This window comes from Nicotiana sylvestris, chromosome 6, assembly GCF_000393655.2.
Source record: "Nicotiana sylvestris chromosome 6, ASM39365v2, whole genome shotgun sequence".
Taxonomy (NCBI): domain Eukaryota; kingdom Viridiplantae; phylum Streptophyta; class Magnoliopsida; order Solanales; family Solanaceae; genus Nicotiana; species Nicotiana sylvestris.
The window spans coordinates 129,159,514-129,231,602 of NC_091062.1; the positions used below are offsets into that span (position 1 = coordinate 129,159,514).

Below are 72,089 nucleotides of genomic sequence, written 5' to 3' on the forward strand. Positions count from 1 at the left end.
GAAATTCGAGTTAATTGCTGAAACTCGAACAATGACTTTATAAAATCCTGGAAGAGAATTATGCTATTATCCCTGCAGCAACAAAGTGAGAAGCTTAAATTCCTTAAGAACAGTGTTTACGCTATTGAAGCCAGATTACTTCATCTCATTATTTTTCTAACAGTGTTTGCTTATGAAGCTTATTGACATTTTGAAAAGTACCACTCCGTTTATACGCATTAGCTACCTGGCTACAAACTCTTTGGTCCAAATTTATCCTACATTTTGTTATGATGCATTAATATTTCATCTTTCGACCAGAACAATTGGATAAACATGGGTAGGTGATATCAAAGCAAAATTCATTTTATGATAACAATCTCCTTTAAAAAGAAGTTACAATCGTAAATAGGACAGCATAAATTGTTTGTTGAAACGGCTCATTCTTTGGCTGAAAGTTTCAAATTTTCATGAAAAGCAGTGTGAAAGTTTAAAAAAAAAAAAAAAAAGAGTTTCCACGAGAATTTTTTTTTTCTTATGAGATTTTGATTTGAAAGGAAATGCAAGTCAACCCAAAGTCAGCAGTTCTGAGGCTTAACTAAGAATTGTCAAATCTGTAGAGTATATAGAATTGTTTTGTTAGTTTTATATTGTTGACTACCAGTACCAAACAGCGTGATTGGAATTGAGCTTTAGGAAGTGGAAGTAGGGCCTGCTCAAATGTGTTGAGTGATAAGGCTTGCCCCCAAATTTTTAGGGCCCCATTTTTTTATAATTAATAGGTTTATAGGTATTTAAACAATAATATTTAGTACATAATACAAAAGTAGAGTTTTTAATATAAAAGGAAAAAAAGCTCTTTAGATAAAGAAATAATTTAACTTACTTAAACATGGGTATCCATGAATACTTTTACCAACGTTTTAATTTTTCACTTCTTACATAATTCCCCTCTCTCTCTCTCTATATATATATATATATATACCTTAACAATTTGTTTAAATTAGAATGGAAAAGTAAATATCACTTGAAATTTATACATAACTATATATGGATATATGGGTCTAAAATTTTCATAAAAAATAATATTATATGACAAATAATATTCATATAATATTATTCCTTATATGGAAATTAGAATATTTTGCAATTCAAGTATATTACCATATAAAAGATAATATTATATGTCAAACAATATTCATGGTTTTTACCATATTTCATAATTGATATATTAATTTCTTAACAGGAAAATAAATTTTAAATTTTGATTTAAAAGCTAATTATATTTACCATATTTAGCACTCAGTAGGCTTTTAAAGCTTATCAATAGCGTAATTAATGCCATTCAAACTCAATAATATCTTTTTTTAAAATAATTGTTTCTTAACCGATTATTATTGTTTAAACTAAAATTGAAAGATATAAAAGTTAAATTTGATTGGGATAGTAAATATCATTCAAAACTTATTATGTGAAAATATATAGATAGATGAGTCTAAATTTTGATTGAGATAATCCGGTGGTACATGTATAACATTTTAGTAAATTATTTGAATTCAAAGGTAACATTTTAGCATGTTCGTATTGAAATTTAAAAATTATAATAAGTATTGTTACATAAGAAAATTAATATTACGTGTGCCTTAGATATAAAGGTAACTAAATCAGCGTATTTACTTCATTTATTACTTTTAGTTTGTTTACACTTTGAAGAAAAATATTAATATGGAAAATTAATTCATATTTTAAGTTTCACGTTTAATACATGGAAGTGAATAATTGATTGACAATCAAACGACATATATGGTAAAATAATATTGTGATTAAGATCCATTTAATATAAGCCTACGTAGAATAATTTATGTTCTTTTTTTTTTGTCTACTCTGAATAATTTATGTAAATAAAATTACGATCTCTTCAAACTAATTCAGTATTCAAAAACTTTTTTTGATTAGAATAACAAATTCTATGTTTTTATAGTTTTGTAGTAGCAAATAGCACAAGTAATATTTGTTTGTTTAGCCATGCAGTTTGTGATAACCTTATATGGCCTGCCACTGTGAAAGAATGGTATGAGACAACTTCGTTCTTTTGTTTTTTTGTTTTGGTGTATCATTTGTTAAATCTATTAGAATAAGTTGTTGGTCTCCTACAAATTTCACTACCAAACAGAAATAAAGTTTTATATCTTTCTTCTTTTGAATTTTTCTTTTCAGTTCTTAGGGAAAAAACCTCTTCCTCATGAGTTGTGATCAGTATAACTTACCAAAGTGTTTTCCCGATGCTAATTATTTAGACTATTATTTGTTGCAGGTAGAATTTAGTATGAAAAATAATAAATATTTTTCGCGTATCGCGCAAGTATGTATGCTAGTTATATATAATAAGTGACAACCAAAGACTTTTGTAGTCCTCACAAAAGTTTTCAATAAAATATAAACTTTTCAATTAATTATTTTTAGATCCTGACCTTATTTTCACACGCCACAACTAGGGGTGGGCATTCGGCATTTCGGTTCGGTATTCGGTTTATCAATTGTGTATACCAAATACCGTACCAAAATATTTCGGTACGGTTCGATATTTATTATATTGGTTCGGTACGATTTCGGTTTAATATTCGCTAAATAAGCAATACTAACGAGTGACAATTTTCCTATATTCAATGCCCTACTGTCTAACTATTCAGCCAAGAAATACATATACAATGAAATTAAAGAACAGAACAATGAAATTGAACTAACAGAACAACGAAATGTTGTTGTCTAAGTCTAACTGTTCAGAAAGAAGTAAGTGGAAAGAAGCAAATACACATGAAAATTGAATGATAAAATTGAACACAATGGCTTAACACACTGTAGGCTATAGCAGCATTTCGCTACTCACTTTCTTCAGTTCTTGCGGCTTAATGCCTTAATGGCTTAATCAACCATTCCAAAAAATGTGACAGTAGCATTGCAGCAGCATTAACAAGCTGGAAATTTTTTCTCTGAAAATGGCCAACCGAATTAAACACAGTGCAATAGGAGAATTAACAGTAGTAGCAGAAGTAACAAAATGGAAAATTCTCCACTAAAGGTCAAGATTTTCCTACCAAATGTGTGACTTTAACTTGCTAAAAAGATAAATACTAGAGAAAAGGTTCAGTTTTTTCTACCAAATTCTTGACTTCAACACAAATCCAGAATATCTTTAATCAAAAGCTTGAGCTTTAAAAAACAGCTCTAATGGGATATCCCAAATAAGAAATCAAAACAATCATCGTCTAATTAGGCAAAAATAAAGATATCCATATTGCAAGAACCTAGTACAACCCCTCCAGCTTAACAAAAAAAAATACATTTAAAAGTAAAAATTCTCAAAGATCTCAAAACTAGTAGCAAGAAGATTATCAAGATTTCATTTTTTCACAAAATCAAGATTGTTCGTTATTTAGACAACACTTAAAGTATCACTCAATTAACAATATTAAAAATTTTCTTAAAAATACAAAATAACAGCCGATCTCTTTCTGAATTTGTGAAACTATCGCAACAACAGCTGATCTCTTTTTGAATTTGTGAAACTATCGCAACATCAGACAATCTCTTTCTGTATTTGGTCCTCGTTAGCCCGGAATTTGTGAAACTATCGCCCTAAATCGGAATTGACTTTCTGAGGAGTGAGGAGTGAGTACTGAGTTCGTTCATGACTGCCTAATGCTAATGCCCTAATCTTTAGAGTTTAGACTTTAGGCTCTAATTGAATAGAGAGTGGGCTTGGGCGCTGGAGTGGGCAGTGGGTTGGGAATTATATTAAAAATATTTGGGTTGGGGCGTTGGGCAGTGAGTGTGGTAGCTAACTATTGGTCCAACTTAAAAAAAAGTCTTTAAAAATTCGATAATTCGGTATTTCGGTATATCAAAATTTCAAGATTCTAATACCGAGGACCGTACCGAAATACCGAAAATGTAATACCGAATTAGACCGAAATACCGAAAAAAATCGAAACCGAAATACCGAATTAATTCGGTCCAATTCGGAATTCGATTTTTTGGATTTTATGCCCACCCTAGACACAACAGAAAAAAAAGTAGTGGTTTACTGAGTATTCTGGTTTCCAAGAGTAAGCGAGTCAGAAGCCTATATTACATGGGACCCATAAAGCCCATGGTAATGTTGTACTCGTGTAAGAACATGATTGTTTCTTCGCAGGTTCGCTTTGGACAAATGTTAGAACCAAATTCAAGACTCCTCTTTATCTACGTCTCTTCCATTATTGACACGGATATAATATGTGCGAAATAATTAATTTAGCACACCCATGATAACATAAATAAGTTTATCTAAACGGTATTACGCATAACTGTCTATCACAAATGAAAATAGTAATTCAATAAAAATAGAATAATTAGTTCAGATAGTATTATCTGAATACGTTATTTATAGTTTGTTTGGTCAAGTTTCTAAAATCAGATTATTTTACTAAGTATTTTTTCTCAAAAATACTTTTCTGGTGAAAACAATTTATATTTGGCTAATTAATTTGAAAAGTACTTCCAGGCAGCAACTAGTTTAGTACATAATACAAAAGTAGAGTTTTTAATATAAAAGGAAAAAAAAAGCTCTTTAGATAAAGAAGTAATTTAACTTACTTAAACATGGGTATCCATGAATACTTTTCCCAACGTTTTAATTTTTCACTTCTTATTTGCCCTGGTGATGGATGCACTGACTCATCATATTCAAAGGGAGGTGCCATGGTGCATGCTATTTGTTGATGACATTATTCTAATTGACGAGACACGAGGCGGCGTCAACGAGAGGCTAGAGATTTGGAGACATGCTCTTGAGTCTAAAGGTTTCAAGTTGAGCAGGACGAAGACGGAATACCTCGAGTGCAAATTTGGAGTTGAGCCGACGGAAGCGGGAGTTGAAGTGAGGCTTGACTCTCAAGTCATTCCCAAGAGGGGTAGTTTCAAGTACCTTGGATCGGTTATTCAGGGGATCGGGGAGATTGACGAGGATGTCACACACCGTATAGGGGTGGGGTGGATGAAGTGGAGGTTAGCGTCGGGAGTCTTGTGTGACAAGAAAGTGCCACCGTTACTAAAAGGTAAGTTTTATAGAGCAGTGGTTAGGCCTGCCATGTTATATGGAACTGAATGTTGGCCGGTAAAGAACTCACACATCCAGAAGATGAAAGTAGCAGAGATGAGGATGTTGAGGTGGATGTGCGGGCATACAAGGATGGATAAGATTAGGAATGAAGATATTCGAGAGAAGGTGGGCGTGGCCCCCATGGAGGACAAGATGCGGGAAGTAAGACTCAGATGGTTCGGGCACATTCAGAGGAGGAGCACTGATGCACCGGTGAGGAGGTGTGAGCGACTGACTGTAGTGGGCACGCGGAAAGGTAGAAGGCGACCTAAGAAGTAATGCGGAGAGGTGATCAGACAGGACATGGCGCGACTTAGGATTACTGAGGACATGGCCCTTGACAGGGAATTATGGAGGTCGAGCATTAAGGTTGTAGGTTAGGGGAAACTTGTGAATATTTCTACAGCACAATAGAGTGAGACTAGCCAGTTAGGAGTTAGACTAAGAATGTCATTGGTCGTCTATTGATGCAGGGCTTTACCTGCTAGTTTTACTATACCAGCCATCTATTTCGTATTTCATATTCTGTATTTCATATCTCTTATATTGCTGTTATTTTATTATGCATTTTTATGGTACTAATATATCGGCTCCTGTTGCTTTTTTTGAGCCGAGGGTCTCCTGGAAACAGTCTCTCTACCCTTCGGGGTAAGGGTAAGGTCTGCGTACATATTACCCTCCCCAGACCCCACTTGTGGGATTATACTGGGTCGTTATTGTTGTTGTTGTTGTAATCCTTCATTAGATAACGTATAAAAATTTTACTCTCCCTTTTTAATTTATCCAAGTCAATCTTTCTTTTTCCGATCTCTTCATATTTCAGAAGTCCCTGCATATTTTCTATCTTTCTCTTTAATATTCTTACTCATCTTCTTTCTCCAAGAAATTTAAGCTTCCAATAGTTCTATACTTCTATTGCTCGATAAAATCTTATTAAAATTTACAATATCTCAAGAAAGATTAAATGAGTTGGTTATGTTATCAATTGAAAATGAATCATTAGGGGAAATCAACTATAAAAAGGATTATTAACACTTTGTATCTCAAAAAGCTAGAAAAATAGACTTTAAATGAAAACATATCGTATAACTTTCTTTTAAAAATTTAGGCCTCATATTAAATTTTGGCTTTAGGGCCCCGCATATACTGGGGCTGCCCCTGTGGAACTAATGCATTTTTTTCGTAAAAATTGCACGGGACGCCCTATTTGGTTGCCCCCATTTAACCTATACCTATATTTTTAAAATTATTTAACATATACCCGAATTTTTACAACTTCAGGCGCCTCCTTCTTCCTGCTACCTGTGCGCTCCTTTCTTCCTCCTTTCTTTTCTTCTTCCGCAAATGAAACTCTCATGTTTTGCCTAGATGGCCAAGGCGACGCTTTTCTCCTTCCTACCCATACTACCCTAGGTACGTTACATTCTATTAATTATTTTACTAGTCCTTCCTACAAAATAACTACTACTCTCCTGGTAGTGACTCTATTCATTCTTTACTGATGGTTCTTTTGCATTATGCAATGCAAATTCGACAGAGACCTCAAATGGAGAACTGGAGCTGAGATTGTGCCAATACAGTGCACAAGTTCAAATGGCCTCAAAATTACAGAATCCGCTTTTGAAGAAGCTTATCTAGAAGCCAAAAGGCGAAACCTTAGAGTGAAAGGTGTTCTAGTGAGCAACCCATCAAACCCATTGGGCACAACACTAAGCCGAAACGAGCTTGAGCTCCTTTTAGTTTCATTGACGCAAAAGAAATCCATCTCATTAGTGACGAGATCTATTCAGGGACTGTTTTTATGGATGCAAATAGAATAAAACTAGAGGGATTTTTATGTCGAAATTAGAGGGAACTGAAGTGTTATTGAGCTCAGATAACATGCTTTGTACCCAACCAGAAAGATCAGAAGGATTTTTATGAACTGTATCAGTAGAAAGATGATAAATTCCATCTTCAATACAAAACAAACTTCAACCTGAAGTTCATCACAAACATAACAAAGCTTCAGCTAAAACATGTTGAAGTTCAGCAAATATAGAATAAAACTTAAAACTTAAGCTAAAACATGCTGAAGTTCAGCAAATAAAGAACAAAACTTTAGCTAGTAGAGTGCTTAAGTTCAACAATTACAAACAAAAACTTCAGCCAACACTAAGTTTACGCGAAAAACTTCAACTAAAACATGCTGAAGTTCAGCAAATAGAGAACAAAACTTCAGCTAGTAGAATGCTTAAGTTCAGCAATTACAAATAACTTCAGACCCGTCTACTAGAATGCTGAAGTTTGCGTGATTGCCTTTGCTACTTCAGGCCCGTATGCCTGAAGTTTACGCAAAAAGTGGATACATTTACAATTTTTTTGTAAAGCGAGTATAAGTTAAAATGTGACCCATAAAGCGGGTATAGATGCAAATCCCCAATTTTTTTCTAGAAAAAACTAATCGAAGAATTTAAGGGTCCTTAATTTTATAAATAGACGTTCTTAACCAAATTGCTTAAGGACCATTATCCAAGAACTTAGGATGAAAGGAGTTTAACTCATAAAACCTTTTCCATTAGCACTTGAACTAAATTCACAGAACCAAAGTTCCAATTAAAAAGAATGAATTAAATAGCTTTTATTTACTAACAATTACACAATTAGTGAATTCCTTCTCCTAATAAGCTTCTAATCCATACAAGACTCCAGCGTGTTTTTCTGGCCCGTCTTTTACGAAATAAATATCCCTCATTTTCTGAAATGCATGCCACGTCAACAAGCTATCTGAACCGGCCTGGTGGCATTTGCCGACCACCCGGTCCACAGCCAATGTACTCGCAACCCGGTCTAACCCACCATAGAGGCTATTACAGAACCTCATCATATGCTTCACATCATAAACTTTGTTTCCAAAAAACGCCCTAAGAATCTCCAAAAAGTCCTCTAAACCACCAGGCAATTCCCTGCGCGTGAGAATCTTCACAAGATACCCAAAATCGTACGCGCTGTGAAACGTGACCCAACTTACTGAATCATTACATACCAGACCGGACGACATCATAAACTCTGCAAACCGGGCCGAGTCAATCCCACATTCTCGGTTCATCTCGAAATCAATCCCCTGTCGCCGGAGAACCTCGATAGAGTCCGGCGCGTATAAATCACAGGTCACATCAAAATCAGAGAAGTTGAACTGCCAGATGTACCGGTAACCTTCGCCGGAGCCCAAATCAGGTAAGTTTCCCTCAGCGTCAGATAAGGTAAGACCGAGCTGAATAAGATTCAATACGTCAACGTTTGACTTCAATAACTTATACTGATCGGACGGCAAATTTTGCCGGCGACGGTAAACTTCAGCAGGCTTGAAAACAACACCGGGAAACTCCGTATCCATGGATATAAAAGGGTACTGATCAATCACCGTAGAAATGAGTTCAAATTCTGATTCAAGATTATCAGCCCATACTTCCCGAATTTTTATAGTCATGTCGTTTAATCTCCAAAATCCTTAAACGGGTAATCCCTAAAATTGAAAAAAAAAATTATGGGTTTTGAAGGAAAGAGGATGTTGTTTGTTTTGGTGGAGAGTGGTTTTTATAGGAAGAAGGGTGAAGTGGATAAAGATAAAGAATATGTTAGTATTGCTTATTAGGAAAGGGAAAAGAAGAGGTGGGGAACAAAAAAAAGCAGGCAAGTGGGGGAGTTCAGTGGTCTGCAGAAGGAGAAAGGAAAGAGATGGGATGGTAAAATGAAATAGGGAGGTTTTTGGTCTATGTTCAACGCGTTTGACTGGTGAAGTAAAAGGCTGCCAGCTAGTGTAGTAATATAAAAATTTGGTTTGTAATATCGATAATACACGCATATTGATAATATATATACGCATTAAGTTAGAATCATATATTATTTTACGTTAGATTAAACATTGAACTAAAATTACATATATTAGCAATGCGGTAATATTTTAAAACAAAAATGAGTTTTTAATTGTAATATAATAATCTCTTTATTATTATTGACTGCACAACAATTTTTTCATTATCAATCAGCGCATAAATAAGTTGCGCTTTAGAATTTCTGCATATGAACAAATGATTCCTTAAGTATATTGGAATAAATTTTATCATCTACATATAATTTTAATGTATGTAAAAGTTTATTTACAATTCTTTAAATAAATTATTTAACTTAGTGTAACACGAAGTACAATGAACACAAAGTATGAATGTGTTTTCACAATGTTTGGATAACTTTTTAAAAGAGGGAATGGTTTTCGCTCTACAGACTGGAAGTGAGCTAAGCAAGAACTGATTTTGTTTTGTGTGTATTTCTGGTTTTTGTGAAACTGTGGATTGTTTTGATAGCTTGAGAATGAGATACTTGCATGGCGGTGCACGTCAAAAATTACTGAACTCATAGGGGTCGTTTGGCAGGATGCATATGCATTAGATGAAATAATGCATGCATTATGTTTGTGTATTAATAATATTTTGTTTGGTAGACATTTTGAATGTATGCATTAGTTATACAAGTATTAGTTATACATTCTATTTGGTATTATTCTATGCATAACTAATGCATAGAAAACCATGGTATTAGCAATGCAATGGGTTTTAATGCATGCATTAGCTTAATTAAAGGCAAAATTATCCTTCAAAATTTATGCTTGATTAAAACATGCTAGTTATTATATTAATGCAGGTTTAAAATAATCCAAATAGTGAGAAATAAAATTATATCTTTAGTAAATAAATAAATACTTAAGCATATTACCTTTTTTATAAATAAATATTTAGTTCTATATTACAATATAGATAGACAAATTAAATAATTTTTTTAAAATTTTTCATATAAAAACATTTCTCAACATATATTTCTTTTAAAAAGTTAAGTGATGGACTGGTTTTGAGGGCATTTTTGTAAACAAGCAATTCTTTTAGAAATTGTGCAATGCTTTAATACATCAAACCAAACAATGGATAAGTAATATGCTAGCATATCCAATACCAGCATAACTAATGCAAACAAAACTAATACCAACATTACTAATACACACTATTCAACATTATTCTTATGCACCATACCAAACGACCTCTTAATGATATTTTTTTAGGAAAATTATTTACCCTCAAAATCGGATAACAATTGAATTTGTAAGTGCTTTTAAGGATACGTAGATTAACTTGACACAAATCGATAAATTGAATTGCAATTGAAATGAACAATGATAAAGTAAATTCAAACCACACGAATTGAATAGTTACAGTCTGGGGAGATTAGCCACCCTAGAACTGGATGTACTTCGATCGGTATTAAGACACAACTATAATAAGAACTTAAAAAGAAGAATAATGTATTGCTTTGGAATGGGTGTTACAATGTGTTTTATAATTAATTAGAGACCCTTTATATAGTAGGGAAATCCTACTTTAGGTACAATTCTATAAAAAGTAAAAATCTCTTGATTCACTGATTTGCCGGTTCCTTATTGATATGTGCCAAGATTCCCTCCGTAATATCTGACCGGATATTTCGATCTTCTATTGGTTAGGCTGACAATGTTTCCTCGAACTTGTTCGGGGTCAAGGTCGATTCCTGGATCACAGACTCAATGTTCTCGATGACAGACATACTGATCTCGGTTTCTGGCCTGGTGGGACTTGGGGTTGATCTTTAGTCCCTAATGTTTCGAGCCCGATCTACCATGTCGTAGACGAGACTGATTTCTACCATATACAGATAGTCCTCTCGTTTTTCAGATAGTAGACGACGAAAAATGAAATGAGCTCCCGATTCTCACCTTGATACCTTGCGACAGAAACGACAAAATAAACGAAACGTCGCGTCAGTCGAGTCTTAATGGCATTAAATGATTGTCAATCGCCGGTCGGTCACTCTGGATGCGAAGCGTCGTTTGAAAACTATAAGTACCCCCTTCTTTATCCATTCAAACTTTACATCCAACCTCTCTACCCTTGTTCCTTAGAAATTTCTCTACTTTAGGGCACTTATACTCTGATTTCTTGAGATATTTTTGTGAGGACTTTTGCTCGTCTTCACCCCAAATCATCAAGCGTACTGCTCTAACTTCCTCTTCTTCTTTTCCCCTTCATTTAAAAAGAAATGGCGAAGACTTCAAAAATTGTTCCGCAAAAATAAACTCCATCTACATTGCGGCCGGCTGTCGAGGAGACTGTTCCACGTACTGCTGTTGAGGAACCAGCAGCGGAACCCTCTTTGAACATGTTCATCCCTGGTGGGTGCTCGGTAACCGCCGATTTTAAGATTGAAAAACCTTCCTCCGTATCGGATCGGTGTGAGAAGGTCTCGAGATACATATGCTCGATCACTAAAGAAATACTCCCCACGGTAAAAAAGGATTGCAACTGGGTTGACAAGCACGTGGTGGTTCCCGGGCCCGATGAAAATATCACCACCCTCTTTGGGGGATATTTAAGTGTACTTATCCCTTTACGCTAGGCCCATTGGACCCGGTCATCATTGACTTCTGCAAAAGGTATGAGGTGTGCCTTGGCTATATTCACCCTTCATTCTGGAGGATCGTCATCCTTCTCCGATTTTTTGTGAGCAAGATCGATGGATGTTTGTTCCCCGTTGACCACCTCATGCGCTTATACAGTCTCCGACTCTTTTAGGGGGGAGGGGAGGGGGGACTAATTAAACTCGCGCGTTGAGCTAGTAAAGCCCATTTTCAAGTATCAATGAAGATCAGGATCGAGGATGGCTAGGCTGTTTTGTCCGAGTGAGGACCTCAGACCTGATCCCAGCTGAGCGCATGCCATTCCCCGAGAAGTGGAACGCAAAACGTAAGTAAAATTTCATTTTTCAAAATTTCATTTACTCTTTTTTTCCTTCTTTCTTATCGGTGCTTGGTGGTGGTGCATCTGTCGCTCGGGTCCCGAATGCAGTCCCTCGACTCAAGGAGTGGGTCGAGGGCATCATGTCACAAAAGCCATATTCTGAGCGCGCATGGTGCGAACTCTCGAAGGGCCGGTAGGAGGCCCGTTCTCATGGTGAGTTTTCTTTCCTGAGTAAGTAATACTTGGGTTTCTTTTTTGTGGCTGAGTTCTTACTTGTTTCGTTTCCCTTTGCATATTTATCCAAGGACGTCACAATGAGGCCTCCATCCGGTGACGAGGATTGCCGCGTCGAGTCCCCTACTTCAAAACAAGGTGAGGAGAAAAAGAGGAAAAAGGTTTCGAGTTCTCCAAACTCGGAGGAGAAAAACCGGAGGAGAAGGCTGGTGCGCAAATCTAAAGAAAGCACCAGTGCCCGAGTGCTCTTATCGGACTCACTCTACCGACCGAGGGACGAGTTCGAAGAAGAAAAAGAAGAGTTTGATCTGGTGGCCCGAGATCCATCACAGTTGGAGGGGCAAGGGGCCTCCATTCTAGAGAGAGGCGAAACTAAAATGCCTCAACTTAGGGAGGACGATGAGGAGGCCTTGGCCGAGGCTTCCGAACTAGAGGGAGGCGAGGCTATTTTTCCTCAAGTTAGGGAGGTTGACAAGGAGACCGTGTCCGGTGCTTCTCGGGCAGTGGGAAATGCCCCAAAGGACTGACTCGGTGTAATAGACCTCTCTAAGTCGCCTTCGTTCACTGAGTTTATGTTTAACGAGGCTCAGATGATGAAAGGACGCCCCAACTAGGGCCCCCAATGGGCGGCAGACCCCTTCCACAACTTTTCTGATGGAGTAGATTCTACCTCCATGGAGGACGTCACCGGGTTGGGTGACTTAGCCATGCCAAGGAAAAGTCCATCTTCGAGAAAAAGCGGGCCTTCCTCAAGTCCGAAACTAGTCAACCGGTTCCTAGCTCCGACTGCAAATCTTGACCAGAAGCGAGCGATCATTATCTATTCTGGAGGATGCCCGAGTCCTCTCTGCCCCCGTAGAGGTGGCCAGTTATCTTCGGTGTCTGGTGATCGAGGAGGACCAAGCCAAGATGAACGAGGTGGATGCGCCTGCCTATTCAATGAAGCACAACATGCGTTAAACCGGATAACTTCAGATGCCTCTTGATGACTTCTAATCTGTACATAGATTAATTTGTAGATAATCATAACTTTTTTGTGTGTGTTTGTAGGCCTCAGTGCTTCATCACGAGAATTTTCTCTGATATCGGGAAAAACTAAACCAGTATGAGGTCGAGATTCGAGGGCTCACTTAGAAGAGAGATGCTTACAAACTTCTCAGCGAGCAACGCGAGGGGGAGGTTAAGAGCCTCCAAGATGAGCTAGAGGTGGCTCAGATTGAGCACGCCGACATGGTGGAAAAGGTAAAAGTCTTTGAGGTTAGTGGCGATGAACTAGACTCGGTGACTAACGCTCCGAACCCGCAGGTCCAAAAGAATCTTGATCGGATCAACCAGCTTCGGGTAGAGATGGATGTGATAAAGGTCGAGGCCGAAGAATGGAAAACCAAAATGGATCGCTAGGCCTCGAAAAAGGAAACGACCCTGGCGCAATTAGCTTCAGCTGAGTTCCAGCTTCGGGAGGCAAAGGAAAAGGCCGTGGTGCATGCCAAAAAGATTGAGGAACTCCAGTCTTAGCTGAGTTCGGCCGCCCCTGATCGAGAAACTCTGGTCAAGGAGCTTGAAACGGCCAAGTCGGTGGCCGTGGTGGTCAAAGCCGATACTGATGAGATGGTGGCCCAATATAAGGCCGGCGTCGAGGTGGCCCAGGACTGAGCGAAGGACATAGTCGAGCACGCGAAGCGGCAATCTCGAAGGGAGGCCCTCGATGAGATTCATGCTCGGGCTTTCGACTTGTTGGCTGAAATCGAGAGTGCTAAGGGGCTCGAAGCCTAGGCCAAGAGGTTGGCTTATCTCAAGGATGATGAAGGCTCCGAGAGTTTGAGAGGATCCGAGGATGGAGGAGACCCCGAAGCTCCTGTCGACAAGGCGGGCTCCGATGAAGACCAGGCCGTTTAAATGCCTTGTACATTTTTTTTGTATCTTTGTACTTGTGTACTTTTTTTCTTTTCTGTTGAGGCCATTTGGCCTTTGTAAAATTTTGTATCGAGGCCGTTTAGCCCTCGTAAAAAATCTTTTGATATGTATATAAAGCTTTTTCCCTTAAGCAATTTCTGAGTTTTTCCTTTGCTTTATGATTTATATTTGCAAAGATTGAATGCCTTAGCATGAAATGGTTAGGTTATGCTGGGGGGTTCGAACGGGCCTTGCCTACAATATTGTTTTGTTTAAGGCATTGTGGGGATTCAGTATGATCGTATTTTTTCCCAAAGTACAAAGTACTTATAATTTTATAGTTTGCCGATGGTAGCCTTTAGAACCGGTTAAGAAATTTTGAAGGCCTTGTTTTTTGTTACGGATTTCGAACGTTCCGAGCCGCTTTAATATGGCCATAGCCCATTTAGTTCGGGTGCTTCCGAGTGGAATTGTCACCCCGAGTTATCCGAACTTGCCTAATATATCAGTCCCTGAATGGGGATGGTCGTAGCCTTTAAAATTCGGGCATTCCCTAATAGGTCTTGTGCCCTTGAGCTCCGATAGCCCGGACCGTCCGAGTTTGTCTTCGGTTGGCAGTCCCCGAGTGAGAGTGATCGTTTGAACTCGGATTAAGATGGCCCTTGGACTCGATACCTTTAGGGGATCGGATGCAGGAAATTCCTTAAGAAATGCAAGAAATTTTTTTAAGGGACAAGATATTTATTCGCAAGGAAGAGACTTCTTTTTGTTCTTGTGCGTAATAGTTACACATGTGTACATGCTTTGTGGCAGGGTTCGAGCTGTCTATGCGGGCATGGTTCATCTGACCATTTGACCCTTATAATAAATCCTATCAATTGAGCCGAGACCATTCAATCACGAAGTGTCTTTCCTTGCTAAAGTCGATCCGAGGGTAATGCCCCCAGGTTGAACATAGAGAGAAGCCTCGGATACCGTTGATACGATCTTTGACACCGATTCATGACCGATATTCTATTCTAAGTTAGCACGATCCACTGTTGCCTCGTTAAAAATCTTGCCGGAAAATTCATTTGGGACAAAACCGGTTCAAACGAAAAAGAGTGCAACACATGCTTTCAAACCTAAAACTTTGTACCGCTCCTTGTTGATTACATGCAAGTGTTAGTTCAAAATGTAAGTAAAAGAAACGAATGGGGTCGTACCTTAGCAGTAATATCGTTTCAAGTGACTTATATTCCAGTTGTTCATTAGGCTGGCCCAAAACAACGGATCGAGAGATATTAAAACCGCTATATACCCTTAAAATCGGATAACAATTAAATTTGTAAGTGGTTTTAAGGATACGTGGATCATCTTGACACAAAGTGATGAATTGAATTGCAATTGAAATGAACAATGATAAAGTAAATTCAAACCATACGAATTGAACAGTTACAGTCTTGGGTGGTTAGCCACCCTCAAATTGAATGTACTTCGATTGGTATCAAGATACAACTAAAATGAGAACTTAAAGAGAAGAATAATGTATTGCTTTGGAATGCAAGTTACAATGTGTTTTACAAGTAATCAAACACCCTTTACATAGTAAGGGAGTCCTACTTTAGGTACAATTCTATAAAAGGTAAAAATCTCTTGATTCGCTGATTTTCCGGTTCCTTATTGATATGTGCTGAGATTCCTGCCGTAATATCCGGCCGGTCACGAATATTTTGGTCTTCTGTTGGTTACGTTGACAATGTTTCCTCGAGCTCGTTCGGGGTCAGAGTCGATTCTGGGATCACGGACTCAATGTTCTCAAGGACAGACATTCTGATCTTGGGTTCTGACCTGGTGGGACTTGGGGTCGATCTTCAGTCCCTCATGTTCCGAGCCCAATCTACCATGTCGTAGACGAGCCCGATTTCTATCATATACAAAAAGTATGGTTTTAGTGTTCTTGTTTGAGTGAGGCAACGAGGAAACTATTATAATTGAGTCATCAAATGATTGAGAAATTAACAAAAAGAGTAGATTTAAAGAGTAGACTCATGAGACTACTATGAGCCCGTTTGGATTAGCTGTTTGTAAATAGTTGATAAGCTTGAAGTACTAAAACGTATTTTTAAGTGCTGAAATTGATTTTTAAATAAGCATTTACGTGTTTGGATAAACATACCGAAACTGTTAATAAGCAGTTGATGTGTTTGGTAGAAAAGTGCTGATAACTTGTTCTTTTATTAAAATGACTAAAATAACCTTAAAAACTTACAAAAAATTATAAATTAAAATGTTTCTTTATAAAGAAATAGATGAACAACGAATATGGAATGAAAAGAAAGTTAGAAAATCTATTTTGGGAAAATTATTTTGTAAATTAGAAAATATTATTAAGGATAAACTAGTAAAAACCTTAGAGGGTGTTTGGCTAAGCTTATAAGCTGGTCAAACTGGCTTATAAACACCTTTTGGCTTATCTACGCGTTTGGTAAATATCCAAAGTGCTTATAAGCCAAGTGGTTATAAGCTAAAATCAGTCATAAGTCATAAGTTGGTCACCCCCAACTTATGGCTTTTTAGCTTATAAGCACTTTATAAGCTTTTCCATAAGTCATAAGTTGGTCACCCCCAACTTATGGCTTTTTAGCTTATAAGCATTTTTAGTTTGCAAAGGCTTTTACTAGTTTATTCTTAATAATATTTTCTAATTTACAAATATTTTTCCCAAAATAAATTTTCTAACTTTCTTTGCATTCCATATTAATTGTTCATCTTTTTCTTTGCAAAGAAAGTTTTTAATTTATAATTTTTTGTAAAGTTTTTAAGGATATTTTAGTCATTTTAATAAAAGAACAACTTATCAACGTTTTTCTACCAAACACATCAGTTGCTTATTATTAGTTTCAGCATATCTATCCAAACATGTAAATGTTTGTTTAAAAAATCAGCTTTAGCACTTAAAAATGTTTTTCAGTACTTCAAGCTTATCAGCTATTTACAGTCAGCTAATCCAAACGGCCACATGAGAAGTATGTTTCTTTCTGCTCGAGACAAACTAATGAGAGCTTCTTCATTTTCCTTTTCTTCGAAAAATATAGGCTTTTGAAAAATATATCTACTTCCATCACATAATTAGATGCTAAACCAAAAATTTCAGTAGGATAAGGTAAAACTTCAGCGAAACAAAAAAAAAATAAAAAATAGTAATAATCAAATAATTTCGGACTTTAGAAATAAAGGGATTGCAGTTGCTAAAAATCTTATATGCAAATAGAAATCATTTAGAGCAACGTGATTTTTGAACCATTAATTTTTAATGCAAGAAGTATATTTTGATAAGCAGGATTAAAAGCCAAGAAACATTTTTGTAGTGATAAGATACCAAAGGAAAGAAAAAGAAAAACTCTAAAAAGAGTTGTGGATATTTCTTTCTCATTTCCACAGGCGTGGAGTTTTACGAATCTTTATACTCTATAATATCTACTGTATCAATTAAAATAGTAAGATAGTGGGCTTTAATCATTGATTTACTTTTTAATATCTTCTTGTTTAGAAAACGTGATAAAGGAGGGGACTCAGCATTTTGGTGCCGGTCAACGTTGATGTTGTTGCCTTCTCAGAAGACTCATTCTGTGGCCTCTGTAATTGGAATTTAGTACTCTAATATGTAGTACTACCAGATTATCCTCCTCATTAGACCCTACTTCTCTATGTTGACTTGACTCTAATTTTTAGACTGATTTCTGGTCAATCATGTCCACTCCTGAAGTGCAAAAACAGTGCTGTAATTTAACGTTATCTATGTTGGAATTTACCCTTGAGAAGTACTGGTTTGGTTACATTTTATTTTACCCACTTGAAGAACTTTTGTTTGTTAATTAAAATAAAAAAGTAAATGAACACCGTTGCCAGGGATCGAACCAAGCGTGACAGGCAGGAATACTCACCACTATACTACAACGACTTGGTCGTGAGTCTGGGACATTTGGATTCACTAAAGCAACAATAAGAAATAAACGTTTTATAGTGATGACGAGGAATAACCCCGATAACAGTTTGGCCATCATCATTGCTGGCAATTTGCAAAGTATTTGAATATTTGTGAATTATTAAAAAAAAACTTGTTTAAAAAGTATCATTTGGCAACTCTAAATACCCATTTTCATTTTCCACCTAATATTATCCAAGCGCCTAGTTGAAAGCATGGAGTAAGCACAATATCTTAGTTTAGCAGATCGGGGACTCCTCCCTCCAACTTTCTTAATGTAACAAATGATATGTAATTGAGTTATTAATTAGACTAGGAGCTTCAAATTTCGATACAGTTAACGAACAAAACAGGTGCTAATCAGTTCTTGGACATTAATCCATAGAACGTAGGCAAGGAATGTCAAACAAGAAAGTTGTCAAAGCAGTTGCATGATCCAATAAATTAATTCCTTGACATTTTGCACTTGGACACATAATTGCAAGGTATTGAGCCTATAAATTTCCATCTTACATACACTTCTTGTGGCTACTCCATTCAGAAAAAGGTACCTTCTCGGGGTTGAACAAGCTTTCGGTTGTGAGGTGCAACCATTTCTTTTCTCAACTTGGTCAGTATATCTTCCATGGTGTATTCTCTCTGGCAATTTTCCAGCATACGGAACTTCTTTGCTTCAACCTATCACCATAATGTTAAAGTGACTTTCTGCTGCTTCCAACAAAACCAGAAAATATGAAGTCGTGTATCGAAATATATAAATTGGGAGTCAAGTGATAACTACACAGCAAACCTTCCCCTCCAATAAGAGATACTAATCAATTTTAAGCTATTCAGAAATAGAGCTTACCAACCAATCCTGAAAGATAGAACCTAATGAACAAAATTGCAACAAAATAGGAACATTACCACTCCGCTCTCGGGGTTCACACAAGTCATGTTGATGCGTGAATGGAAACGAACACTTGGAGGTTTGTCTGGATAGTCTTTGTCACAGAATAACTTCAACTGATAAATACGTCCCTGATGTATGTCCTGACAATTGAGAAAACGGGGGGAAATGGTCAATTACAAGCATCGTGATGGACCAATGAAGTGTTTCTCTCAGCATGTTCTTTCGAGAATGTTCTTCGCTTCACGCGAAGTTGCAAGCATTTCCACCAAATGTACATAATATGAAGATAGACTTTGCATGCTGCTCCTAACAATCATAAATACAATAGTTGCATTCTGGAGAGGCTAAAGCAGTAACAAGATACTAATTTGCACAAAGTGGTTAAGCGCTCTTTGATCATTCTTGATCAAAATTGTCATGCTAATTTACGTCCAAGACAAATCATAAGGATTTTATTTTTGCACATAAATATATTATTAGGTGGAAGAAAATCAATTATATATGTAAAGTACTCAAAACAGAGAACTTATGGAAAGAAAGCCATGTACTTTTCCTAACCTAGCACGCATATCCTTGCGCAGTTCAGCCACAACCTTCCTTAGGCATTGTCGATTAGTATTACTGCCAAAGTACTAAACTAACTAGTATTTTTTTGTAAAATAGACCACAAAAGAATCATCACACACCACTGAACTTGACAAAAATTCGTTGACCTGGTCTCTTACTTGAACAATGCGTGAAAGGCCTTGTAATTCTTTTTGTTCCCCCAATTGCAGGTAGGGGTGTTCACGGTTTGACGGAAAATCGATCCAAACCGAAAATCGAACCAAACCGATTAAGTAAACCAATAATTTTCTTGATTTGGATTGATTTTGGTTTTAAATTTTAAAAACCGATAATATTTGGTTTGGTTTTGGTTCTATTTTAAAAAACCGAAAAATAAACCGAACCAAACTGACTAATTATATACAAAATTTAATAATTATTTATATACAATATAATATCTTTTTGTAAATAATTTTAAATATTTTATGCATTTTAATTGTTATTTTGAATTTTGGTTTATCCTTTTATATCTTAAAAGATTGCCTAAGCCCAAAACAACAGGACTCGACCAATTTTCTTTTCATTAAGAGACTCCAATTCTCTAACCCTCCGCACATACTTTTGCCTAATAGAATAGTTAAAAAAAAATCACCACAAGAGTAAAGAAAGCAAATTCAAATTGCAAGACAACAATGGCTAAAGCTTGAGAAAGCAAACTTTTAGTTTGTTTTTTGTTCATTCTTTTCATATAAAGAGGTAAATAAACTTTCAGTTCTGAAAGAAATATATAAAAAAGTATAAATTAGCAAATTATTTTCAGATTGTTGTCTAGCGTTGTTTTACTATTATCGACTTATCATTAGCTTACTAAGAACCGAAAAATAGAACCAAACCGAACCAAACCAACAACAATCAAACCGATGGTTTGTATTTAATTTGGTTTGGTTTTGGTTTTAAAATTTTAAAAACCGATTAAATTGGTTTGGTTTTGGTTTTAATCAAAAACCGACCAAACCGAACCGTGAACACCCCTAATTGCAAGAAGTAAATAGAGGAATTTTAGATATATCTATAATCTGTTATTGACCTTTTCTCACATGGAGTCCCAAATTTGCAGATATCTATAATAAATCTTTAACATCCAAAAGAAGCTTTAGTTCACCAGTTACAGTCTCAAGATAAACAATTTCACTTGTTCTAAGATACACAATTTGACTTGTTCTAAAGTACCACAAAATAAGAAACATATATTGCCTTAAGGCAGAAGATGTACAATGTTCAATACTCTACTTGGTCAACAAGTCAATCTTTCCACCAACTTAATTCAATTGAATTTGGAGAAATATTAGCCAATTGTCCATACATGAACTTCTTATAATGAAAAATATCCTTTAAAGCAGTTAAAAAAGTTTCACATTCTGAAATGAATTAACAACCCAAAACTTCTACAGCTTAAGAGAAAACAATAAAACAGAGATCACTAATGAAAACTTTTAGCATCCGGAGAAGCTACTAGGATAGACAGGAAAACACAGTTTTGAGAAGAGCTTACATTGTGAGGACCAATTATTGTTCCAGTCCAAGAACGCATAAAAACATCATCTGCATCATCCATCCCGTAGCTAACAGAACCATCTCCAATACCTTTTTCCCCACGTTCAAGTTCCTCGAGCAACCTAAAGTTCTGTGGGACTGACAAAAAGAAAACATTACTATGCATGATTCATTATCCAGATTTTCATAAATGGAAATGAAGTACAGAGAAATTTCAAATGTCAAGTGAATTTATAGGGTGACAAGTAAGATACGAGTAAGTTCAAAATCCGTCACAGATAAATCCATAAAGAGAAGGGGAGGGTTGGGGATGGGGGATGGGGGAGTGATTATGAACAGAGCAGTAAAGTCGCAAAATGAGCAACACATTCATGTTGGTGACAGTCATCCAAGTGAATTGCTGAAACATGGGATAACAATCTAAACTAAATCCATTACAGGCTAGGAAATGTCCAGGACGTACGTGGAAAATCAAATTATGCACGATAACTTCATAAATTTAAGTTATATACGTCAATGTCATTTCATTGAAAAACAAGGATGGTATGAAAAGTAAATGTAAAATGTAAGCAACTGCGCTATTCTTGATATCATAAAAAGCTTAACCAACTATCTGTGTAAGACGTTTGCTTTCTGTAGTCATAAGTATAACCGAAACCAAAGAGAGACTCTTCGTATTTCTTACACTCTTTTCTACCCCTTGAAACATCTTCCTACTTCTACATTCCAAATTGTCCAAAAAAGGCAAACCGGCTAACTTTTCATGCTGCTTTCATCTCAATCTCTAACTTCTTTAACCTCCAACTAGCCATAGCCTCTAGCATTATCTTCAGAGGTAGCCATCTCTTATCAGATAAAGAGAACACCACTGCCCAAAGCTGGTTTTGCATACGCAAGAAGAAAAATATGTGGGAAGATCTAGAAGTAACCCACCTGCTGCTCCCGACGACAAAGCCAATGAACCTCGTGAAGTCATCTTCTATTCTCATAATCACTTTTGATAAGCTACTCCATGAGGGTGTATTACTTCATCTCAACCATCAATTATTAAACATCCCTTATTTAGGCCGATCACATTTTTTGTTTGAACCATTCCATCTAATCCAAAGCCAATACTCAAGAAAGCCATATTGAAGACCTCCGGTCTCCTTATTCATCCTCTCTCCCTTATAGGGTCATTATTTTTCCATTCCACCAGATAGTATTTCTTCTTTCTACCCACAAAAGTTCCAACTTATTTCGCTATAGCCGTAAGGATAAAATTCAATAACAAAGTATGTGGATATGCTAGACAGTGCAAATTTCGACAATGTTAAGTTTCCAATTTTTAATAATACTATCTCTCAGAGGCGGACCTATGTGGTGAGGTGAGGGGTCAAGTGACCTCGTTAGTCTCGGCAAAAACTCTGTATATACATATTATATATATATATATGGGATCCCTTAAATATTTTAAGTGTTCCCCAGAAATAAAGAGGCGGATGGGTGAAGTGGTTGATTTGTGGCCTTAAATTCCCAACTTTGCTGGGGACGTATGTTCGAAACCCCCTTTGGCCCTTTAGCCTTTTTTTGTTCCCTCCTTTCTTTTTATTCTTTGAGTACAATATAATTTATATTTAATAGCAAATTATTTTTTTTTACTTTTATCTTCTTCTTTTTTTATTTCATTTATAGTTTAGTACTAATAAACAACAGTCAACTTAATTAATTTTATTCATTCTCTTCCCATAGCACCCATTTTGTGAAGAAATCTCTGTTTCTCTATATATATATATATATATATATATATATATATATATATATATATATATATATATATATTCGATATAATTTTTCTTCTTTAAAATTTTATCGCTGGTGATTAGCATACAGTGGTGCCCCCATCGCGCTCAAATCCTGGGTCCGCCTCTGCTATCTCTTCCAGAAACAGCCTCTTGCAGAAATGCAGGGTAAGACTGCGTACAATAGACCCCTGTGGTCCGGCGGCCCTTCCCTGGACCCTGCGCACAACGGAAGCTTAGTGCATTGGGCTGCCCTTTTTTATCTCTTCAACCCACTCAATCTCCGATCCAAATATTCAGTCACTGACTGTTACAGAGTCCATCTAAGTAGTGGTCCAATTTATTTAAGACTTAGTCATAACGGTGAAATTTCCTCCAAGTTGCTACTCCAAATGAACCTCAGAAATGTAACCACTTTAAAGTTGCAAATCCACACTAAATTATGACTGTCCTGCATATCCCTAACTGGTAGTATTAGTTAAGACTTAGCCATGTTGATGCGTGATCTTGATATTTTCAGACCATAATAGTGTCCTGAACAATATGAAGCTGTCTAGGACAAGACCCACAAAAAATCAAAGTATCATCTGCTAAAAGCAATTGAAATATAGCCCTGCATTCACCTGAATCATCCCCACATTGAAGCCCCAAATTAAACCCCCAGTCACTATTTTGTCCATCAATTTACATACATTTTTCAGCTCAAAACAATACACATGCAGAGAGAGTATCACAACAAAGCAAGGTCAGAATAGAGAAGATAACAAGGGGGATAATTTTGGGAAAGAACTTCCTAAAACTGGCGGATTTCAGTATCAAACACAACACTTAATATTAATAGGACAGTTTGGACTCTGCAGTGCAATGCCCATACAAGTAAAGAAATGAGACTGGAGACAAGTAAACTGAAAAATTGCCAATTTGATCCAGGTTATCACATAAAACTGTTAGGACTACAAAGACAGGAAGAACAGTAAAATTCCTGCAGCAGCACACACCATACATCCATAAACACTCAAAAGATAAAGTAAACCATAAAAGCATATCAAAGAATAACCGACAGAAACTACTCCTCGATTCGAAGCTAGTTGGTGTGACAATATGAATACTCTATATCCATTCCCACTATTTGGACGCATTTCACTCCAAAGCACATAAGAAAATATTTAAATAACTTTTTTTTTTTAAAAAAAGGAAAAGGAATTAGCTCAAAGCACATTCAAATTAAACACTTGGAACACAACCCTAAAGCCATGGTGTAGCTAGAACCTACTTCACTTTCCAACAATAAGCAAAATTAACTACAATCATAAAGTCCCAACATGGAATTGCACATACCCAATAAGATTAAATAATAATAAAAAACAAAACTTTCAAGCGAGAACTTACCAACTACGCTAGATCCTCCTGAACCAAGAGTCAGTCGTGGTCTTCCAAACTTTACCGAGAGCTTTTTTGATATATAACTTACAGCCTTAAAGATCAGAGCTTTATTTTCTTGAAGATACGCAAACTTCAGCTTACTAAAAAGAAGAAGAAAAAGCGAAAGCAAAAGGGGTAGGGGAAGCAGGCCACAGCAATTTAAGCCTAGGAATATGAATACTGATACCTTCCCAAGGAGAAGATCTTTTCCTTTTGCTAATAATAATAAATAATAAAAAAAAAAAAGATGAAATTGCGTTGAAGTAGCAAAAGGAAAAAATAATACGGGAGATATTTTTTCAGGTGGGATATTTGGTTAAATAATACAGGATCTATCTTATATATATATATATATAAACCTAAAGCCATCTCCAAGCCACCTTCATTTTTAGGTCATCTCCGATGAGTCACTCCAAAATAGAATAAACTAACTCCAGCCATTACTCCAAAAAAAATATTCATTTTTATATTCTTCTCTCTCTTATATATTATATTATTATCTTTTATTTAAATTTTATTTTTTTATTTTCATTAAACAAATATTATCTTTTTTTCTTTTTTACATATTCATCACATATAATTCATATTTCTTTCTTATATACATTTAATATAAAATTATTTTATACCATAAATCTTTAAATAATATAATTTGTAAGCAAATATTATAGATTATACATATTAATGGATAATTCAAATAAAAGTGAAATCATTGAGATACAAGATACTTCAATACATATTACATGTAGTTTAAAATTTAGTTTAAATACTACTTAAATATTAAACTTCCATCTCTACTATGCTCCCATAAATGATCTATTAATGCATTACGAAGTGCAAAATGAATATCTTTGTCCTTAATTTTTTTTTGTCGACCTAAAAATTATTCAAATCGGTGATTTTCATCTACTATCATTTCTAGTGTTGGAGTTGGACCTTCCCAAGAGTCTTGAATTGGTACATTAAGATCACGCCCATCCTCGATTATCATGTTGTGCAGTATAATACATGTAGTTATAATATCATGTAGCACTTCTTTTCTCCAAAAACGTGACGGTCCTGCAATACTTGCAAAATAAGCTTGCAAAACTCCGAATGCATGTTCAACATCTTTTCGACATGATTCTTGTTTCATCGCGAAATATTTCTTCTTTGGCGAACGTGGCGTTTGCAAAAGGATAGACTATTTTGGATATATATAACGTCAGCTAAATAATAACCCACATCATATTCTTTTCCTTGAATAACATAATGGGCAGGAGGAGCAATACCTTTAGCAAGATTGGAAAACAGATGTGATGACTCTAAAATATTAATATTATTATTGGTGTCGGGCATACCAAAATATGCATGTCATATCCAAAGGTCATAATCAACTATAGCTTCAAGAATAATTGTTGGGGATCCGCTACGACCTGCATATTGTCCAACCCATGCTGTTGGGTAATTTTTCCATTTCCACTGCATGCAGTCTAGACTGCCTAGCATTCCTGGAAAACCACGTTGTCCACCGATGTGCAGAAGCCTTGCAACATCGTCAGCTGTTAGTAATCTCAAATACTGCTCGCCAAAAACCTCTACGATAGCTCGGCAAAATCTCTTCAGACTTTCAATTGTAGCCGATTGTAATTTTCACATATTCGTTAGTGGCATCTGTTGGCAAACCGTATACCAATATTCTAAACACGGCTGTGATTATTTGTAGAGTAGATAATCCAAATCTACCTATAGCATCAACGTGTTGTTCAAAGTACATATCATGACCTTTGATTGCATCAACAATTTGAAGGAATAAATTCTGGGACATCCGATATCTACGATGAAACATACCCTCATTAAAGCGTGGATTATCTGAAAAATAAACGAGAAATCAATTATTATCAGCACCTTCATGTGATGACCCGAAAGGTCATCACTTGTTTTAAAATGAATTCTGCGTTTCGAGGCCTTAAAAACCTCTTTCGGCATTACCTCGATTTGCATGCGTAGTTCGGGCGCGTACCCGGAAAGCCATTATGTGAAAATCTGTGAAAAATGATAAATTTTGACTATAAAATGGATTTAAGTTGACTTCGGTCAATATTTTGGGTAAACGGACCCGGACCCGTGATTTGATGGTCCCATAGGGTCCGTAGGAAAATATGACACTTGGGTGTATGCCCGGAATCGAATTCAAAGGTTCCAAGTCCGAGAAATAAATTTTTTAAAGAATTTTGGGAATGAAATGTGTTTAAAACTCGATTGTATCGAGCCCGTATTTTGGTTCCGGAGCCCGTTACAGGTCTTATATGTGATTTAAAATAAGTCTGTGAAAATTGGTAAGAAACGGAAGTCGTTTGAGGTAATTCGGACCCGTAGTTGTGAAATATTCATACTTTGAAAGTTTTGAGATTTTCTTAGATTTCTATGCTAAATTCGTTGTTTAAGAGGTTATTTTGGCAATTTGATTGCACGGATAAGTTCATATGATGTTTTTGAGTTAGTATGCATGTTTGGTTTGGAGCCCCAAGGGCTCGGGTGAGTTTCGAAAAGTTTTGAACTTGGAAAAAGTTGCAGGTTTTTGCTGCTCTCAGTGCACAGAGGTTTTGTGCTTCGCGTTCGCGTGGTCCCACTCGCGAATGCGTAAGGCAAATTCCTCAAGTGTCAATTTGTTCTTCGCGAACGTGGAGCTTGGGAAGCGAACGCGAGGCTGTAGGGGGAGTACCCTTCGCGAACGCGTAGGCTAATGGTCTGGGCAGGGGGAAGGGAATCTTGTGCTATGCGAACGCGGCCACTGGCTCGCGAACGCGAAGGCTCTAGGAGCTGAAGCTCCTCGAACGCGAGCCGATGAACGTGATGCGAAGGTTACCTAAGCCTGACCCATCGCGAACGCGACAGGCCTATCGCGAACGCGATGAAGGCATGTCGAGTGATTCTAAAACAGAAGCCAAAACGAGACTTAACCAAAATTTCATAACTTCTTCTTCCAAACTCCAAATTGGGCGATTTTTGAACGAGAACTTCATCACAAATTCATAGGTATGTAATCTTATACTCATTTTCTTCAATTTCCATTAACACCCATTAGATTTCTAGGCCTAAATCATGTTCTTAAGGGTAGAAAATTAGAGATTTGGGTAGAGTTGGGGCTTTTTGCATAATTGGGATTTAGACCTCGTTTTGGGGTCGAATTTTGGAATTAAATACATATTCGGTATCGTGGGTGAATGGGTGATCAGGTTTTGGTCTGAACCTCGTGTTTTGACTAAGCGGGGCCGGGGTCAATTTTTGACTTTTTGGGAAGAATGATGGGAAATCTATAATTAAGCATTGGAATTGGATTGTTTAGCATTTATTGATGTTGTTAAATCAATTTGGACAAGATACGAGTTGTTTGGAGCCAAATTCAAAAGGAAAAGCGGTGTTTGAGGCTTGAGTTGGCCGTGGAAGTTCGAGATAAGTGTTTGGTCTAACCTTAGCTTGAGGGATTATGAGTTGAGCCCTATTGGCTACATGTTACTTGTTGAGTACGACGTATAGTCATGGTGACGAGTATCTATACGTTGGTGTCAAGCATGACCGTGAGTCTTAAGTTGAAATTGTTGTGTTCTGAATAAATACTACGAATGCCTAAGTTGTTGATTCTTTGAGTTGAACAAGGATTATGATTATCCTCGTGGAAATTACTTATGATTGAGTATTGGTGCTAGTTGAGGTAGTTAGATATTGGAACAAGTTTGGTTATAGCTGATTTTCCTTTGCCGGGACGTATTTACTTATACCGTCGATTCCCTTGCCGGGATAGTGTTATTTCTTTATTGATCCCTTGTCGGGATTCTTGTTGTGATTGATGTTGAACTGTATATTTGGATCGGGTTGCGCGCCGCAACAATATTATATTTGGATCGGGTTGCGCGCCGCAACAATATTATATTTGGATCGGGTTGCATGCCGCAACAATATTATATTTGGATCGGGTTGCACGCCGCAACAATATTATATTTGGATCGGGTTGCACGCCGCAATAATAATATAATTGGATTGGGTTGCACGCCGCAACATTGATAAATGATATGGATTGGGTTGCATGCCGCAACAGAGTTATTATGTTTTGGGATCGGGTTGCGCGCCGCAACAATTGATAATACGAAGTGTTCATAGATTGGTTACGAGTTCCTTATTATTTTGCGGTAAATCCTAAATTGTTTCTTATGATTTTCTCTTAATTTATTGTTGGTACTAATATTCCCCCGTAGCATGTACCCCCTCCCATCTTTACTTGTTTATTCTTGTTTTATTTTTCGCTGCATATTATATAACTGCACAGGTTTATTTGGTAGTCTGGTCCTAGCCTCGTCACTACTTCGCCGAGGTTAGGCCAGACACTTACCAGCATATGGGGTCGGTTGTGCTGATACTACACTCTGCACTATGTGTAGATCCCGGAGCGACAGCTTTTGGACCGTAGCATTGGGTGGTTGCCTTCAGTCCAGCTAGAGATCTCGAGGTAGTCCTGCAGGCGTCCGCATGCCCGACGTTCTCTTCTATCTTTATATGTATTCTGTTTTCATTTGCTTCCGAGACAGATTGTACTTTCTTTTTAGACATTTGTATGTAGTATTCGTAGACAGTCCGTGATATTGTGACACTGGATTTTGGGTAGAGTCGTATGTTGGTATTGCCGTACTGGTTTTGGCTAAGTTATTAGATTAAGTCTTCCGCATATATTTATTTATCGTTGATATTTCATTGTTAATCGCATGTTGATTTAAATTGTTAAAAAAGCTAAATAAAAGAGTTAGGGATTCTATATTACGCAGCTTGCCTAGCTTCCACGAGTAGGCACTATCACGACTCCCGAGAGTGGAAAATCCGGGTCGTGACACTTCACGATCTCGATTGATTATCAAATGACCTGGAACGGAGCCAACTCTAATAGGATGATTATTTCGATTTTCTTGCAAACACTACAATACATAATTGTTCATGTGAGTTGTTTGCATGCACAATTGCGTCTCAACTTCATCATCGAAAACTAAAGATGATGATGCTAATGATGATGAAGAGGAATTTGAATCATTATTATTAGATGAACCTCCCATATAGAAATTCATTTTCAGAAAACAAATAGGAATATTTAATTTGATTTTGAAATGAATTGAAAATCCAATATTATTTTCCTAAATGATGTTCATTTTTATAGAATGAATTTTTTTTTAAAAGATAAAATAGGAATAAGGATAAAATGCATCGGATGGTTGAGATTAAGATGAAATCCATTCGACAGTTGAGATCAAGATAAAGTCTATCATATTCTTATCTACTAAATTATTGTATCAACTAGTTGTCTACACATTCAATAATGTGTAGAGATTTTTTAAAAAGATAAAATAGGATTAAGGATAAAATCATTAGACAGATGAGATTAGGATGAAATCCATTCGACGGTTGAGATCAAGATAAAATCTATCATATTCTTATCTACTAAATTATTGTGTCTACTAGTTGTCTACATATTGAATAATGTGTAAAGATTATTTTTTAAAGATAAAATAGGAATAAGGATAAAATCTATCATACGGTTGAGATTAGGATGAAATCCATTCGACGATTGAGATCAAGATAAAACCTATACTACTTTTATCTACTAAATTATTGTGTCTACTAGTTTTCCACACACTGAATAATGTGTAGAATTTTTAATAAAAAGGATAAAATAGAAATAAGAATAAAATCCGCCGGACAGTTGAGATTAGGATGAAATCCATTCGACGGTTGAGATCAAGATAAAATCTATCATATTCTTATCTACTAAATTATTGTATCTACTAGTTGTCTACACATTCAATAATGTGTAGAGATTTAGTTTTTAAAGATAAAATAGGAATAAAAATAAAATCCATCGGACGGTTGAGATTAGGATGAAATCTATTCGATGGTTGAGATCAAGATAAAATCTATCCTATTCTTATATGCTAAATTATTGTGTCTACTAGTTGTCTACACTTTAAATAATGTGTAGAGATTTTAAAAAAAGATAAAATAGGAATATCGATAAATCCATCGGATGGTTGAGATTATGATAAAATCTATTCGATGGTTGAGATCAAGACAAAATCTATCTTATTCTTATCTACTAAATTATTGTGTCTGCTTTATTTCTATATATTAAAGTGCCAACATACCCTTCCATAACTGCAATTGGCTTTTATTTTTCTTTATATAATCCACTTTTTCTCTAAAATCATTTGAAAAAATGTCCTCTCGATCTGCAAGATACTCCACAAATGACGATGTCTATTGTGCCAAATTTATTTAGATATTTCTCAAGATCCAATAAAGGGAGTCAATCAATCTAGAGATCATTTTTGGGGTTGAGTTATAGATGAATACAATAATGCAAAGTTAGAGAGTTGGGAGATTCACACCAAAATTGTTGCAATGTCGAATTCAGACGATTGAGAAGGTCGTAAGAAAATTAAATGGATGTGTACGCCAAGTATAAAATTTGCATCCTAGTGGTTCTTCAGATCAAGATATTGTGAGTATTTAGTTTGTAGTTACTTATAATTTATTTGTACATATTTACTTAATATTTTCCTTAATTTTTTTAATATTTCATATTACACAAGCAAAAGATTTACTTATGCAAGATCCGAACTTCAATTTTTTTTTAAATTTGATCATATGTGGGCTATAATGAAGGATTTTGAGAAGTTCAACGACGGCGATGCTGGAAGAAAAAAAGCAAGAAAGCAAGGCTATACTGATATATCATCGGAGTCTGAGACTCCTACCCCTGATTCACCCTTGTGTCACGACCCAAATTCCCTCCGTTGGGTGTCGTGATGGCACCTATAAGCCTAAAGCTCTGATACCAACTTGTCATGACCCAAATTGCCTCCATTGGGTGTCGTGATGGCACCTATTCTTAGGGACTAGGTCAACCTAACATTAACGAAAATAGCAACAATATTTAACCAACATCTGACAATTTCAAAATAGAAAAATCTTTATAAATTTACAAAGTCCAAAACCGGTAGTACAAGTCATAAGCTCTACTGAGTTACAAGGAGGTCTGCAAATAAAACTGTTTTGAAATAAGGACAAACAATATAAACACAGTATTAGAAGGTGACTCCGAAGCCCGCGAACGCAACAGTAGGTTTATCTTGAGTTTCCACAACAAAATTCGTACAGCTAGCTAACGATCGACTGACTCCAAAATACCTGGATCCGCACAAAAAATATGTAGAAGCGTAGTATGAGTACAATACAGCGGTACCCAACAAACATCAAGACTAACCTCAATGGAGTAGCGATAAGGAACAATCAAGATACCTACTGGACTAAATAACATGAGCAAGTATAAGTGGATAACTAACAGAGTACAACAAAACTATGCAGAATGACAATAATAATACAATGCTTACCATAGGAAATATAAACTACTATTAACAGCGGAATACCACAAGTAATAACACAGAAGAGTAAGCTGAACATAGTTTAAATCTAGTGAAAACAATTAAAGGAATGACAGGTAGCAACTAGATGAGAATAACCACTTTCACACCAGATTTTATCCAATAATCTCCACGAGGTACAGAACCTCAAAATATTCATAATTCACGGGTCCCAATTTGTGAACCCTAAACATTTGGCATCTTGTGCCCTCATTACAGCTAATAACTTCATAGACGACACACGCGCCAATAGAACCCTTCTAAGGTAGAGGCAAATAGATTAGGGTGTATAGAAATGATCAATAACATCAAGATCCATTTCTTGAATCGTTAGGGGTGATTAACTACATGTATACTTGTGCCAGTGTTCTATCACAGTTCCAGTCAACAAGTAAGAGTAGCGACAATGAATGACACATAAGAAACGATCACCACGAAATGAACACGGTATAACTCACACAGAGTAGGCACACCACTACACAAATACAACAATAACAATGCCCCCAGGCCATCACAATCAATCCCCAACATAGCCCACCTTGTCTCGCCACGTGCGTAATAATAAAGTAAATGCCCATCGTGTCTTGCCATATGTGCATAATAATGTTCCCATCTTGTCTCACCACATGCGCAACCCACATATATAGCCCACCTTATCACGCCAGATGTGCAAATATCAATAGCAACAATAGCACGGCAGAAACCTCGTGCAACACAATAACATCCGCACGACAGAAACCTTGTGCATCACAATAACAACCGCACGGCAGAAACTTCGTGCATCACAATAACAACCGCATGCATCACAACAACAAGTACAACAACAACAATGACAATAACACAAGAGTATGACAAATAAATCAACTAAAAAATTCCAGAACTCAAAGAAAGAGAAGAAACGAACTCACAAGAAAAGGCACACAAAATAACGATACCACCCAGAAATAACTCAACAAGGAAGAGATACTGTATAGCAATGACCTCCACGTAAGTGCAATTCAACAACAAGGGAGTTATCACGAGTCGATAATTCCAAATAAGGATAAAGAATTACAGAAGAGATAATAATAATTTCAAATAAAGATAAGCAGTTAGGAAAGGATAGCATGACAATCGAAGAGGCAACAACTTCAGTTAAAGCACACAAGAGTCAAATAGGCAATAAGAGTGGAACATGAAGCAATTAATTCCGAATAAAATACGTAGAGGTGAAAACTTAACATAATAAAACAACTTCATATCTAATGAACATAAGAACCTACTAGCCCTAAAGGGTCAATTTTCCACAAATAAGTACATGATACAATTAGCATAAAGACTCAAATCCTAAGGGGTAGTTCCCCCACACAAGGTTAGGCAAGATACCTCAAAGAAGCTAGACCACTACTCTAAAATGAACTTCTCGAGTGAAATAACCTCCGGACAACTCAAATCTAGCCAAAATAACTTCAAAGCATAAATAAAACTCATAAGAAACTATTCAGGATAATAAAGCTTCAATCTTTATCAAAAACTAAAAATCAACCCAAAAGTCGACCCTCGGGCCCGCACCTCGAAACCCGACAAAATTCACAAAATCTGAACACCCATTCAATTACGAGTCCAACCATACTAATTTCATCCAATTCTGGATCCGAATCTATGTTCAAAACCAAAGTATTCTCTTTAAAAATATTTTTGATAAAACCCCCAATTCTCTAATCAAAACATGAACTAATTTAAAAATGAAATTCTGAAATCATATTAAAATACAAAAATTATAGCTATATACTGACCCCCATGAAAAGACTAGAAGAATGCTGCAAAACTCACCTCAATCGGAGCTTTAGGACTCAAGATATGCTCAAAATACTAAAATAACGCGGTCTGGTTTTATACTCAGGGATATTCACTTTTGCGACAAAAATCCGCACCTGCGCATTTCGAGCTGTAATTTCTGCTTTTTTGGACAAACTTTCTCACCTGCGGGGTTGCAGATGCGGACCCAACTTCGCATCTACGAAGCACCAGCACCAGCTCTCTTCTCCGACACTAAAATGATTCCTTATACGATTTTCGACGATTCTTTTTGCTATGGCTCCGTAATTATGATACAAATATAATGCTTCAATAAAAGCAGAAATTGGAGCTCATTTTCTTAATATGGTACCATTTATGCTTGAAGGAACGAAGTCGAAACATAAAAAACGAGCGCAACACAACCGAAACCTATTCGAAATCACCCGAACCCCTCGGGACCACGTCCGAACATACCAATAAGTTCCAAAATATAATGCGGACCTGCTCGAGGCCTAAAATCACATCAAACAACATCAAAGCTACGAATCACACCATGAATCGAACTCATAAACTTTCAAATCTTCCAACTTCTAAAACTCACGTCGAAACCTATCAAACCAACCAAGAATGACGTCAAATTTTGTAGGCAAGTCCCAAATGACATAACAGAGCTGTTCCAACTCTCTGAATTGTATTTCGACCCCGATATCATCAAAGTCAACTCTTGGTCAAACATCTCAACCTTCCAAACTTCAACTTTTCCAACTTTCGCAGAAATGCTTCAAATTACCCTACGGACCTCCAAATCCAAATTCAGATATGCGCCTAAGTCCAAAATCACCATACAAGATTGTTGGAATCGTCAAAACCCTATTCCTAAGTTGTTTACACAAAAGTCAAATTCCGGTCAACTCTTATCGCTTAAACTTCTAAAACTAGAATCCTTCTTCCAAATTGACTCAGAATCATCCGGTAACTGAACTTGACCATGCATGCAAGTCATAACACAAAATATGAAGCTGTTCAAAACCTTATGCCACCGAATGAGACTTTAATTCATAATACGATCAGCCGGGTCGTTACACCTTGTATCTTCTCCTAACTTATCATCATTTTCATTAAATTTAAATACAGATGTTGCAGGTGAGTCCACCTCATCACCTGCAACATTTTATGTATGGAGGAAATAAATAATTTCAGAGAGATTGATAATAAAATATTTTCCTTCATATTGGTATCAAAGCTTCTACGATCGAGAGAATCAAGTAGCTTCCGCTGCCGGCAGGCGGCACTAGCTAATGTGTGCTGCCCGTCTGGCCAAAAAATATGTTGGAAAAATTATAGATAGTTTTCAACAGCATTAGACTATTCGATAAAAAGTTTCAAAACAGATTCAAGAAAAAAAGTAAGTTTAAAGAGGTGCAAACAAATATTGCACAAGAGGAAGAAACTCTTCTCTAAAAGTTGGAGAGAGGTTTAAAAAAGTTGAGAGTTGAAAACTAGCGCTTCAATAAAATTGGGTGTTGGTGGCATAGTGCATCAATGGTTGGTGACAAAGTGCATCAATGTGAGTTGGAGACAAGTTCTTCAACATAATTGAGTATTGGTGACAAAGTCTACCAAAGGTTGGTGACAAAGTGCATCAACGGCTGTTGAAGACATGTGCTTCAACAAAATTAGGTGTTGGTGACAAAGTGCATCAACGGCTGGTGACAAAGTTCATCCATATGTGTTGGAGACAGGTGCTTCAACAAAAATTGAGCGTTGGTGACAAAGTGCATCAACATGAGTTGGAGAGAGGTGCTTCAACAAATCGAGGGATGAAGACATGTGCTTCATCAAAAGTGAGAGTTGGAGAGAAGTGCTCCAACATAACTGTACAACGAACAATTCAGACGCATACAATTTTGAATTACAGGAGAATGTTGGAAAACTAATTCAAAGTTGCAGAGGAAACCTTAGTTATTTAGGATTTGGTTGATTTAATTCATATCTAAATAGGATTTGCAGTTAGAATAAATATAGGAATAGACTTTCTTGTTTCTAGTTGAAATAGGTTTCATACTATTATAAATAAGGGTATTGATAGCTTATTTTATGGGTGGAGATCTGTGGAGGAAATTAAGAATTGTAGAGAGCTTTGTGAGATTAATAATAAAATATTTTCCTTCTACTTGGTGGAATGGACGTACTGAAGAGGATTGTATATTCAAGAGGTTAGACATAGTTTTTGCAAACTGTGAACTTCAACAACTATGGACAGAATTAGAAGTAACTCATTTGTCCAAAATTGGTTCAGATCATTGTCCATTGTTGATCAACTATAATCAAAATTCTGTTCCAATAAAGAAGAGCTTCAGATTTCTCAAGTTTTGGATTCAGCATGAGTCGTTTAAAACAACGGTGAAGGAGAATTGGCAAGTAGATTTTCATGCAAATCCATTCTATCTATTCAATCACAAGATCAAGAAATTGAAGAAGGCTTTATCTACATGGAGCAGGGCAACCTTTGGAGACATCTTTCAGAAGATAGACAGCTTAGAGGAAGTGGTTAAAGTGCATGAAGCACAGTTTGAGTTACACCCTACACTACAAAATAGAGAGAGACTTCATAAGGTGCAGGCAGAATTGTTTCCATATTTGGCTTTGGAAGAACAATTCTGGAAATAGAAATCTAGGATGAACTGGTTCAATGATGGATATAGAAATACGAAACTCTTTCATGCACATGTAAATGGGAAGATAAAGAGACTGCAACTAAGTAGAATACAAAGTATTGCAGGTGACTGGATTGAGGATAATGAAGGTATGGCTAATGAGGCAGTGAATTTCTTTCAAGCACAATTCCATGATGATGTTCCTTCATCTTTTGGAATCATTGATCATATACCACACATGGTGGATAGTGAGCAGAATAATGATCTACTGAAGCAGCCTACTAGAGAAGAAGTTAAAAAGGCAGTGTATGGGCTTAATGGATATAGTGCTGGAGGCCTAGATGGTTTTAATATCAGCTTCTATCATTCCTGTTGGGACATTGTTGGAGATGATGTAGTGGATATGGTAAAGGCCTTTTTAATGGACAGGAGCTGCCCAGGTTTATCACTCACACTAACCTGGTATTATTGCCAAGAAAGAAGGAGGTTAACACCTATTCTGATATGAGACCTATCAGTCTAAGTAATTTCATTAACAAGGTGTTCTCCAGATTTATTCATGAGAGGTTAGTTGGCCTACTTCCTAACCTTATCTCTGATGAACAAGCAGGCTTTGTCAAGGGTAGAAGTATTGTGGAGAATGTCTTCCTAACACATGAGATAATAACTGATATTAGGTTGAGAAGAAAAGCAGGACCTAATGTGGTAATCAAGCTAGATATGACTAAGGCATATGATAGGTTATCATGGATCTTTCTGACCAAAGTGTAGAGAAAGATGGGATTTGCTGAGAGGTTCATTGGTTGGGTGTTTGGGATCATATCCAACAATTGGTATCCAGTTCTCATCAATGGGCAACCATATGGTTTTTTAAATCCACAAGAGGTGTTAATTAAGGGTATCCATTATCTCCTACACTTTTTATTCTGGCAGCAGAAGCATTGTCAAGGGGATTGAATGCTTTGCATTTGAACCTTTATTTTTGTGGTTTTGGACTGCCTAAGTGGAGTCCTAAGATCAATCATTTGGCATATGCAGATGACACCATTATTTTCTCTTCCTCAGATGAAACTTCATTGCTTCTAATAATGGAAGTATTGGCAGCCTATGAAGTAGCTTCAGCTCAGCTGATTAATAAGTCGAAATCTGCAGTCTATATGCATCATCTTACAGATGAAGCTGTGTTTACAAAGGTAGAAAGGGTAACTGGAGTTAGTAGGTAGGATTTTCCTTTTACATATTTGGGCTGTCCAATATTCTATGCTAGAAGAAAGATGAAATACAACTAAGGTATGATGAGCAAGGTGTTGGATAAGTTACAATCATGGAAGGGGAAACTGTTATCTATTAGAGGAAGGGCAATGCTGATCTCTCATGTTGTACAAAGCATGCCTATTCACCTATTATTAGCAGTAAATGCACCAGCCTGTGTGATCAACAAGCTTCACAAACTCATGGCTAAATTCTTTTGGAGCAGTTCAATTGAAGGAAGGAGTAGACATTGGGCCTCATGGGATAACTTATGTTTACCACAGGAAGAGGGGGGAATAGGATTCAGATCACTCCATGATGTATCTAAGGCCTTATTTTGCAAGCTATGGTGGAACTTTCGAACCAAACCAACATTATGGAGCTCATTCATGAGCCAAAAGTATTGTAAGAAACTGAATCCTATTGTAGTACCTTGGAGGAGGAATGATTCTCATATTTGGAGGAAAATGATAGAATGTAGAGACTACATTGAACATCAAATTCTGTGGCAACCAATGATGGGATCTTCTTTATTTTAGTTTGAGAATTGGACTGCACTGGGAGCATTATACTTCATCACCTCACCTGACTTCTATTGTGATGAATCAGCTCAAAATGTGAATGAAGTTGCGCAGGGGAGGTGATGGAATGAACAAAATCTAAGGAGGTTATTACCGGATGACATAACAGATCATATTATAGAGAACATCAAACCACCGGGGGAAAATTTGGTACTGGGTAAACCTGTTTGGATGCTTGAACCAAAGGGTGAATTCAGTGTTAAATCTGCATGGGAATACATAAGGAAAAGAAGGGAACCATTTAATGCATACAGAATGATATGGATAAAGGGATTGCCTTTTAAGGTATCTTTCTTTATGTGGAAGGTGTAGAGGAATAAACTGCCTCTTGATGACTTTTTCAAGAGGTTGGGTTATTTGATGGCTTCAAGATGCTGGTGCTATGTTCAACCACAAGAAGAAACATTACCTTATCTGTTTTTCATATCATATGCTGCTAGGAGAGTTTGGTCTTATTTTTTGTCATGTGCAGGAATTAAGCTTGAAGGTTTGACCTTTCATCAGGCTGTGGTGAAATGCTGGATTGTCCAGGTAATCCCAAGACTACAACCAATTCTACAGGCATTACCACCGATCATTGTTTGGGAGTTATGGAAAAGGAGAAACTGTTATAAATATGGAGATGTAGTTTCAGTCAGTAGGGTTATTTACCAGATATCCACTGCATTTCAATATCCGGTTAAATATAGAAAACCAAGCTTACAAAAGGTTCCACATGAGTGGCCAGATTTGATCCATATGATGGAACAGTATACTCCAAAATTGATGTTCACTAAGGTACTGTGGGAATACTCTGAGCATGGTTGGATAAAAGTTAACACAGATGGGGCTTCGAGGGGGGTAATCCAGGTAGGAGTTCTTTTGGATATGTGCTTAGAAATGAAGAAGGTGATGTTGTATATGCATATGGCAAAGAAATATCAGAAGGAACAGATACAGAAGCTGAGGTGAGAGTTATTTCAGAAGCATTGAAACACTGAGTGGAACATGACTATATTTTTGTTGATTTGCATACTGATTCAATGCTTGTCAAGAATGTGATGCAAGGGGAATGGAGTACAACATGGGCTGCGGCAGAGTATGTTGAGGAAATAAAGAAGCTGATGGGGAGATGTCACTTGAAAATATCACATACACTAAGAGAAGGCAACCAGTTGGCAGATCATATTGCCAATTATGCACTGGATTATGGACCTATAGAATGCAACAAGTTTGAAGATTTGGATGTAAAAGGGAGAAGGATTGTGAATAGTGATAAATCAGTCCATATCTAAGAGTGAAGGTTGCAAGAAGCTAGGGAGAGAGGAGGTAGGCAGTAACAGAAGCAGAAAGAAAGCTGGGAATACACTTGATCATCATACTCAAGTCCTTATGGAGGAGAGTATGATGATCATTTTTTATACTAACACTGTGTTCTTTTTTGCAGAAAAAGTTATTGTAGCTAAGCCCTATTATCTAAGGAATTCCCAGTTGGTGTAATCAGTACATAGTACTCATTCCACTTAGAGGGACTTGGAGATAGGCACAAGCATAGAGGCAAGGAGGAACACCATGCTGATCAGTCCACTGCACAGAAAAGTAATGTTGTGCAGCTGATTTCGAAACCATTTCTGGGCACAACTTGGGTTTTATGGGATCATAGTCTAACATATGATAACACATCATGGTCACAAGAAGTAAAATCAACAGGAATTCAATCAGATAAACTAAGGAAATCACACGCAAAACTGATCGAAAAAGGGTGGTTTAGCTGTATTCAACACTGGACCACATTGGTAATAATATGTATGCATGTGAAATGGAATGGCTTATTGATCAAAAAGACTAACCTCTCTACTTGGCCAACTAAACATACAGGGAGTCAGGAAAAATACAACATGAAACACATTGGTTACGGGGATCACACAGTAATCTTCCATGATCAAATCCTTAGGGAGGAGATCATGGAGATTAATGTTTTAACTAACATGGCATTCTTTTTTGCCGGGAATGTTATTGTACCTATGCCTTATTCATTGACAAACCTTATAATGGTGGTATTAGTACTTTGTACTCATTCCATTGAAGGGGAGTCATGGATGAGCATAAGCATAGCAGCAATGAAAGGAAAGGGCAAATTTGATGCCCAGTTTTACTACAGGAAAGGTCATTCGAACAGCTGGTTTTGGCAAAGATATATGGGTAAATTTACTATGTTGAGGTGCATAATCTCAATGCAACATGATTTTTCAATATCCAAATGTCAAACCATGCAAAGATTTCTGTTGAAAAGTCAAGGAATGCACACGATTTTGGGCATAAAAATATCATACTGGTGCAATTCTGGGCAGAAATTTCGCCAAGGCCTTCTTGGAACAATTTTATGAAATCAGAAAAAAAACAAACTGGAGATGTATCTCAAGTCAATGTAAGAATAGAACACCTTAGAAGCATTTCAAGACAAAAAACATAACCAAACTCAGAAGAAAACCATGCGAAAAGGAAGATCAAAATAGTGTAGGTGAGCAGCCATGGGCAATGCCTTTTCACAAAGTCAATGATAGTGTGAAGCATTATTCATCATTCTATCATTACTGGGAAGATATACTGGGTACCTCTGCGAGGATATCACTGGGAATGGACCTATACGAGCATCAAACAGGGTCTCAAAATATCAAGACCTGGGCAGTGCTAAGAGTGCAAGGAAAAGGGGGCTATGCGACAGAACAAGAATATACGTACAAGGAGCTGATTTTGAACATATTGGGCTATTATATTAAGGAGCAGGAAATACAAACTCAAAGAAAATGGGCCTATTTCATACTCAAGCGGAAGGACAACAACGTACATGGATATACACGGCTAATTCTATGTGGACGGGATTTCTGTAGGCTAGTTCTTATACAAAGCTTAGTTTTTTAATTCAATTGCGTAGTAGATCAAACTGTAATATCAGTTTTGGGTACATTTTGCTCAAAATTGATAATAGGATATATGTAGTAAACATATCGTACTATCTTACTCCTAGTAAGACAACATGCTATATTTCTTTTGTTCTTTATAAATAAAAACTAGCCCAAGGCACTGCCTGGTAGATTGATTAAAAACAAAAGTCCACATCATCACAATGACTTGGTGGTAGAAGTCTCAGACTTCGATGAAATATTAATGAAAATAATGATAAGTTAGGCGAAGATACAAAGGGTGAATCAGAGGTAGGAGTCTCAGACTCCGATGATATATTAGTATAGCTTTGCTTTCTTGCTTTTTTTTTTCTTCCTTTGAAGTTTGGATTTTACATAAGTTAATCTTTTGCTTGTGTAATCTGCAATATTAAAATAAAGATTAAGGAAAATATTAAGTAAATATATACAAATAAAGTATAAGTAACTACAAAATAAATACTCACAATAAATTGATCTGAAGCACCACTAGGACGCAAATTTTATACTTTACTTATACATCCATTTAATTTTCTTATGGCTTTCTCAATCGTTTGAATTCGACATTGCAACAATTTTTTGGTGCGAATCTCCCAACTCTCTAACTTTGCGTTATTGTATCCATCTACGACTCGACCCCAAAAATGATCTATGGATTGATTGACTTTTGTTATTGGATCTTGATAAATTTGGCATAATATAACATCTTTATTTATAGAGTATTCTGTAGATCTGTCAAGACCCGTATCTCCCTCCGTATGATGTCGTGACGACACCTAGTCTCTAAGACTAAGTAAGCCTAACAGTTGTGAAAAAACTGAACAACAACAGAGATAACTACAAAACCTTAATGATAACAGTGATATATATTAAGCTGGAAAACTGCCACTCAGCATATACAAGTAAATCCAAACAAGTTTGAGCATAAACAACTCCCCAAAAACCCGGTAGTCACAAGTAACAAGCTCTAGGGAAAAACTCTAAATGTCTCTATACATCAGCATTTAGGAACAATAAGATGAGACAACATAAAGGATAGAGGGGGACTCCAAGGTCTGTGAATGCTGGCAGATGTAAGTCTCCGAAAACCGCAGCAAATACTCTCGACTAATAGCGGGGCTGGTAGGAGGTACCTGGGTTTGCACACAAAACATGTGCAGAAGAGTAGTATGAGTACACCACAACAGTACCCAGTAAGTGCCAAGCCTAACCCCGGTAGAGTAGCGACGAGGTCAGGTCAAGGCCCTACTGGGATATAATGATAAGATAGAAGATATAATAATATGATAAAATATTGAGAATTTAAAGAAAAATAACAACACATCACATAGAGGTTGTATACGGCTAAAATCGGAGAGCCCGATTTTATGATTATTATGATATCCCGCAGCCCATTTTCAAAAGGCTCGAGTCCAGTTCAAGGTTCGAACCCGAGTGTGATGACCCACCTGGCCGTCTTAAGAATTAACGCCCCGATCCCCTATTAACTGCTTCCCCCGAGTTTATTTCTACTATTTTGATTTGCCAGGATGTTCGGTTTTAAGTTTCGGAGAATTTTGGGACACTTAGTCCCTAAATGAGAGCTTAAGTGTTGGAAAGTTGACCGTAGTCGGAACAGTGTGAAGACGACCTCGGAATGGAAATCCGATGATTTCATTAGCTCCGTTGTGTTTTGGAGGTCTGTAGCTAGTTTAGGCTTGAAATGCCGAAAGTTGAATTTTGGAAGTTTCCGGTTCGATAGTGAGATTTTGATCCGAGGGTCAGAATGGAATTCCGAGAGTTGCAGTAGTTCTGTTATGTCATTTGGGATGTGTGTGCAAAATTTTAGGTCATTCGGAGGTGTTTTGGTTGGGTTTTTGATCAAAAACGTAATTCGGAAGATTTTGGAAAACTTAGGCTTGAATCCGATGTGTTTTGGTTGATTTGATATCGTTTGAGGTGTTTTGAAGATTTGTACAAGTTTGAATAAGGTTTTAGGATATGTTGGTGCCTTTGGTTGAGGTCCCAGAGGCTTCGGGTGTGTTTCGGATGCTCAACGGATCATTTTTAGTTGTTAACAAGTTGCAGATTTTGTTCAGCTGTTGCAGAGGAATTTTACCCTTAGCATTTGCGAGTGGACCCTCGCGTTCACGAAGAGTCAGTTGAGCAAGGAAAATGTTAAGCCTTCGCGTTCGCGATGGGAGCTCCGCGTTCGTGAAAGAGGAAATTTGGCCCAGTAGAATTTACACATCGCGTTCACGATAAGAGGAATGCGTTCGCGGAGGTTAGCCGGGTAAAGCATCGTGATCGCGAGGGCCTTGTCACGTTCGCATAAGAGGACTTTTGGTCAATGTCATTTTTGTGCTTCGCGAACGCGAGGGTTTGACCATGTTCACGAAGAAGGAATTAAATGCCTGGGCAGAATGTTTTAAAAGGTTTATTTCGCGAATTTTAGCCTAGGTTCCTCCATTATTAGGCGATTTTGAAGCTTTTTGAAGAGGGTTGAAGAGGGATTCAAGGGGAATCACTTGGAGGTAATATTTTTGACTTCATAACTCGTTTTTATATGATTAAGGACCTAATTAGTGGTGAAAAATTTGGGAAAAAATGGGTAATTAGGGCTTGAGTTTAAAAGACCTTTAAATAGGGATTTGAGAGGTCATTTGGACTCCGATTTCAGTGTTCTTGTTATGTATAGACTTGTGAGAGTACGAGGTTTCTGAAAATGTAAATTTCACCCGATTCCGAGATGTGGGCCTGAGGAGCATTTTGGTTATTTTACCTAATTTCGCGTATTAGCTTAGAATTAAATTGTAGAATCAGCTGCTTGAAGTGTTATTGGAGTCGAGTACTCGTGGCAAGAACATGATCTCGGGTTGATTTTTAGCCGGTTCGAGGTAAGTGGCTTGTCTAACCTTGCATGGGGGACCTTCCCTTTAGGATTGATATATTTGGTAATTGAAATGCCTTGTCCGTGATGTGACGAGTGCGTACTTGTGCAAATTATTAAAAATCCGATTTTCTTTAAGTACTTATTAGTATGTTTCTTCTCCTGGTTTTATTACTTGTACTATTATGCCTGTTGTTAGCTTAGGAAAGCATGTCTAAGTGATTTAATTGTTTAATGGTTCAATCCGTTTACCTGAACTCTATGCAGCATGCTGGGCTAGAATTATTTGTTTCCTTAATATGAAATTTCCCTTCTCTGAATATTTTCTTGCTCCTGCTGTGTATTTACATTGGGACTACGGATGTGGGATTCCGATAGCTCCCCTTTGTATATTTACTTTGGGACTACAGGTTAGATTCTCGATAGATCTCCCTGCACATTTACTTTGGGACTGCGGGTTAGATTTTCGATAGATACCCCTGCATAGTTATATGGAACTATTGGAATGCACCCGGTAGATTCCCCCAGTACTGGGTATTTACATTTGGGACTACAGATCGGGATTCCGGTAGATCCCCGCGCATTGATAGTTGGACTACGGGACAGGATCCCGGGAGATCCTTGGGACATATATATGATAGACTACGGGATGGTATCCCGGGAGATCCACTGGACAGTTGTAATTGGGACTACAAGACGGTATCCTGGAAGGTGCCCCGGTTGTTATCTCTGTGTTGAGCTGTATTTCTTTCCGTGGCTTGTTTGTCTCTGTTCTAGTTGTTGTTGTTCTGTCAATTCTATGTTATTTCTTACTGTTGCACTTATTTATACTGTTTTATTCCACACTGTTAATCCTTATATTGTATTTAACCTCAGTAGGGCCCTGACCTTCCTCGTCACTACCCGATCGAGGTTAGGCTTGGCACTTACTGAGTACCGCTGTGGTGTACTCATGCCCCTTCTGCGCATATTTTTAATGTGCAGATCCATGTACTTCTACTCAGGCCTACCATCCTTGAGGGAGGCAACTACTTAGAGACTTCGAGGTACATCTGCCGCATCCGCAAACCGAGGAGTCCCTTTCTATTCCTGCCTTTTAGTATTTAGCCCTTCTGTACTTTCTGTTCTTATTAGACAAATTCCGGAGTTAGAGCTATATAGTATTTCTTTTTTTCTTAGCTTGTGATTAGTGGGTTTCCGGGTCTTGGATTTGCATATTGGTTTTTGAGATTTATATATGGTGTATGCCGAGCGACATATTTAAACACTGTTATTGCCTTATTTGCTTTTAAATTATTTTACTTCCGCAAGTTTTGGTTATCTTCTGCAATTTAGGCTTACCTAGTCATAGAGACTAGGTGCCGTCACGATGGTTCACGGAGGGCGAACCGGGGTCGTGACAAGTTGGTATTAGAGCTCTAGGTTCATAGGAGTAATAGATCACATGCTGGTTTATTAGAGTCTCACTGATCGGTACGGAGACGTCTTTACTTATCTACGAGAGCTTATGTAACTTTTAGGAAAATTTCCACTTCATTTGATTTCCTTGTCGTGCGATATTTTGGCATCACAATTCTAAACTTATGTCTTCTATTCTCTCACATATGGTGAGGATACGTGCTACTCGAGATGATCAGACACCCGCGCCCCCTACTGCAGCCGTCAGAGGCCGGGGTAGAGGTCTAGGACGCGCACGTGGTGCAGCCAGAGCACCTACGTGAGCTACCGCCGAGGTACCACTAGCAGATCCAGCCGGAGTCCAGGCGGCCGATACGCCTACTGCTACTACCACTCCAGCTCTTCAAGAGACTCTAGCATAGTTCATGAGTATGTACACCAATTTGGCTCATGCAGGGTTGCTTCCCCTTGCGGTAGCTACGTCCCAGGCCGGGGGAGGAGCACAGACTCCTGCCACCCGCACTCCCGAGCAGCGATTTCATGTTGAGCAGGTCCCTGAGATTATTCCTGTACCGCCTGCAGTGCCAGTTCAGCCCGAGGTCAGGGCAACGGCTTCCGAGGAGGAGAAGCTGAGGCTTGAGAGGTTCAAGAGGTACAAACCTCTAATATTCAGTGGTCTAGCATCGGAGGATGCTCTGGGATTCCTTGATGAGTGTTACTGCATTCTCCGTACCATGGGTATCTCAGGATCGAGCGGGGTTTCTTTCACTACCTTTCAGCTTCGAGAGGAGCCATCTATGAGTGGTGGCGCACCTATGAGTTAGACAATCTAGATGAGGCTACTTCACATACTTGGACTCAGTTTTCAGATCTGTTTCTCCTGAGGGAGTATGTTCCTCAGAGCCTTAGGGACGCATGGCGCGCAGAGTTTAAGCATTTGCGCCAAGGTGCTATGAATATTTTAGAGTATGCTGTCCGTTACACCAGTTTGGCTAGGCATGCACCGGCCTTGGTTTCTACTATTCGCGAGAGAGTTCCCCGGTTTATTGAGGGCCTTATTCCTAGCATCAGATCTAGCATGGCTTGTGAGTTGGAGATGGATATTTCTTATCAGCAAGTGGTGAGCATTGCTTGGAGGATTGAGGGTATGCATGCTAGGGAGAGAGAGAGGAGAGGGAGGCCAAGAGGTTTGGAGAGTCGGGCCATTATTCTGGTGCTCGTACCCTAACTGCAGGTTGTCATGGTAGGGGTTATATGAGTCGCCCTGTTCATTCAGCTCTTCCAACAACTAGTAGTGCTCCAGCTCCTCCTAGATCTCAGGAGCCTTATTATACACCTCCGATTTCTAGCGCGCCTCCTGCGCGGGGTGCTTTCAAAGGTCAGTCCAGTAGACCTGGCCCTAGCCAGTCACAGCTACCACGTCCTCCCAGAGCTTATTTTGAGTGTGGTGACACACGCCATATGGTGAGGGATTGCCCCAGACTTGGGAGGGGTGCACCTCTACAAACTTCTCATCCACAGCGTGCCCCGCAAGGTTCTCAAGCTATGGTTACAGCTCCAATTGCTACCCCACTTGCTTAGCCAGCTAGAGGTGGAGGTCGGGGAGGTAGAGGTCGTCCTAGAGGGGGAGGCCAAGCTAGATGCTATGCTCTTCCTGCCCGTACCGAGGCTGTTGCCTCTAATTCTGTCATTACAAGTATTATATTGGTTTATCACAGAGATGCATCGGTTTTATTTGATCCAAACTCTACTTACTCTTATGTGTCTTCTTATTTTGTTCCGCATTTAGGTATACCCCGGGATTCTTTGAGTTCCCCTGTTTATGTTTCTACTCCTGTGGGAAATTCTCTTATTGTGGACCGCATTTATCGGTCGTGTTTGGTTGCTCCTAGTGGTTTTGAGACTAGAGCCGATTTGTTGTTACTCAACATGGTAGATTTTGATATTATCTTGGGCATGGACTGGTTGTCGCCCCATTATGCTATGCTTGATTGTCACGCCAAAACCATGACGCTGGATATGCCAGGTGTATCGCGTGTTGCGTGGAGGGGTAATTTAGATCACACTCCTAGTAGAGTTATTTCTTTTCTTAAGGCTCAGCATATAGTTAAGAAGGGGTGTGACACGTATTTAGCTTATGTGAGAGATGTCAGTATTGATACCCCTTCAGTCGATTCAATCCCAATAGTACAGGATTATCCCGATGTGTTCCCAACTGACCTTTCGGGCATGCCACCTGATAGAGATATTGATTTTGGCATTGATCTGTTACCGGGCACTCAGCCCATTTCTATCCTTCCATATTGCATGGCTCCTCCTGAGTTGAAGGATCAGTTACAAGAATTGGTTGATAAGGGTTTTATTCGGCCCAGTGTTTCACCTTGGGGTGCTCCTATCTTGTTTGTGAAGAAAAAGGATGGTTCTATGCATATGTGTTTGATTATCGCCAGTTGAATAAGGTTACATTGAAGAACCGTTATCCTTTGCCTTGTATTGATGATCTGTTTGACCAGCTTCAGGGGGCACAAGTGTTTTCTAAGATTGATTTGCGCTCAGGTTACCATCAGTTGAAGATTCGGGAGCTAGATATCTCGAAGATTACTTTCATGACTCGGTATGGTCATTACGAGTTCCTTGTTATGTCATTTGGGCTGACCAATGCCCCGACAGCCTTTATGCATTTGATGCACAATGTGTTTCGGCCGCATCTTGTCTCGTTTGTCATTGTCTTTATTGATGATATTCTGGTGTATTCCCGAAGTCGGGAAGATCATGAGCAGCACCTGAGGACTGTGCTTCAGACTCTAAGAGAGAAGAAGTTATATGCTAAGTTCTCGAAATGTGAGTTTTGGTTGGATTCAGTGGCATTCTTAGGCCACGTGGTATCGAGTGAGGGTATCCAGGTGGATCCGAAGAAGATAGAGGCTGTGCAGAGTTGGCCCAGACCATCATCTGCTATAGAAATCCGCAGTTTTCTTGGTTTGGCGGGCTATTACCGTCGTTTTGTGGAGGGGTTTTCATTGATTGTAGCCCATATGACCAGATTAACCCAGAAAGGTGCTCTATTTCAATGGACGGAGGAGTGTGAGGCGAGCTTTCAGAAGCTCAAGACAGCTTTGATTACAGCCCTAGTTTTGGTATTACCTTCAGGTTCGGGGTCTTATACGGTCTATTGTGATGCCTCGAGGGTTGGCCTCGGAGCGGTGTTGATGCAGGACGGTAGGGTGATTGCCTACGCGTCCAGATAATTGAAGATACATGAGAAGAACTACCCTGTTCACGACTTTGAGTTAACTGCCATTGTTCATGCCCTGAAGATTTGGCGCCATTATGTATACAGGGTTCCCTGTGAGATTTATACTGACCATCAGAGCTTGTAGCATTTGTTCAAGCAAAAGGATGTAAATTTGCGCCAAAGGAGATGGTTGGAGTTACTGAAGGATTATGATTTCACTATTTTGTATCACCCGGGCAAGGCCAATGTGGTGGCCATTGCTTTGAGTCGCTGGGCAGAGAGTTTGGGGAGTTTGGCTTATTTACCATCATCGGAGAGGCCTTTGGCGATGGATGCTCAGGCCTTAGCCAGCCAGTTTGTGAGACTGGATCTTTCGGAGCCCAGTCGGGTTCTAGCTTGCGTGGTTTCTCGGTCTTCCTTATTTGATCGTATCAGGGAGCGGCAGTATGATGACCCTCATTATCTTGTCCTCAAGGATAAGGTTTAGTACGGTGATGCCAGAGATGTGACTATTGGTGACGATGGGGTATTGAGGATGCAATGGTTGCTTCAGCAAATAGAGATTCCGGAGTGGAAGTGGGAGCAGATCATTATGGACTTTGTAGTTGGACTCCCACGGACTTTGAAGAAGTTTAATGCTATTTGGGTGATTGTGGATCGGCTGACCAAGTCCGCTCATTTCATTCCTTTGTGTACTACTTATTCTTCGGAGCGGTTGGCGGGGATTTATATCCGGGAGATTGTTCGTCTGCATGGTGTTCCAGTTTCCATTATCTCAGATAGAGATACTCAGTTCACATCATGGTTTTGGAGGGCCGTTCAGCATGAGTTGGGTACTCGGGTAAAGTTGAGTACAATATTTCACCCTCAGACGAAGGGACAGTCCGAGCGCACGATTCAGATTATTGAGGATATGCTCTGTGCGTGTGTGATAGAGTTTGGACGGTCTTGGGATCAGTTCTTGCCATTGGCAGAGTTTGCTTACAACAACAGTTATTAGTCCAGCATTCAGATGGTGTCGTATGAGGCTTTATATGGTAGACGGTGTAGGTCTCCAGTGGGTTGGTTTGAGCCGGGTGAGGCTAGACTATTGGGCACAGACTTAGTTCAGGATGCTTTGGAGAAGGTTAAGGTGATTTAGGATAGACTCCGTATAGCCCAGTCCAGACAGAAGAGTTATGCGGACCAGAAGGTTCGTGATGTTTCTTATATGGTTGGAGAGAGGGTTCTACTTCAGGTTTTGCCTATGAAGAGCGTTATGAGATTTGGGAAGAAAGTGAAGTTGAGTTCGAAGTTTATTGGCCCTTTTGAGATATTGAGGCATGTTGGGGAGGTTGCTTATGAGCTTGCCTTACCTCCCAGCTTGGCAGAAGTTCATCCTGTTTTTCATGTTTCGATGCTCCGGAGGTACCACGGTGATCCGTCACACGTGTTGGATTTCAGTTCAGTCTAGTTGAACAAGGATCTATCCTATGTTGAGGAGCCATTGGCAATATTGGATAGGCAGGTCAGAAAGTTGAGGTCAAAGAACATTGCCCCAGTGAAGGTTCAGTGGCGGGGTCAGCCGGTCGAGGAGGCAACTTGGGAGACCGAGCAAGATATGCACAGCCGTTACCCTCATCTTTTCACTACTTCAGGTATGTCTCTATGCTCGTTCGAGGATGAACGAATGCTTAAGTGTAGGAGGATGTGACGACCCGACCGGTCGTCTTAAGAATTAATGCCCCGATCCCCTATTAGCTGCTTTCCCCGAGTTTATTTCTGCTATTTTGATTTGCCGGGATGTTCGGTTTTAAGTTTCGGAGAGTTTTGGGACACTTAGTCCCTAAATGAGAGCTTAAGTGTTGGAAAGTTGACCGTAGTCGGAATAGTATGAAGACGGCCTCAGAATGGAAATCGGATGGTTCCATTAGCTCTGTTGTGTGATTTCGAGGTTAGGAGCATGCTCAGATTGTGTTTTGGAGGTCCGTAGCTAGTTTAGGTTTGAAATGCCGAAAGTTGAATTTTGCAAGTTTCCGATTCGATAGTGAGATTTTGATCCGAGGGTCGGAATGAAATTTCGAGAGTTGCAATAGTTCCGTTATGTCATTTGGAATGTGTGTGCAAAATTTCAGGTCATTCAGAGGCGGTTTGTTTGGGGTTTTGATCAAAAACGTAATTCGGAAGATTTTGGAAAGCTTAGGCTTGAATCCAATGTATTTTGGTTGATTTGATGTCATTTGAGGTGTTTTGAAGTTTTGTACAAGTTTTAATAAGGTTTTAGGATATGTTGTTGCCTTTGGTTGAGGTCCCGGGTGCCTCGGTTGTTTCGAATGCTCAACGGATCATTTTTGGTTGTTAAAAAATTGCAGATTTTGTTCAGCTGTTGCAGAGGAATTTTACCCTTCACGTTCGCGAGTGGACCCTCGCGTTCGCGAAGAGTCAGTTGAGGAAGGCTAATGTTAAGCCTTCGCGTTTGCGATGGGAGCTCCGCATTCGCAAAAGAGGAAATTTGGCCTAGTAGAATTTACTCATCGCGTTCGCGATGAGAGGAACGCATTCGCGGAGGTTAGCCGGGTAAAGCATCGCGATCGCGAGGGCCTTGTCGCATTTGAATAAGAGGACTTTTGGTCAACGTCGAAGAAGGAATTAAATGCCTGGGCATAATGTTTTAAAAGGTTTATTTCGCGAATTTTAGCCTAGGTTCCTCTATTGTTAGGCGATTTTGAAGCTTTTTGAAGAGGGTTGAAGAGGTATTCAAGGGGAATCATTTAGAGGTAACATTTTTGACTTCATAACTCGTTTTATGTGATTAAGGACCTAGTTAATGGTGAAAAATTTGGGAAAAATGGGTATTTAGGGATTGAGTTTAAGAGACCTTTAAATGAGGATTTTAGGGGCCATTTGGACTCCGATTTCAGTGTTCTTGTTATGTATAGACTCGTGAGAGTACGAAGTTTCTGAAAATGTAAATTTTGCTCGATTTCGAGACGTGGGACCGAGGGGCATTTTGGTCATTTTACCTAATTTAGCGTATTAGCTTAGAATTAAATTGTAGAATCAGTTGCTTGAAGTGTTATTTACATTATGAAATTGAATTGAATAGATTTGGGCCATTTGGAGTCGAGTACTCGTGGCAAGAACATGGTCTCAGGTTGATTTTGAGCGGGTTCGAGGTAAGTGGCTTGAACCTTGTGTGGGGGACCTTCCCCTTAGGATTGATATATTTGGTAATTGAAATGCCTTATACGTGAGGTGACAAGTGCGTACTTGTACAAATTGTTGGAAATCTAGTTTTCTTTAAGTACTTATTAGTATGTTCCTTCTCCCGCTTTTATTACTTGTACTATTAAGCCTGTTGTTAGCTTAGGAAAGCATGTCTAAGTGATTTAATTGTTTAATGGTTCAATTCGTTTACCTGAACTCTGTGCAGCATGCTAGGCTAGAATTATTTGTTGCCTTAATATGAAATTTCCCTTCTCTGAATATTTTCTTGCTGCTGTTGTGTATTTACATTGGGACTACGAATTTGGGATTCCGGTAGCTGCCCCTTGTCTATTTACTTTGGGACTACAGGTTAGATTCTTGGTAAATCTCCCTGCATATTTACTTTGGGACTGCGGGTTAGATTCCCGATAGATCCCCCATGCACAGTTATATGGAACTACGGGAATGCACCCGGTAGATTCCCCTAGTACTGGGTATTTACATTTGGGACTACAGATCGAGATTCCGGTAGATCCCCGCGCATTGATAGTTGGACTACGGGATGTGATCCTAGGAGATCCTTCGGACATATATATGATGGACTACGGGACAGTATCCCGGGAGATCCACTGGGCAGTTGTAATTGGGACTACAGGACGGTATCTTGGAAGGTGCCCCGGTTGTTATCTCTGTGTTGAGCTGTATTTCTTTCTGTGGCTTGTTTGTCACTGTTCTAGTTGTTGTTGTTTTGTCAATTCTATGTTATTTCTTACTGTTGTACTTATTTATAGTGTTTAATTCCACACTGTTAACCCTTATATTGTATTTAACCTCAGTAGGGCCCTGACCTTCCTTGTCACTACCCGACCGAGGTTAGGCTTGGCACTTACTGAGTACCGGTGTGGTGTACTCATGCCCCTTCTGCGCATGTTTTTCATATGCAGATCCAGGTACTTCTACTTAGCCCTACCATCCTTGAGGGCAGCGACTACTTAGAGACTTCGAGGTACATCTACCGCGTCCGCAGACCGAGGAGTCCCTTTTTATTCCCGCCTTTTAGTATTTAGCCCTTCTGTACTTTCTGTTCTTTTTAGAAAAATTCCGGAGTTAGAGCTATGTAGTATTTCTTTTTTTCTTAGCTTGTGATTCGTGGGTTTCCGGGTCTTGGATTTGGATATTGGTTTTGAGATTTATATATGGTGTATGCCGAGCGACACATTTAAACACTGTTACTTATTTCTATTTTTAAATTGTTTTACTTCAGCAAGTTTTGGTTATCTTCCGCAATTTAGGCTTACCTAGTCATAGAGACTAGGTGCCATCACGAAGGGCGAACCAGGGTCGTGACACCGATGGTCTTATATTCTCGAGTGTAGTTCGAGGTTCGAACTCGAGGGTCCTATATGCTAGACCTTGGGGAAGAGTAAATCGACGGCTATGATGAACGAGTGAGAGATTCCCAAGGTACATGATTAAAGCTGACCAAGTCTATTAGGCTAGTTCAAGCCCGTACCGTGGCATTAAATGGATGTACCAGCCATATATCTTTGTAATAAATGCACTTGTACTATATTGGGATTCCCCCTGGTATATAAAGGGGACCCTTGTCATTTTATAGGCAGGACACATACTACTCACAACATTCAATACAAGAACATTCTCTGCTCTCTAACTTAAACATATTCTCTTGATTTTATTACTTACATTTATTGCTTACTATCTATTGTTCTTCATTTATTGCTCATTATTGACCATAAAGAGCCTTCATCAAAACTCTCAATACTGTTAGTCCTTCATCGGCTGTCCATAGCCTAGTATCGAGCTCGACCTCGAGGCCCCACATGCCCACGCTTGAGGCCCCGATTCTCAGCCACTCGGTTTGCCCAAACGCACTATTTTCAAGCTCTTATATTATTTTCTAGTCTCATACTTAGCATCTATTGCCTAATAACTAGCATAAAAATAGATCACATATTTTTAGAACCACAAAATCAAATCTAATTATAATTAAAATTTTCAAGGTAAATAGTTTGGCGCCCACCGTGGGGCTAAAAATAATAGTGATTGTTTTCTTGCTGGTTTACTGCATAAAGCAAGTTATCTTTCACACTTTTTCTTGTCCAAGAATCTTTGATTTCAGGTCAAAATGTCTAACTTAGTGAATGCATATGAAAACAACGGTCTTGAAGACCATGGAGAGAATGACGTGTCCATTCCAGGTATTGGTGTACCACTATGAAACCCTGAGGACGCACCAGAGCCAATCCCTGTAGATGTGGTCTCATGCGATGCCCAACACGTCGATATAATCTCCCACACTAACAGGAGCATACGCCAAGGAGACCAACAAGAAGCTCAGAAAACCCCAGCTCGGGAGGAACATGAGGTTAACCTTCACATTATTTTTGAGATGTTGCAGGCACAACAACTGGCAATTGCTCAACTGCAAAGCCACCAAAAAACTCTAAGCACAACAACACTGGAAATGGCTCCTCGAGCCGAAGAGGTACCTGAAAGATCAAGCAACAACGGGTCAGCAACCGACCCTGCTATTATGAAGATGCTCGAGGATCTCACAAAGAGGATCGAATCGGGCAAAAAAATAATAGAAGCCAACGACAAAAACTTGGAGACCTACAACTCGAGGGTCGATCAGATCCCTGGCGCACCCCCGATCCTGAAGGGTGTTGATTAAAAAAAATTCGTGCAAAATCCATTCTTGTCAAATACTGATCCAAAGCCCATCCAGAAGAAGTTTAGAATGCCCGGCCTTCCGAAGTATAATGGAACCTCGGACCCCAACGAGCACGTCACTGCTTATACTTGTGCGGTGAAGGGCAACGACCTGAGCGACGATGAGATCAAATCCGTCCTGCTAAAAAGGTTCGGGGAAACACTCTCGAAAGGGGCCATGATGTGGTATCACAACCTAGATCCTAATTCAATAGACTCATTTGCCATGCTGGCAGATTCTTTCATAAAGGCACATACCGGTGCCAGCAAGGTGGTTTCAAGAAAATCCGACATCTTCAAAATCAAACAAAGGGAGAAAGAGATGCTGCGGAAGTTCCTATCTCGCTTTCAAATGGAGAGAATGGAATTACCACCAGTCTCCGATGACTGCGCAGTGTAGGCCTTCACCCAAGGCTTGAATGAGCGAAGCTCGGTGGTTTCGAAGCAGCTGAAGCAGAATTTGGTTGAATATCCTACCGGGACCTGGTCGGATGTCCAAAATCGATACCAATCAAAGATCAGGGTCGAGGACGACCAACTAGGAGCCCCCTCAGGCTCGGTTTATCCAAGCAAACTCATGGCAAAGGAGCCAATGCCAAACAAGGAAAGGTACCAACCATACACCGAAGATAGGAGAAATTCCCCAAGGCGTAACATACCCCGAAATGATCGAAGCACAGACCGAGGTCAGAACCCTCAGGGACTCATGAGCAGAGTCAAATTCAATAGGCACACAGGACCGACGAAGGTACCCTGGCTGTCGGAATACAACTTCAATGTTGACATTTCAGACATCGTATCCGCCATCAGTAAAATTAGAGACACCAGGTGGCCAAGACCTGTACTATCAGATCCGTCGTAGAGGAACCCCAACTTAGTGTGCAAATTTCACGGCACACACGGTCATAGGACCAAAGATTGCAAACAGCTCCGAGAAGAAGTAGCACGACTACTCAGCAAAGGGTACCTCCGGGTATTCCTTACCGACCGAGCCAAAAACCAGTTCCGGGAAAGAGAGGCGAACAGGAAAAATGAAGTAGATAAGCCGCAACATGTCATCCACATGATCATGGGAGGAGTCGACATCCCACAGAAACCCACTATCAGAAGAATAAAAATATCCATCACCAAGGAAAAGCGAACTCGAGGTTACATACCCGAGGACGCTCTCACATTCAGCGACGAGGACATCGAGACCCTATCTCAGCCTCACAACGATGCATTGGTAATTTCTTTTCTTGTAAATACATTTCAAATTAAACGTGTACTTGTGGATCCAGGTAGCTTGGTCAATATTATCAGGTCAAAGGTCGTGGAGCAGCTCGGACTACTCGACTAGATCGTGCCCGCTTCTTGAGTCCTCAACAAATTCAGCATAGCGAGTGAAACAACAAAAGAGGAAATCACCCTCCCAGTCAACGTGGCCGACATGACCCAAAATGTCAAATTCCATGTCATCGAAGGAGACATGAGGTACAACGCCTTGTTCGGAAGACCATGAATACACTGCATGAGAGTAGTACCATCAAACCTTCATCAAATGATGAGGTTTCAGACAATGGACGGAGTAAAAACCATGCATAGAGAATAGCACGCAACAAAAGAGATGTTCTCAGTGCACGACATAGCACCGCATCGACGCCTTCGACATCGAAGGAGTCACATGATAAGCAAACAGTGAAATAGCACTAACGGGACACATTCTCGGCTATACCCAAATTAAACAAGCAAAGGACCATGCCGCGTCCCTAGAGCAAACATTGAAGGCATATCGAGGCTCGAAGCGCCATTGCCACTAAGGTATGACCATCTCCCCTTTTATTTACATCTCACACTAACTTTTGCTCAGATGTCCGATCAATACAGTCGAAGCATCCTCCAGCTCGAAGTCCTTAAGGTTTCAAAGCATACATTGCACTCTTTTCCTTCGATCGGATTTTATCTTAAGAAGGGTTCTACCGACAAGTTTTTTAACGAGGCAACATCTATATGCTACCTAAGGAGAACCTAACAAGTATTCAAGGCTTCTCTTCAATCAACCTCTAACACTGGGGGGCATCCCCTCGGGAGATCGCCTTCTCGGAGAAGTAAAGATAAGCCAAAAAGGGTCTCGATAGGAAAATGATGTACCGGGCCAAACGGTCGAATGAACCGTGTCCGTATAGAATAATTGAGTCCTTGACGGAGAAAACATGTATACTTGTGCCAAGTAATCAAAGAACATGTTTACCTCCATCAAAACACTTTACCCTTCAAAGAAGTCTGATACTTTCGCAAGAAATGGCTCCAAAGCCAAAAATTTCCCGAACAACTCGGGGACTGAAGTCAAAAAAGTCGACCTCCTTGTCAGAAAACTTCGAACTCATAAGCCCTTAGTGAGGCAACACCATGTTTATAAAAAATAGCTCTAAAGCCAAAAAGCGCTCGATGTCTCGGGGACCATCGCTGATTGTCACCATATCGATTTGAAAAGTCGAGGCTATAAGACCCTATGCGGGCAACCCCAAGCTCATAAGACCTTCATAAGGCAATACCAAACCTGTAAGACCTCAAGAAAGGCATGAATCATACTTGTACCAAGTAACCAAATCTGTAAGACCTCAAGCAAGACATGAATCATACTTGTACCAAGTAACCAAATCTGTAAGACCTCAAGCAAAATGTTAAAATTTATAAGACCTTACAAAAGGCATAAAACCTGATCTTAAAGTTAAGGCTATATATCCGAACTTATAAGACCCCTAAAAAGGCATACCCTTGATATAGATGCCGAAACTACTTCACTCGGGGAATGAAAGGCTCTGGCCAAACACAATGACTACGGTCACAAGGCTGTACCAGCCAAACTAACATGACTCGGGAACTACCGACCATCGCTATAAAATCACAGGCCTTTAGTTACTTCGAAAAAACTTTGAAAAGAACAGGTTAATCAGGTTACCCTCGGCATAAGCAAAAGAGCTTCGATCATATCAGCTCCAAACAATAGGCTCCGAAACAGTTCAGCCATCGAGCGAAACCTCCCGAGGTGCTCATTCATTGCTACATAACAACTCACAATCGAGGTTCTTAGCGAGCTGTCGAAGAGCCGGGCGAACACTAAAACTTAAAAAATCTTTAGCGACGGAGAATAAAGCCTACATAAGAGGTCGTATCGACCAAATGCGTAAGAGCCACTACCGCTATCCCACACTAAGAGGTCGTACCGACCCAACACATAAGAGCCTAAGGGCTAGCTTAAAAACTTAAGGGCCAATGAGCTCGAGTCGAAATACGACTCGGAGACTGAGCCTGAAACAGTTAGCTAAAAATGCCTAAGAGCAAATACGTAAGAGCCACTGCCGCCAGCCCACACTAAGAGGTCGTACGGACCCGATGCGTAAGAGCCACTATCACCAGCCTATATTAAGAGGTCGTACCAGCCCAACACATAAGAGCCTACGAGCCACCCCGACAAGCCTCAGGGCCGAGTTACAAACCCAAGGGTTTATTCGCAAAGGCCAATTCATCTGGTTAATCAATTACAAAAAATGTCAAAACTCAAGACAAAGAAAGACATACACGAGCAAATAGAGATCCATGAAAGGATAAAACCGAAAGGTTTAGTTACATATACACATGAATAAAACAATGAAAGGCTACTTTTACAAAGTTTTCTAAGAACGTTGTACAAGAATCAAATAGAAAAAAGCCTAGTCTATTTTTTCCTCGGGGATTGCGGCCCCATCGACCTCTTCTCCACTATCTTTGGCATCAGACAAGAGGAATTTGGCATCATATTCATTCGCCTTGGCTTGCGCTATCTCTTTCGAGAGATCAACCCCCCTGGCTTGAATCTCTTCAAGGGTTTCCCTCCGAGATTTACACCGGGCATACTCATTGCTCAACTTTGCTCAAAACATCAGCAGTGTCTTTTAAATAAATGGCCACTTTCTTGTCAGCCTTAGCCCGAATCCCTTCAGCCTCAGCCCGGGCGTCCACGACCTCGGCCTTCATCTCCAAAAGGTCGGACTCGAGCCTTACAATCCTGCTCGTCTGAACCGAGCTGTTCTCACGGGCATTCTGGAGCTGCACCTCGAGTACAGAAACCTTGGCCAGAGCATTCTTCTTGGCCATATCGTGGGCATCTATCTTAGCCCTTAGCTCACTACACTCGTGCTTGGCCTGGTCGACCTCGCCCCAAAGGCATTCCAAATCCTCTATCTTGCTCTGCAATTGAGGTATCAAAATTTTAATCCCTAAGATTAGAAGAAAAAGCATGCATTCCCTCGGAACAAAGGTTACCTGCTTCTCAAGGTGGCTTTCGTAGTTCAGGCTCCGATTCGCTTCATACCGCAGGTATACCAACTCATCTCCCCTCTTATCACAAAGAAGCTTGAGGGATTTCTCCCCATCCAAGGCTTTCCTCAACCTGGCTTCACGGTGGAGCAACTTAGACTTGAGATTGTCAAAGGCCTACAAAAAAGGAGCTCAATAAGAAAGTAGGAGTGTAAAATTGAAAAAACTAATACAATCGGCCAAAACTCACCAGAAACAGAGCCGTTGAGCCTCCTTAAAGGTCGAATGCACACCTACCGGCTCGGTTTCGTCGGCCCCATTAGAACCACTCCCAATAGAAACGTGATCATTCGAGACATCGCTTGAGACAGGAGGCCCCTAGCATCGAACACCCCTCGAAGTACCTTCGACGGGAAGAGAAGACGACAGTAAAGAATCCTTGTCCCTTGAAGTACCTTTGACGGGAAGAGAAGACCGCATCAAAGAATCTTTGTCCCTCGAAGTACCTTCGATGGGAAGAGAACACGGTGGCAAAGAATCCTTCTCCCTCAAAGTACCTTCGACGGGAAAAGAAGACGATGGCAAAGGAGGGACCTTTTTTCCAAAGGCGGAAGCCTCGGGTGTTGCAGGCTCGGTCGAGACATCTTTTCTGGGCCTCCGGGCAGGACTTGTCTCGCTATGAGCGTCTTTGCCCTGCAAGGGTTCCTTCTGTTTGTTATTACTCCTCAGTCCTGAAGCCGACAACCCCTTCTCTTCTCCGAGGGAGAACGATCTCACCTCAGGAAATTCTCCAATACCTGCAATAACGAGGTTAGTACATACAGAGAGCCCTCCAAAGAAAGACAATCACACAGCATATACCATGGTGTTTTGCCTTCCATTTACCCTTGGATAGGTCTCACCATTTACGCTCATCATAGGTCGAATGGGCTGCCAGCTTCCAAGACCAATCCGCCAGGTCGGGAACCTCGTATGGCATCCATCGGGTTGCTGCAAAAAGGAAAAAAGAAAGCGTCTTTGCAGAATCCGTCTCCATCATGAGCAACAAACGACAAAACACAAGTGTACCACTTATGTGTGACATTCCATTTCTCAAGAAATGGAAGGAACTCCACAGGGATAACATCGACAGTCCTTACTCAGATGAACCGATTCATCCATCCTCGGTCCCTATTTTATTCATCATCAACAATGAAGGGTCTGGTGGATCGGCATCGCAAAGCTATCAGGCCCCGACAATGAAAGGGTCGGTACAATCTGATGAGATGGCTAGGGGTGAACTCGAGCTTGGCTTCTTCCGCAAAGAACCTCATCATCAGCACTGTCCTCCAGAATGACGGGTGAACCTCTGCCAAGGTAGCCCGATATCTTCGATAGAAGTCAAGCACGACTCTGTCGATAGGACCCAATGTGAAGGGGTACGTGTATACATGTAAAAAAATCCTTCCGTGTAAGCCGTAATGTTCTGTTCCGGAGAGGGTACCTACAGTACCACCTCCTCTCCCCACTTGTAGTCTATCCTCACTTCCTCGAGGTGTTCCTCTCCTATTGATGAAGTAAACCTTGATGCGGGATCGCAATGGCCCTCGACATTGGGAGGCCTCTCTTGTGAAAGGTCCCTCCTCGAGACAAAGCATCTTGAGATTGGCTCACCAGACACCGGCGGTGTACCACCGATCAAGCGGGAAGAAGAAGCATAAATCTCCTCTTCTTGGCAAACGGATTTAGGTATGGCAGCCATGGCTATAATAAAGCAAGAGAAGGAAAATGAAAACTCAGGTGAAAACTGTGAAGTAAAATGATAAAAAAGCTGGCAAAAGGAAGAAGAACTCTATGAATAGGGGTAACAGCTCAAAATAGCGGAATCCTCAGAAAAAAAGGAGCCATCAATATCATTCTAAACCTCGAGATGGTGCCCGATCCCGAGGATTTTTGTCAAAATGAAAGTAGGCTCTAAGAAGCCATCAAAATCATTCTAAGCCTCGAGATGGTGCCCGATCTCGAGGATCTCTGTCAAAACAAAAAATAAGCTCTAAGGAGCTATCCGTATAAACCTAACCCCGAGGTGGTACCCTATCTCAAGGGTTTCTGCTATTACAAGTACGTATCATCCACCCGATTCTTTGTCCCTCGAGCTACCTGAGCCCAAGCCAGTTCTCACTCAAGAATTATTAATAAAGCCTTAGAGCTATTTTCGCCTTCAGATCAAGTTAAACTCTCTCTCGATTACTTTAGTCAAGGCGTATCCTCATCTGGGACCTATCTATAACGCCTTAGGTCTATCTTCACTCTTAGTTCAAATCAAGTTTTTTAGGTAGACCGAGCTCAAGCTAACTCTCTCTCGGGGACTGTCTGTGAAAATCTTAGCGCTATCTTTATTCTTAGACGTTTTGAGCCAGTTCTCCCTCGACGACTATCGACATGGCCTAAAAGGCTAAATTTCGTTCTACAAATCAAAGACCTATTCTCACTCAATTCGAAGTCAGGGGTCCCGGTGGCCTAAGTTTGTATCAATTCAATCCAGGGCACAGTCTTCTGGGGAATACCATATTAACCAATCAGGAAACAAGGGACTACTTACGCTCGAGCCCGGTATTCGGACTGATCAGTAGAGTCACGTGCTCAGATTCTTCACAAACGTAAATAAAGGGAGATCTAGAACAAATCAGAGACAAATTGAAGAAGCATTTTTGTATTGATAAATGATGATTACAAATTCCCACGGAGGTTCCTTACACATGATTACAAAAGCCCACGGAGGGTCCTTACACAAAAACAAAGAAGCAAAAAAAATATCAGCTAAAAGTCTAATTTACTCTCGGGGATACACCCTCGGGGGAAATATCTTTGAGAACCATTTCCTCGGGGGACTCATCTCGGTCTTCCAAACGGCATCTTCAAGGATGAAGAAGAAGCAAAAAATGAAGATGAAGAAACAGAAAAGCATGAAGAAGTGGCTGGGTGAAAATTTTGGCTAGTATGGGTCTCGCCAGTACTACTATTGGGGAGCCACTTCTTGAGACATTGCACCGGTGTGGGATGCAAAAGTTAGTAGATGGCACCACCTCACTCCATGGAAAGAAAAATGAGTGAAGTGCCAGACTAGGTGGAAGTTAAGAGAGATGAACATCAGTTTACGGTCCACATATCCTCTGATACGAAGATAATTAGAGATTCCTCTCTCATTATTTCGGGCCAACAACAACAACAACAACAACAACAAAAAACCAGTGCGATCCCACTCAGTAGGGGAAAGCTATGATAAAGAGTCATAACATAATTGGTCACTGCTGTGTGACCTTTCGGCCACGGGCTTTAAATATGGGAAATAGAGTCGGATAAGGATGAAGAAAATATAGGAGTTGAAGGCTATTGAATAACGAACAAATGAAGTTTGACTCAAGAAAGATTCTATTTATAGGAAAGTGGCAGCGTAATAGACGACGTAATCAATGCCTTTGGGAAATTTATCGACAGGTGCAATCAATGGTTTTTTGGGAGATGGATCAGCGACAATATTATTGCTTTGAGAAAATAAACCGGCACTACATTGAATGCTTCTGGAAAGATGTACCGATGGGACATCTCGGTTATCACAAAGGCTTACGTCATAAGCATGATGTCATTACAAGAGGCTCGAGGGGATCAATGTCAAAACCGTTTCTTGTCATTTTCATTCTAAGAAACGTGGGGACTATGATTTTATGATTATTATGATATCCCGCAGCCCGTTTTCAAAAGGCTCGAGTGTAGTTCGAGGTTCGAACTCGAGGGTCCTATATGCTCGACCTTGGGGCAGAGTAAATCGGTGGCTATGATGAACGAGTGAGATATTCCCAAGGCACATGATTAAAGTTGACCAAGTCTATTCGGCTAGTTCAAGCCCATACCGTGGCATTAAATGGCTGTACCAGCCATATATCTTTGTAATAAATGCACTTGTACTATGTTGGAATTCCCCCTAGTATATAAACGGGACCATTGTCATTTTGTAGGCAGGACACATACTACTTACAACATTCAATACAAGAACATTCTCTGCTCTCTAATTTACACAAATTCTCTTGATTTCATTACTTACATTTATTACTTACATTTATTGTGTTCTATCTATTGTTCTTCATTTATTGCTCATTATTGATCATAAAGAGCCTTCATCAAAGCTCTCAATATTGTTAGTCCTTCATCGACTGTCCGTAGCCCAGTATCGAGCTCGACCTCAAGGTCCCGCATGCCCACGCTCGAGGCCCCGATTCTCACCCGCTCGGTTTGCCCAAACGCACTATTTTCAAGCTCTTATCTTATTTTCTAGTCTCACACTTAGCATCTATTTCCTAACAACTAGCATAAAAATAGGTCACGTATTTTTAGAACCACAAAATCTATTCTAATTGTAATTACCATTTTCAAGGTAAACAGAGGTAAATAATTGGGGCGCTCTCGAGATACCGTCTCGTAGTCCCAAAAGTAATATACAGGGGGATCTTCCGAGGTACCGCCTCATAGTCTCAAAAGTAAATGTGCATGGGATCTCCCGAGGTACCGCCTCGTAGTCCCAAAAGTAAACACACAGCTCAAAATCAATGGCAACAACAATTAACCACAAGAAATCCTACAGATTAAAACTAAATACGAGTCAAGAAAAAACAGGAAATCAACTAAGCATGCTGCACATATTGCAAATAGGCATTTAAGACGCATAGACATGCGATATTAAGCTAAACATGTCACGAACCAAAATCCACTAGAGGTCGTGATGGCGCCTAACATCGCCGTCAGACAAGCCAACAGTGAATGTTTAACTTAATTACCCATTTTAGTATTTTCAAAATCATAATTTTCATATATTAAATAGTAAGACATAGAATTTATAGGGTTACTGATAATGTTTTCACAACTGCAATAAAAGACAACCCATAAGTACCCCCAAAATCCGGTGTCATAAGTGCATGAGCATCAATTAGGAAATAAAATGAAATACAACATATGTCTGAGATACAAATTAGATAGGAGAATACAAATAACTCTGATGAAGACTCTACAAGATGCAGATCGTAACATGAAATGTAGCTCACGTTAAGTACCCGCATCATCCATGCCTCTGTGCCCAAAAGATCACCAGACATATATGTACCTGCACAAAAATGTGCAGCAAGTGTAGCATGAGTACGTAAATCAATGCATACCCAGTAAGTATCTAGCCTAACCCAAGAGAAGTAGTGACGAGGGGTCGACATCGACACCTAGTAGTGGTCCAATAAGACAGATACAGTAAGAAGTAAACAGATATGAGGTAGAGTAAATAAACGAATTAAACAAGTATAATATGTGGTACAATCCTTCTCTCAACAATAAGCTCAACTCTCAATTAGCAGTCACCTCCTCCAACAGTGTGTGCGTATGTGTGTGTGTGTATAATGGAACTCACCAGATGGGTCATCATAATTCAAATTAGGAAAACTCCCCGATACACTGGCCCTTTTGACAAATAACACGCATGATTCCATAGAGGTATTTTACAGAAAAGCCGAGGCATACGACATGATCCCACCATAATCTGTATATAACCTTAGATACATCTATTATATATATATTTCAGAGACGAACGGCCCGCTCCCATGAGAGTGTGGTACATAATCCTGCCGAGGCAAACGACCCGATCCCATAAAGTGTGGTACATAATCCTGTCGAGGCGAACGACCCGATCCCATAAAGTGTGCGTATTGCTGAGGGTCGAATGGCATGAACCATATATGTATCTATCCTGTAGAGGCGAACGACCCGATCCCATTAGAATAAGAAGCTTTGATGGGTCCTTGACCCCAGCATGAAGGAACATGTGAGTTATAAGGAGCTTTGAGGAAACTTTTTGATGAGAACGCATAACGCAGGAGAAATTCGTAAGAGGAGTACATTTATTCCGTGGCTAATCATGAAACTCGTCAAATCTCTACAATAGCAAGTCTATCACTCTACGTCTGTCTAGTCTCAAGTAGTAATGCAAAGTAAAAGAATTTAATAAGCAAGAGATAACCCAAATAGTACAGTTATAGCATAGAGTGAACCTGAGTCTACCCGAAAAATAACATGAATGTAGCTACGTACGGACTCTCGTCACCTCGCGCGTACGTAACCCCGAAACAAGTAACACATATCAATTACAACACCTAGGGGTAGTTTTCCCCTCACAGAGTTAGACATGAGACTTACCTAGCTCCAAAGTTCCATAACCGGCTCCAACGCTACTCTAACACCTCAAATAGGTGACTGTCGCTCCAAAACTAGTCAAACAATGTGCAAACCAATAAAAATATATTCTAATACTCATAACAAACTGATTTGAACAATTTCCCAACTTCGCTCAAAAAGTCGATAAAGCCACCCTTGGGCCCACGTGCCCAGATTCTGAAATTTTCGAAGATAACCATTACCCATAACATTACGAACTAAAATATATAATTTATATTCAATTCCATGTCCAATTTCGCGATCAAAATTCAAAAATACAAATCTATTTTTTTTTTTTCAAAATACAAAATTTCTACTAATTTTCATGTTTAACTCTATATATAAACCATGTATTTAACTCACAATATGTGGGAATTACTTACCTCATGAAGGATGACAAAATGGCTCTCCAAAATTGACCCCAAGGCCGGCTCCAACAAGAGAAAATAGGTGAAATGAGCCAAAACTCGAATTGGCTAACTTATATATTCCGCCCAAGTGACTTTCGCACCTGCGAAACCAAAGGCCGCTTTTGCGGCACAAAGACCGCTTCTGCAGAAAACACTGAAGGACGCCCCCTTCGCACCTGCGGACAATGTCCCGCTCCTACGACATCGTAGGTGCACAAATCCATCTCGCTCCTGCTCTCCGCTTTGCTTCTGTGCTCCAAGAGGCCGTATTTGTGCCATTACAGATGCGGAAAAAGTCTCGCACCTGCAGACACTGCCCAGCTTGCCCAGAACTGCTTCTGCGACCCTCATGGCTGCTTCTGCGACCCCCCACCTGCAGCCCTACACCTGCGACCAAAACCTTGCCGGTACAGTTGCACCAGATGACAACAACTCTAGCATTCCTCCAAGCCCAAACTCGAACTGTTTACCATCAAAAATCCACCCGAGGCCCTCGGAACCTGAACCAATTATACCGAAACGCCCCAAAATGAAATAAAAACCTAGTCGAATCCTCAAATCACGTCAAACAACATCGAAATCATGAATCGCGCCTCGAATCATACTTACAAATTTCCAAATTCTATAACTTGTGCCGAAACGTATCAAATCAGTCCGGAATGACTTCTCCTAAATGACATTACGGACCTATTCTAACTTTTGGAATCAGAATCGGACCTCGATATCAAAAAGTCCACTCCATGTCAAACTTTTCAAAATAAAACCTTCAAATTTCCAACTTTCGCCAAATAACCCAGAAATGACCTACAGACCTCCAAATCCATATTCGGACGCGCTCCTAAGACCAGATCATCATACGTAGCTATTGCCAGGCTCGAAATTCTAAACGAACATCGATAATATTAAAATAAACTTCAACCCAAATTTATGAAATTATTTCAAATGCCAACCTTTCACAATAGGCGCCAAAACACTCCTGGGTCATCCAAAATCCGATCCGGACTTATGCCTAAGTCCAAAATCATCATACGAACCTATTGGAACCTTCAAATACTGATTTTGAGGTCGTCTACTCAAAAGTTAAACCTTCGTCAAGTTTTCCAACTTTAAGCTTCCGAAATGAGAATTTTCCATCTAAGTCAGCTCTGAACTTCCCGAAATTCAATTCCGACCATACGTGCAAGTTATAATACCTGAAGTGAAACTACTCTTAGCCTCAAACCACCGAACAATGCAATAGGGATCAAAACAACCGGTTGGGTCGTTACATAGGATAACTACACATGGTGGGATAACTCATTAAAAACATAACATGTTGCTGCTCAATGAAAAACCGAATTTTACAACAATAAGCACGTGTACGCACTCGTCACCTCACGTACGCGGCACTCACATATCATAGAAGTGTCACAACATCACCAAATCCTAAGGGAATTTCCCCCACACAAGGTTAGGCAAGCCACTTACCTCGAGCCAAGCTCAATCAATCAACAAGAATGCATTTTCCTTGATTTTCTGACTCCGAATGGCCCAAATCTATACAAAAATAATTACATACTCTAAATACATCTATAATAAACTAATCTAATTAATGAAATCAAGACTTTAACAAGAAATTCAAAAATCGCCCCAAAAAGTCGACCCAGGACCACGTCTCGGAATCAGGTAAAAATCACAAAATACGAACATTCAACCACGAGTTCACTCGTACCGAAATTACTCAAATATGGTACCAAAATCTTAATCAAAACCCAAAAGTTTGGTTGAGGAACTTTTTCTATCTTTTCCAAAATTTCTCAACTCAAATCTTAAACTAGAAGGTCAAATTAATGATAGATTAGTGGGATATAATAAAAAAACAAGTGAAGAATCATTACCCAATGGACGCCTTTAAAATCCCTCAAAATCGCGTCCAAATCCGAGCTCTCTATCTCAAGTTTTGATAAAAATGACAAAACCCTCGATTTGAAATGTTTATATCTGCCCAGTGAATTCCTTCTTCGCAAAATACGGAATGTGCCTCACATTCGCAAAGTTTTCTTAGTCTAAAACCTTTTTCATGAACACGAGAGCGCACTCGCGAATGCGAAAGCTTACACTGCCTGACCCTATGCGAATGCTAGGCTAAATTCCTGGAGCCCCATCTAACCGATCCTCTACACGAACACGAGATCCATATTGCGAATGCGTAGACCAAATACCTTATAACTTCATGAATGCGGGACCTACATTGCGAACGCGAAGAATAAAACTTCACTTTCCTCCAGATACTTTACGCGAATGCGAGACCTTTCTCGTGAACGCGATGAAGGAAACTAGCAACAAGACATCAGATTTTTCTGCAATTCCAACAAGTCCAAAACTAGTCATTTAACCACCCGGAATCCACCCGAGACCATCGGGATCTCAACCAAACCTACCAACAAGTCCTAAAACATCACACAAACTTAGTCGAGCCTTAAAATCACATCCAACAATGCTAAAAACACGAATCACACTCCAATTCAAGCTTAATGAACTTTGAAACTTCAAACTTCTACAGCCGATGCCGAAACCTATCAAAACACGCCCGATTGTCCTCAAATTTAGCATACAAGTCATAATTGATATTACAGACCTACTCCAACTTTTGGAGTCAGAATCCGACCCCGATCAAAAAGTCCACTTCCGGTCAAACTTTCCTAAAATTCAACTTTCACCATTTCAAGCCTAATTCAGCTACAGACCTCAAATTTACAATTCGAATGCCACTCCTAAGTCCAAAATCACCCAAAGAAGCTAACATAACTGACAAAACTCCATTATGGAGTCGTCTTCACACAGTTCCGACTATGATCAAAATCCTAGAACTTAAGCTTCCATTTTAGGGACTAGGCGTCCCATTTCACTCCAAAACCAAAAACAAATCATCCCGTCAAGTTACATAAATGCGAGCATCGCATTTGTGAAGGTATTTTGCATTTGCGATTAGGAGGCTGGGAAGGGGACCTTCGCATTTGCGAAGCTCATTGTCACAATTGCGATTAGAATAGTGGCCACATTTGCGAACACTTGTCTCATTTGCGATGCCAGCAGGCCAGGCCAAGCTTCGCATTTGTAAAGTAATGGCCGCATTTGCGAGTTTGCAATTACGAACCTGTGATCGCAAATGCGATAATTGCGACTGTTCAAAACAATTTTTGGACGAGATTTTTCGTTGATTCTCCCATTTTTCAAAACCTAAACTTCAAGAGGCGATTTTCCTAGGGCAAGTTCTTCCCCTAATCATAGGTAAATGATTCTTAACTTATTTATTTCAATCTATTTCATCTTTTTACAAGATTTCATCCTAGAATCTATGGTTTTTCATGGTTGAATTGGGTGTTTTTGGGTAGAATTTCGGAATTTCAAAATTTGGGGATTTAGACCTCAAATTGAGGTCGGATTCCAAAATTAATTGTATATCTGGGCTCGGGGGTGAATGGGTAATCGGATTTTGGTCCGAATTTCGAGTTTTGACCAAGCAGGCCTAGGGTCGATTTTTTACTTTTTGGGGAAAATATTGGGAAACCTATAATTATGCATTGGAATTGATTTCTTTAGCATTTATTGATGTTATTAAGTTAATTATGACTAGATACAAGTGAATTGGTGGTGAAATCGAGAGGTAAAGTGGTGATTGAGCTTTGAAATACCCGTTGGCTTGAGATAAGTATTTGGTCTAACCTTGACTTGAGGGATTAGGGATCCCTGACTTAATTGCTATGTGGAATTCCATGTGTGTGACGTATAGGTGTGGTGACGAGTACGTATATGTCACCAAATTATCATTTTAGCCTGTTCCCTTCCCCGTTTCCTAATATATTGCTTCTTTTCTTAATTACTACTTGCTCATAAATGTTTCCATGTCTAATTTCTTCATATTAACTGTTGTTTTCTCTATTGAAGTATTAATTGTTTCATAGTTTTATTTTATTACCTCGCTGGTTAAAGTTGGTTTGTTGGTGCTTCATGGTATATGTTGGTTGGTCTCGTTGTGTAGTTTTAACTGGTGAAGTTTCATAATTGTAGTGATATTCCATTGTGTTGGTTTAAGGTATAAGTGTTGTGGAGGATTTGAGTTAACTAGTGAAACACTTGTCTTTATTTTGTGATTGGTACTGATATATAAATTTGGATCAGGCTGCATGCCGCAACAGGAGGAACAAGGGTGAATGTGATTATCTGGTAGGATCAGGTTGCATGCCATAATATGCAGTAATAAGGGTGGACAAGAGGGATTGGGTTGCACGCCACAACAAAAGGAATAAGGGTGATATATTGAGGAATAATACGGGTGGATTGGTGGGAGCGGGTTGCATGCCGCAACAAGGAGTAATAAGGGTAAATATTTATACCGTTATTAATTATATGGGGGAATCGGGATGCGCACCGCATCAATTGTTGTTTATGTATTCATTTCTGCTGAGGCTCATTATTGTGGTGTTGAAACTCCCTTAAGAATAGGTTATAGCTGAGTATTGGTAGAAGACTGAGTTTCGTATTTATTTAATGCAAGTTACTGTTATATTTCATTTTGCAGATTCCTTTCTGTCTTAGTATAAACTCTTGCTGGTTATATATTGTTGTGCCGCACCATAGCTTCGTCACTACTTCGTCGAGGTTAGGCTCGGCACTTACCAATACATGTGGTCGGTTTTACTGATACTACACTCTGCACTTCCTATGCAGATTTCAGAGCTAGTGGCTGATCGAGAGGTTGGTTGTTGTTACCGCATTCAGGAGACCCAAGGTAGTCCTGCAGGCATCTGCAGGCCCTGGCTTCCCCTTCTATCCTTACTTCATTTATGTTTTACTTTCTCCGAGACAGATATAGTTTCTTTCAAACCATTACTTGTAGTATTGGTAGACTGTTCGTGAGTTGTGACACCAGTTTTCTGGGTGGTATTTACTTTTGTTGTCGTTAATAGTATACGAGTAATTAGTTAAATCATGCACTTTCGCTTTTATTTCCGCTGATTTAGTTTTATTACACTTTAATTATAAAAGGATAAAGGAAAAAGGTGAAATATTCTTTAATGTTGACTCGCCTAGCGAGTGCAATGTTAGGCGCCATCACGGTCCCGAATGTAAGAAATTCGGGTCGTGACAAGTTGGTATTAGAGCACTAGGTTACCTAGGTCTCACAATTCACGAACAAGTTTGAGGAATCGACACGGAGACATTTGTGCTTATCCCCCAGAGGCTATAGAGTTAGGAACAATTTCGCTTCTATTCATCTCTGCCCAGTGGGAGCTCCTACGAGGGGCAGAGGACGAGGCCAAGCCATGCTAGAAGCTGAGGTAGGGACAGGGCACAACCCAGAGCTCGAGCAGTAGCACCAACAGAGGAGCCTCAAGTAGAGTTCGATGAGGAGGCTGTGGCCCAAGCCATTCCAATAGGGCTACCCGGTACTTTAGGATGCTTTGGTCCGTCTAGTGGGCCTTATGGAGAGTGTTACCCAAGCCGGTATGATTCCTGTAGCACCAGCTGTCTCTCGAGCTGAGGGAGGAGCATAGACTCACGCTACTCACACTCCAAAGCAGATGGCTCCCCAGTTTCAGACTCCAGCAGCTCAGCCAGTTAGGGTAGTTTTGCCGAGTGTTGTGGTATAGACCGATGATGAATCAGCTATGTCTTTTGATGCCTTGAGGGGATTAGACAGGTTTACCAAGCTTTTCACTACTACCTATGGTGGTAAATCTTCAGAGGATCCCCATGATTATTTGGACAGTTGTCCCGAGGTTTTACAGAACATGGGGATAGTGGAGACCAATGGGGTTGACTTTGCTACTTTTTCGTCTATCAGGTTCCTCCAAGAAATAGTGGAGGGATTATTATTTGGCTAGACTATCCGGGTCACCAACTCTCACTTGGGACCAGTTCTCGCAGCTATTCTTGGAGAAGTATCTTCGTATTACTCAGAGAGAGGACTATTGGAGGTAGTTTTATAGGCTCAGTACGAGACCAGATTTGTATATTTGGACCGTCATGCTCTTCTTATACTTCTCACCGAGAGAGATAGAGGGTGAGGAGGTTTATTGAGGGACTTGCTCAGCCTATCAAATTGCAGATGGCTAAGAAGAGAGGGAGCAAGATTTCTTTCCAGGATGCAGCCAATGTGGCCAGACGAGTTGAGGTGGTTTTAGCTCAGGGGAGTGGTCCAGGGTCTGACAAGAGGCCTCGTCACTCTGGTGGATTCAGTGGGGCCTCATCTAGAGGTTGAGGTATGTGACGACCTGGCTTTGAGAATGTTGTGTTGTATATGCCGAGCGACATTATAACTATTGTTACATTAAGTTATTTTGGCTTTTGGATTATTTCTTCCACAAGTTTCGTTTATGTTCCGCATTTGTTAGGCTTACCTAGTCGTAAAGACTAGGTGCCGTCACGACAGTTCACGGAGGGCAAACTGGGGTCATGGCAAGTTGGTATCAGAGCTCTAGGTTCATAGGAGTCATGGATCACAAGCCGGTTTATTAGAGTCTCGTTGATCAATATAGAGACATCTGTACTTATCTACGAGAGGCTATGTAATCGTTAGGAAAATTCCACTCATTTGAATTCCATGTCGTGCAAGATTTTTGATTTCACAATTCTAAACTTCTATCTTCTATTCTCTCACTGATGGTGAGTATACATGTTACCAGAGATGATCAGGCACCCGCGCCCATGTGAGAGTCGCCAGAAGTCAAGGCCGGAGTAGAGGCCGAGGACGCGCACGTGGTGCAGCTAGAACACCTACACGAGCTGTCACCAAAGTGCCACCAGCAGTTCCAAACAGAGTCCAGACACCGGATGCGCCTAGTGCTACTACTGCTTCAGCACTTTAGGAGACATTAGCACAGTTCCTGAGCATGTTTGGTACATTAGTTCAGGCGGGGTTGATTCAGGTTGT

General features: G+C 39.5%; 2 protein-coding genes and 1 pseudogene across 3 annotated transcripts; all 3 read right to left on the reverse strand.

Annotated features, from left to right (window-relative positions):
* Positions 1–7,653: 7,653 nt before the first annotated feature.
* LOC104250003 (probable CCR4-associated factor 1 homolog 9) lies at positions 7,654–8,763 on the reverse strand. The gene has a single exon (XM_009806541.2). The coding sequence runs from the start codon at positions 8,586–8,588 to the stop codon at positions 7,779–7,781; it is 810 nt and encodes a 269-aa protein (XP_009804843.1). The 5' UTR covers positions 8,589–8,763; the 3' UTR covers positions 7,654–7,778.
* Positions 8,764–18,281: 9,518 nt separating this feature from the next.
* On the reverse strand, positions 18,282–24,663 carry LOC104250006 (ubiquitin-conjugating enzyme E2 variant 1C-like). 2 transcript variants are annotated; one of them, XM_009806543.2, is made up of 4 exons: positions 24,176–24,663; positions 21,004–21,143; positions 18,920–19,045; positions 18,282–18,691 (listed from the first exon to the last, which is right to left on the reverse strand). In XM_009806543.2, exons 2-4 carry the CDS (start codon positions 21,064–21,066, stop codon positions 18,551–18,553), a joined length of 330 nt encoding a protein of 109 aa, XP_009804845.2. In that variant the 5' UTR covers positions 21,067–21,143; positions 24,176–24,663; the 3' UTR covers positions 18,282–18,550. The 2 variants fall into 2 exon arrangements, with proteins under 2 accessions (XP_009804845.2, XP_070003640.1); XM_070147539.1 differs by having other exon boundaries at positions 21,004–21,135; positions 24,176–24,533.
* A 311-nt stretch (positions 24,664–24,974) lies between these two features.
* Positions 24,975–26,075, reverse strand: LOC138871275 (uncharacterized; annotated as a pseudogene).
* Between the last annotated feature and the right edge of the window lie 46,014 nt (positions 26,076–72,089).

Coding starts and splice junctions, on each gene's coding strand:
- LOC104250003 (XM_009806541.2), bottom strand. CDS start 8,588: ATGACTATAAAAATTCGGGAAGTATGGGCTGATAATCTTGAATCAGAA.
- LOC104250006 (XM_009806543.2), bottom strand. CDS start 21,066: ATGGATGATGCAGATGATGTTTTTATGCGTTCTTGGACTGGAACAATA. Junction 19,046..21,003: donor CAATAATTGGTCCTCACAAT/GTAAGCTCTTCT, acceptor CTCAATTGTCAG/GACATACATCAGGGACGTAT. Junction 18,692..18,919: donor TGAACCCCGAGAGCGGAGTG/GTAATGTTCCTA, acceptor TTATGGTGATAG/GTTGAAGCAAAGAAGTTCCG.